The sequence below is a fragment of the Lissotriton helveticus genome, chromosome 7, assembly GCF_964261635.1.
Source record: "Lissotriton helveticus chromosome 7, aLisHel1.1, whole genome shotgun sequence".
NCBI classification, from domain to species: domain Eukaryota; kingdom Metazoa; phylum Chordata; class Amphibia; order Caudata; family Salamandridae; genus Lissotriton; species Lissotriton helveticus.
The window spans coordinates 319424335-319496423 of NC_136068.1; positions in this window are offsets into that span (position 1 = coordinate 319424335).

Sequence of the window (72089 nt, forward strand, 5' to 3'; positions counted from 1 at the left end):
CTGTGCCCAATGAGAACAGGCTAGCCCCAACTGCCAAGCCAGGTCCTCCCTGGACTGGAAACAAGCATCCTAGGACAGGTTTCGGGCTTTCAGCTCTCATCAGCCAGAATAGCTTGACTCTAGTGGCATGGAGAGGACAGGACCCCCGCCTGGGCATACCCGACCCACTCGGGGTGACAAATGCAAAAAGAATAATTGATGGACAGAATGCAGAACAATGTCATACATTCACCCCAGTACAGAGATCTGGGCCTAAATCCATAGTTTTTTTTGCTCACCATGCCATTCCAGTTTGGACACAACCATATGCAAATCAGTCTTGAGCCTGTGCCCAATGGAAACAGTCCAGCCCGAACTGCCAGGCCAGGTCCTCCCTGGACTGGAAACAAGCATCCTAGGACAAGTTTCCGGCTTTCAACCCTCATCAGCCAGGATAGCTTGACTCAAGTGGCATGGAGAGCACTGGATGCACATCTGGTCATACCCGTCCCACTCAGGGTGACAAATGCAAAAAGAAAAATTGATGGACAGAATGCAGAACAATGTCATACATTCACCCCAGTTCAGAGATCTGGGCCGAAATCCATCATTTTGTTTTTTTACTCACCATGCTATTCCAGTTTGGACCCAACCATATGCAAATCAGTCTTGACCCTGTGCCCAATCGGAACAGTCCAGCTCAAACTGCCAGGCCAGGTTCTCCCTGGACTGGAAACAAGCACCCTAGGACGGTTTTGGGCTTTCAGCCCTCATCAGCCAGATAGCTTGACTCCAGTGGCATGGAGAGCACGGGACCCATGTCTGGGCATACTCATCCCACTTGGGGTGACAGATGCAAAAAGAACAATTGATGGATAGAATGCAGAACAATGTAATACATTCACCCCAGTACAGAGATCTGGGCCTAAATCCAATATTTTTTACTCACCATGCCATTCCTGTTTGCACCCAACCATATGCAAATCAGTCTTCACCCTTTGCCCAATGGGAACAGTCCACCTTGAACTGCCAGGCCAGGTCCTCCCTGGACTGGAAACAAGCATCCTAGGACCGGTTTCGGGCTTTCAGCCCTCACCAGCCAGGATAGCTTGACTCTTGTGGCATGGAGAGCACAGGGAATAATCTATAGGTGTGGTGCACAGGTAGTTGCAATGATGTTTTATAATGCTTTTGTTTAAAGAAAGTTAATCATTTGTGGGTGCTCCTGCTGGTAGCGTAACCGTCCATTTACGCTGAATAATCATCAAATAAGTGTGTTCATAACGTGTGAACACATCCCTGCGTTGGGCACTCCGCTTCAGGTTCGTCACGAAGAGACAGACTCCACGGATTTTTCAATAAATTTATTTGTGATTCATTGAATGTTAATGTTGTAAATTCAGTTCATTATTTTCATTTCTTTATCCTTTGATTACAACAGTGTAGTGATTTCCAAAATAAATGCTCCGATGCATTTCGGGCATGAGTTGCCCTTTCTCAAGGAGCCCTAGAAATTCAAAACAATAGTGGTTTGCTACATAGCCCATCATCATAACGAAATACAAACAAAACTATCAAATCCATCATTTCAAAAGTTTCATATGATTTAACCACATTATCTAACAATGGTATGTTATGCTCATTCATAATATACAGTATCGCTATGAATTGAATACATAAAATACATGGCCTTCGATGATGAAGTGAAATAATGGTTTAACACGGGTAAGGTATGGGAGTGAAAGGAGCAAGGGAGTATCTATCGTTGACATGCAAAAGAAAAAAGAACTCACATGGTCTTGAATTTCAAAAACTGGTTTCAAGGATGCTGAAACATAAGTGAAATTGGAGTAAGGATATGTGACGACTGCTATTCAGATGTTAAAATGAGTCCCACATGTTTTAACAGGCAGGTTGAAAACCCGAGTTACTGAAATATCTAGAGGTACGCGAGGTATCCAAATTCCCTTCGTCCGTCGGGGTCGGAATGCGGAAGTTAACCTCGGCGTTTAAAGAGGTGTGTTTCCCGCGAAAGCGCGCGGGCAAACATAAAAAGAGGACTTGCTGGGAGCCATTAGGGCATCCCTACGTATCGGTAACATAAAAAACGGACTGAGAGTGAAAAACGTGTCGGCCATTTTAACGGGGTGCTGAGGGAAATATTAAAGAGGGAAGGGGAAGATCATCCGTGTGAGTGTTTGCAACAAATGAAAGCACAGTGAAGAAGGTTGAAAAAAGCAAAGTAGAAAGGGTTGAAAAATACCGTTAGTCATATGCACAAAGAACACCTCCTTTGTATTTTTGCGACAATGTATATAACATACAGTAAGCATGAAAGATAAACTTGAAAGTAGATTCAATATACAAAGTTATTTGTTGGCAGTCGTACAACAGAAATCAGTGTCCACATGTACCTCTATGGGTACTTATAGAAAGCAACTAAGTTCAATACGGTCATTCAGACCAAATGGTTTCAGGGATTGCATGCGGTATATCCATGCAGTTTCTCTTTGTAAAAGAGTCTTATTGTTATCTTTTCCTTCTTTCTTTTCGATTAGCTCTAAAACCATGAATTTCAATTGTGCTACAGTGTGGTTGTGTTTCAGGAAATGCATAGCTACACTGGATCTTTGTTGTTTGGTCCGTATGTTTGACTTGTGTTCGTTTAGACGAGTTTTTATCTTTCTTTCAGTTTTTCCAATATAAATTTGACCACAGGGACATTTCAGTAGGTAAATTAAATTGGATGAATCGCAAGTTGCATTCACTTTTACCCCTGAAGCGGTGTGCCCAACGCAGGGATGTGTTCACACGTTATGAACATACTTATTTGATGGAGAGCACAGGACTCACGTCTGGAAATACCCACACCAATCGGGTTGTTTCTTTTGTATTTGGCAGTTGCCCTAAGTGGGAAGGATATGCCCCGACGTGGGTCCCGTGCTCACTAAACCACAGGATTCAAGCTAGCCTGGCTGAAGAAGGGTGATGTCCTGAAACCGGTCCCAGGATGCTTGTTTCCAGTCCAGGGAGGACCTGGCTTGGCAGTTCAGGCTGAACTGTTCCCACAAGGAAAAGGGTCAAGACTGATTTGCATATAGCTGGGTCGAAACTGGGGTAGTGTGGTGAGCAAAAGAATGGTGGATTAAACCCAGATCCTCGTGATTGGGTTAAATGTTAGCATTATCCAGCATTCCGTCCATCAAATTTCTTCTTTTACATATATCGTCCTAAGTGGGAAGGGTATGCCCAGACGAGGGTCTCGTGCTCACTACACCACCGGATTCAAGCTAGCCTGGATGATGAAGGGTGATGCCCTGAAACCGGTGCCATGATGCCTTTTTCCGGTCCAAGGAGGACCTGGCTTGGCAGTTCGGGCTGGACTGTCCCCACAAGGAACAGGGTCAAGACTGTTCTGCATATGGCTGGATCCAAACTGGGGTGGTGTGGTGAGCAAAATAATCATGGATTAAACCCAGATCCTTGTGACTGTAGGCAAATGTGTGCATTGTCCAGCATTCCGTCCATCAATTGTTTCTTTTGCATGTGCACTACATGAGTAGCCACAATAAATCTTGCATTCACATGTAGGTGTAGGAGTTGAAGGTATAGTGCATTTTGTAAGTGTATGCCATATATTTATTCTCACAGCTGTGGAAGATTCATGTTGAGATTGGTATCCCGAGTACACGGCGGTGCCCTGTCCAGGTTAGATATTATTTTATGTTGATGACTTTAGGTTTGTTAACATGTGTGAGTTGTGAGTTTGCTTGACACATGTGGCATGATGCATGCTGCATGTATGTGGCACATCCCTCATGCTTATGGGACAATCTGCTCTGACAGACACAGATATGGTTATTTTGTAATCCATTTCTGTCTGTTAGCTAGGTGCTTGGTGTTTGTTTACCTACAAGTAGGCCATTCTCATCTTGGCCATTCTGGAAGAGTTTATTATTGATGGAGTGCCTGAAGATGTATGCACCATGTACACTCCCTGGGTATTTGGACAGCACGTTGGTGAACATCCCCCAAAGGTCGACCGTGGCTTGGACATTGTTTAGCTGGTGTGCTTCCAGTTCCTATAGAGATGGGATGTTGCTGCAGGGGGAACAAGTTACACATGTGTGCAGTCCATGGCACCCAACACATATGGGAAACCAGCGACGTCATAGAAGCCTTGCTTGATCTCCAGCAGCAGTTGTTGTGTTTTGGGGAAGAGGAGGTTGCTTTTGCATTAGGTGTGTGTTGGTGTCCAGGACAGAGGGTAGACAATCCCCAAAAGATGGCTAGCAGATTCCTGTCAATCTGCCTGTTGAGATCTGGAATGAGCCTGATGACAACATGTGTAGGACAGTCATGAGCTTCACCTGCGAAGGGATGCTGGTGGCCCTGGGAGTTCATGCCTCGCGCCTTGACATTATCTGGTGTAGCAGATGTATGATGGACTCCCTCCTGAGACAATTAGTAAGTGATGACCTCATCCTCCCTGAAATCAATTACGGTAGTCCGCTGAAGATAAACACGCTCCTTTCACCTGCGATGCCTTTGTGGTGGTGAGGGGGACTGGGTAGATGGGTGGAGTGGTGGTGGTGGTAGTCATCTCCTTGCGACTCCCAGCTGGAAAATTAGCACCTACATGGTGTAGTTGTGCTTGCCACACTGCTCTCTCTGGCTTTTCTTTATATACCAATGTCAATGTGGCATTTCCTAGGTGTGAGTTTCACAGGTGCAGAAATGTTGACACTATTGGGCCTCTATGCAACTCAAGCCCGCAATGGATCAATTTTGTTAAGACTTGTAAATGTCCATGCATCTACTTTACAGTGGAAATTACGATGGATTGCCTGCCTTGCATATAATAATACTTATGTAACGCTGGTTCCTTTTGACGTAGAACCCCAAAAAGTGACGCATCCTCCAAGATATGTCACCTTGTAAATATAGAGTAGTGAAAGCGCAGCCCATGCGTCAAACATTTTGACATATTAGTGGCGCAAGCTCCTTGTAAATTAGCCTCTCAGTGTCACACAGTGTGGGATCAGGGCAGTTAAATAGCCCTCTCTACACCATAAATGCAAAGCATTTGTAGTTCTACTAAAAGATTATCACACAATCAACTGGCTTGAAACATTGGCACAATGCTATCTGTTAAAAACGGAAGGCAAGAAATTGACCCAAAGTACCTACCTATTGACTTTTTTTAAACTGTATGGTAGGGGCAAGTGATGGGACAACCTGGACCTTTCCCTAACAACTTTAGAATGATGAGAAAGTGGTCTCAGTCAGTTTATGAACATACAGTAGTTCTGGCTGTAGTAGCTATGCTTCAGTCTGGAGAGTATTTTGAGAAATTGCCAAACCCTTGGCATAATTTGTTTAGGATGACCGCTGGTAAAATAGTCATATGGACAGGTGCTTGATAACATTGGGCAGACTCTTGCAAAATGTACATAAAAAGTAGATACTTAGTGTGGTTGTCATATATGTTAGCTTTTTATATAGCACTTCTCTACTGTAAAGTTACAAAACAGTTGCTAGCTATATGAACATCTTTAAGCAAGAAACACAGAGATGGGTCCCAACAGTACTGAGTAACATGTAGTTAGAAGGAACATGTTGTAAATTAGTTATTAGTGAATCTTATTCTTGCTTCCCCTTTAAGTAGTTATTAGAACCTTTGTACGTTCTAGTGTCTTGCCTCAGCCAAGCAGTATTCCAGACTCGAAAGTTAAGGTCTGGTCAGCTGGCGAGGTGCACGTTGTTGCTTTGCTCTATGAATAAATACTGATTACTCACCAGTTGTGACTCCCAGAAGCATTATTTATGCCTACAACACTTGGCGACGATCCCGAAAAAAAAAAAAGAAGAGAGCGGAAGATTGGAGAAAACAACGAAAGACATCTTGCCCTAAAAGAATTCATGTCGTTCGGAGGAAAAAGATTTCTACGAAGACTGTGATTAAAAGAAAGATGAACAGTGTGGAAATCTCGATGAAACGTACGTCATCACCTGAAACTGAAAGTTGTGGCTCGAGCGCATGCGTTGCGTGACGGTGATGTTACGATTAGAGAAGTGCTGCCAAGCAACCGCGTTTTGCCTCTGTGACACCCTGTTGCCAAGATACAGACGCTCTCGTACGAGCTAGTATCAGCGTGCAGGCGGACGTAGCGCGACGCACGAAGGAGCCTCACAGCATAATTTCAGAGTGCACAGTATCAGTCTACGTACTAAGTTCTACGTACTCAAGACGTTAGCAGCCATATTTATTTCCTCATTTTCGAGCTTGTAATCGATGATACGCTCATCAACATTTATTTATTTATTTAATTAACAGAGTGTTTCTTCCCAGTGGCGTACATTTGATGATACGCTCATCAAAGACAGTCATTGAAAAGTGTTCCTTCTAGCAACCTCATTGAACATTGTAGTAAGTGACAGATTTGACATTTTGAAAGTTTTCCCTTTGAGTGTAATATCGGTGATTCACTCACCATCTTCAACTATCAAAGTTCATTTCTTGCAGAGCTTTCATGTTAACTATTAGGTTAGTCACAGTTTTAGGAAATTCGCCATCAAGATCCTGAAAATATTTATCTATGACATATATATTTTAACTTGACTGATTTAGAATCTCATTCTCTGAGCAACTATAGTCAACATCTCTATATTTAAACTAGTATTAGTCCATCTGTTTTAGCTTATTTTTTTAAATAGAGACAGAGTGTATACTAGTGCATTTGACAATTCATTGGTGTTTATTCAATCATATCTCAACAAGTAGTTGTGGCTTTACCTCCACAATTCCTTAGTGAGCCTGGTACACCATCTATTTCATAGTAAGATTGGATAAAAATGTTTGATAATTACATAGAAACTCTTGATGGACAAGACTTTTCAGCGAAGCGGAAAAAAGCTTTATTGTTGAGTGCCTTGGGAAAAGAGGGTCAAAGAGTTTTTCAATATCTTCCCCAAGCTCTACAATCAGGACAGTCTACACTTGATGAATACAAAGAAACAGTAGCAAGTAAGGTTTGCTAAGGAAGAAAACTAGTAATGAACAGATATAAGTTCTACATTAACAAACAACGAAGTGAAGAATCAATTGATTATTTTGTTGCACGTCTTCGTGAACTTTCTGTTAAATGCAATTTTGGACAGATGAGCTGATACGAGATCAGCTTATTGTACAATGTAACAACAGGAAAACACAAGAAAGGTTATGAGCAGCTAAAAATCCACCCTTAAAATTATCTATAGATCTAGCAAAGTTTGTAGAAAAATCAGAGAAGTGTATGAAAGAATTGCAAAAATGTAATTCTCAAAGTCAAATATCTGAAGTGAGTAGTTGACGGATGAGAGGGAATCTGGTGAGGATAATAATGTAGCAGTAGTAAAAACTAAGGGAAAGAGTTTGCAAAAGAAAATGTATCCAAGCAAAATGTCAACTAGGTTTTGCACAAGATGTGGAAGCAATACACACACTTCAGAAGCAAGGTCTTGTTATGCCAACAACAAAGAATGTCTCTTTTTTTGTTTGTTGCTGTTTTGGTGTCATTTCTATTTATTGAAATTTGCTATATATTTTCTTAATTGGTTTGGAATTTTTCGGGAGTCTTTTTTTTTTTATTAAACAACTCCAATTAATACATTTTAGAAAAATAGAGATATACATAATTAACAAATATATAATATATAAATATCATCATAATTAATAAGGCTAGCAAAAATACACAGTTCATTACATTAATTTCATTACATTCTGAGGGATCAATAATGTGTATAATATAGCGGGAGCAATTTATCTTACACCCCTACTCCAGGCCGCAATTGGAGACCACATCTTACTGCCTCGAATTCTAGAGCCTTTCCCTCTAGTAGCATAAATGGCTTTTTCCTGATTACACCCCCCCAAAAATCGTGTTAGCCACATTTGAAAGCTTGGGGGATCCACATCCTTCCTGGGAGCTGCAAGTATTATTCTATAAACAAACAGGTTTCCTCCTCAGTGCTTAGCCCCAGGGTGTTATCGTAACCAAGAATTAGAAGAGTATGCGATTCCGCCACCTTATGTCCGAACATCTCCTCCCAGAATTCTGACAGCATCTTTTTAAGTGATGTTAATTTAGTGCATTCATAAAACACATGTAAGAGGGTGGCTGGGCCCACTCCACTCCTTGGGTACTCATCATTTATTCTCTTACCCCATGAATACAGCTTAGCAGGGGTATAGTACAAATTGAAGATGGTTTTATAGAGTTGAGCTTTTAGGTAAGAAGATAAAAGTAACCGTGATGTTAAAAGTAAGCTCATATCAATATCTTCATTGGGGTTAGCGAGCTTACCAGCCCATGATGACTCTGTATGTTCAAGATCATCTTGGAGTTTTTCGAGAAGCAAGCCATATATTGTTCCAATTCTAGTTGAATTTTTTCCAACAATGTCAAAAAACTGAATCTTTTCCAGTCTGATATTTGGAATTTTTAGTTTAAGAATACCATTAACTTGAATACATTTAAAATAATCATTATTAGAAATTTTAAAGTTGCTCTGTAAGATCAGAAATCGGGTGTTTAGATCACTTCCCCAAAAGTCTGATACTGTTGAAATCCCCAGACTTTCCCATTTTTTAGCAATGTCATCATTAACCTGTATAGGCAATAGAGAAGAGTGCCACAAAGGGGTATATCGGTTACATTTTAGAATTGCCATATATCTAGAAACCTTCGTCCCTATTTTTCATGCGCCACTGACGACTTTGAATTTCACTTTTTTATAATAGCTTGGCTCTAGTTGTCTTAACAAGAGCCCTCGAGCCTTTTAACCAATAGAAAATTCATAGATAGATGGTATTTTGATGACCTCTGTATTTTCATTAGCAACCAAAGTATTAAAAAGTGGTGCCATTTGATGGAGAAGGACAGCCCAATAGTATGACATCATATTTGGAATTGCTAAGCCACCCCTATTTTGTGGTAGAGATAGATATTTTAAAGACCTCCTGATTTTTCCATATTGCCAGACAAAATTAGACATTAGTGTCTCAAGTGTTTTAATAATATTGTCTTCTATCATTAAGGGAATAGCTCGAAACAAATAAAGCACCCTAGGGAGCACATTCATTTAAAAAAAAATCCCTCTACCTATAATTGATAAGTGCAAACTGCTAACTCTAGTTAGATCTTTTCTTATCACCTTTATAAGGGGTTCAAAATTAAGTTTGTTGATATTTTCTACTTTTGAACTTAGACATACACCAAGATACGTGGCTTTTTCTGCTTTTCTAGGATCATCGTAGTCAATATTATCGGTGCATAAAACAATCGTTTTGTCTCTGTTAAGAGAGTATCCCGAATAATGACCGAATACCTAGGTAATAGTCTCAATTTCTACAATTGCCTCAGCGGGGTTTGGTGTTAAGACTGCCACATCATCGGCGTAAGCGAGAATTTGGTTTCATAGGCACCGACAGTGATTGGTTTTATTTCCTGAGTCTGTAATAGTTTTATAATCAGTGGGTTAATGTACATAGCAAATAATATCGGGGAGCAGGGACATCCCTGCCTTGTTCCTCTTGATACAATAATTGGGGAAGATTCAATGCCCATTCCTTAGCTTAGCTCTAGGTTCTTGATACATTGCTCTAATCATTTTAACAAGCCCGGGCCCAAAATTATTAGACTCGAGCACACCCCAAAGAAATTCCCATGACACCCGATCAAAGGCTTTCTCAGCATCTAGAAGGATCATCGACATCTGGCCCCCTGTCCCGGATATGATATCGAAGAGCGAGATAACTCTGCTGATGTGATCAGTTGTACCCTTACCGGGGATGAAACCATGTTGCCAGGGGGAGACCAGATGTTCGATGACCCTCCCGAGCCGATTAGCCAAGATCTTTGCATAGAGTTTAGAGTCGGAATTAATCAATGAAATAGGGGGGTATGAAGAAGGAAGCTTGGATGGTTTGCCCTTTTTAGGAAAGATAATTATATTAGTTTCTTTCCATGATTCTGGAGGAGTGCCGCTCCATTGTATCCCCACAAACAAGTCCAATAGGAAAGGTAGTATTTGTTCTCCTAATATTTTATAAAGTTCCAAAAGGGATTTTGTCGGGGCCTGCTGCTTTTCCAGAGGCCAGATCTGATAGTGCTAATTGTAACTCTGTAATGGTAATCTCTTTTTCCATGTCCTCTCTAGTTACACTATCTATGGCTTTACTCCACCCTGTGTCGTTTAGAAACTCCTTTAGAAATGTTCTAATTTCATCTGAGTTGGCTATGGTATCACTTTGGTAGAGCTTTTGGTAGTACTGTTGAAATATTTCAACAATATCCCCTGGTTTTGAGTATTCCTAACCTTCTACTTTAATAGCAGAGATCGTGTTAAATGAAATCTTCTGTCGAGTGCGCAAAGCCAAATGCCTACCCACCGTTCTCCATTTTCATACACACTGCTTCGATATGCCTGAAAAGTTTCTGCAGCTTTCTGAGTTAGCCGGTTGTTTAAATCTGTTTTTAGGACCAGCATTCGGTGTATGGTATGCTTCCCATACTCTCCCCGAGCTATTGAAGCAAGAGGTTCTTCCTCTGCTTTAGCCAAATCTGGCATCAATAGATGATTTTCCTTATCATGTTGCTTTTTAGCTCTAGCCAAATAGCTAATTGTATCCCCCCTAAGGGCAGCTTTAAAGCAATCCCAAACAACCCCCCTGGAAGCGCTAAATTGATTCATATCGAAGTATCCTTGGGCCCAATCAGATATGAAGTTTATATAATCTCTATTAACCAAAAGCTTCCTGTCAAACGTCCAGTTTGAGCGTTGCCTGGTAAAGTTAATGATATTGATTGTAAAGATTAGGGAATTATGGTCCGAGATTATTTTAGGGCACTTGATAATTTCTGCTAAATAGGGCAGATCTCTTGTTACTAATATGTAATCTATTCTAACATACTTGTTGTGGGGGTGTGAAAAATATGTGTACCCAGGATCGATTTGATGTTTAATATCCCAAATATCTACAAGGTCGTAGCTGTCTCGTAGTTGGCTAACAGCTCTGAATACCCCTGGTTTACGGCCTACATCTCTTTCTTGACTCTGCTTCTTAAACGCAGCGCCCAGAGAAATATTAAGATGCCCACAAAATACCAGTGATCTTGAGCAAGAGACAAGTTCAATTTCACGATCTTCAAAGATTTGTGGGTCTTCTTGGTTTGAGCCGTAAACTGAGCAGATGGTTATACCCCAAGCCAATTCTATGATGGCCCATCTCCCATGGGGGTCCTCTGCCTTGCGTATAGCTTGTCCTAGGGATATTTTGGCTAAAATGGCTACCCCACGAATATTTGATGTTTGTGTAGTACAGGCAAGCAGATTGTAGCCAGCAGCTTTGAACAGATCTCTTTTATCCCAGGGCATGTGTGTCTCTTGGAGACAAATTATATCTGCAGAATTTTGTTTAATAATTTCCCATAGACGGGCTCTCTTGTCCCTATCATTAAGTCCTGCCACGTTCCATGAACAAATCGTTATCTTCCCCATAGCAGTTTATTAGCTGGTTTCGGAGAGCTTGTACCACTGAACCCAAAGTTCTGACAAAATTTCCAAACAGCTTGATCCTCTTGTATATCTTTTTTCAGTATTATCAATTTAATTGCATCTGTTACTGCATCAGTATTATTATTGGAGTCGTTTTTTTAGTTGTTTTTACCCCGTGCCCTCCCATCACCATTCCCCCACCCTTCCCAACATCCCCCCACACCCATAATGAGGCATACAGACTCCATAAGAGTCTGTTTGTGACGGACATGCAACACTTGACCAGGCTCAGTCTAGCATCCTGTACATATTTACACAATAATGCCTACCTACACATATAAATATATACAGATACCGAGCTACACAGTTTTCCATACAATTTCCAAATATCTCATAAATTATGTTTTTTCATCCTTCGTTTTCTTCATAACCCAAAAAAAAAATCTTTTTTTTTTTAAAGCTTAGCTTAGTCCATCAAGATATTCTTTAGCCTTTATTTCGGAGAGGAAGAATTTTGTTTGGTCTCCATAAATTACTTTAAGCCGAGCGGGGTGTTAAGATAGGCCTGAGCTTTTTTATCTTAAAAAGGTTTAATTAATTGGAGCAGCCTCCACCGCCTTTCGATGGTAGAGTGGAAAAATCCGGGCGCACAAAATAGGAAACCCCATTTCTAGTGCATTTAGAGTCGGGCCTAGCTTTTTCAAAAGTCGCCTGGTGAAGCAGAAAATTGCCCAAAAATACAAGAATGGCCCGGGGAGATGCCCAGGGTTTAGTTGGTTGTTTCAAAGTGAAGGGCACGCGGTGGGCACGCTGAACTTCTGCAGCCCAGTTCCAACCAGAAAGTTCAGGCGGAGAGTCACGAAGAAGGTCCACAACAAATGAATGAATTTCTTCAAACCTCCACTGCTTCGGGAACCCCTAAAATGCATAAGTTATTTCTACGCTGGCGATCTTCGAATTCCTCCAGCTTCCATCTCACATCCGCCAGCTCAGCTTCATGGGATTCAACCCGTTCTTAGTTCATAGTAATCTCAGATTCATTAGAAACAGTTCTAGATTCCAATTCAGTCAGTCGATCCCCGAATGTACTACAAGTCCTGGTCAGTTTACACACCACCCCTTGCACCTTGCTTAGGGCCGCTTGAGCTTTGCGCCCATCCTGAGATGTTTCCTCGCTATGCGACGCGATAGCTTGGAGAATAGTGTCCAGTGTTGGAGCGGTTGGGTCCAGCTGTGCTGAACAATCGGATTTGATGTACTGAGTTTACTTAACAATTAGAGTTAGTAAGCTGATTAGTCGGGGTATAATCCCAGGCCAAATCATTTGCCCCATGACGGCTCTTCTTCCGCTTTAAGACAGTTTTTGGTTTAAGCTTGGGATCTTCTGTATTTTTGCCACTTCCACTCTCATCCGTCAAGCAAGACACAGTATCATCAGACCACTCAGCTTCATCAGAAAAGGAGAAAAAGTCACTGGGGTCCTTCTCAAATTCAGTGTCAGTGATATTCGTGTTATTCAAATTAGTCACATTAACCTGGCCGGCATTAATTGCTAAACTGGGGTCGCTCATCGTTAACTAAGGTGCTTGAGATTTATGGGGTGATCTGCATATGACATGTAGGTGAGCACCCCCCACAGATTTAATCCCAATATCCATGCTTGGCCCATCCCTTGCGTCTCCCTTGCCGGCAACACTGTCTGTCTCCAAGGGGGGTAATAGTGGAGTCATACCTTCATTTTTCTTGATACCAATCTCAGACCTGTCCCTCGCGCACAGATCAGGTTCTGGCAATGCACCGCTGTCCTCTCCGACCCCCACTGGGGTCCGCGCCTCATGGACATCTGTCCCATCGAGTGTAAAATCCACGGCGCTAGAGCACTCATCCGCCGTCGCTGTCACCACAACCGCAGCGGTACTTGTTTCAGAAGGTCTCCAGCCTTGCGCTTCCCTTCCTGACCCGGAAGCGCTCTAGGGGTCCTGTGCAGCAGTTCCACCACTGACGGGCTGGTCGTGCTCCCCTTCCGTGAGGCAGTGTTTCCTTGCTTCTGCGTCTCCGGCGTTTTGGAGACACACGGCCTCCGCAGCTCCTCCGCGTGATTTGTTTCCTGGATCGATGATCTCTCGCTGTGCCAGCCTTACTGCCCTTGCCTTGGCAGCCGCGGACTCAGCAGCGATCTTGAGAGCCATGGCTGCGTCGGCAAATACAGAAACGTGAGTTTTGGTACTGGCTCCTTCTTCACTCTTGGGATATTCCTTCCGCAGGTAGAGAAGAACGGCAAGGCCAATTAGAGTGCCTAGTTGTAGTAAATGGTTTGTACCTGTCTAATATCTTCTGGGCATTGTTCTGTTGTCATTTCCTCCGTAGCTCAGTCCTTTCCTTACTCGATGCGGTTCACATTCCTTAAATCTTCAAATCAGCATTACCGGCATGTTCTGCATTTTTTTTCTCGAGACCCCAGGTCAGTGTGTCCACTGCAGTTTCACTCAACCGCCATCTTGCCTCCCCAAGACGCCGGTGGTTTGGAATTTTTCTTGTGTTGTGCTTTCCAACAAAGAATTTCTCAGTGTGGTAAGTTAGGCCATTTTTCAAGAATGTGTCGAAATAAGCCTAAATCAAAGATAGCTGTTATTGAAGATAACTCTCCAAAAATCAAAGAGATAAAAACAAGATATTGATAATAGAAGGTTCAAATCCAGACATTGTCACCTGTAATGAAATGAGAGAGAATAGACCTAAAGCGGATTTTGTGATTGATGGCCACACTGTTAGTCTTATGGTGGATACTGGTTCAAAGGTATACCATTATACCTGAATCAATGTTTAGGAGTGAATGGGGTGATATATCACTCAGTGATAGTGCAATATGTCCCGCTGGATATCAAGGTGAAACCATAGATTTAATAGGATGTTTTGACTCCAATATCCTTTTTAAGAACAGATCTACCTACGGCAGAGTGTATGTTTCAGTTGATGGTCCACCAATTCTAGGCTGGATCCACCAGTATGACTTGCATATAATAGTCAATCCTAGAGCTCCAGTACAGGTCATGGTTGTGGATGAATATTCAATTGAAGACATACTTCATGATGAAAAGCGTGTATTTAAAGAAGAATTGGGTGAACTAAAATGTTATGTTCATAAAATTCAGACGAAAACTGATGCCATACCAGTGCAACACAAAGTGAGAAGGGTAACACTTGCTGTGAAGGAAGAAGTAAAAGGTGTGATTAATGAAATGTTACAAGGTGGTATAATTGAACCTATAGAAGCTTCATCATGGGTGTCTCCAGTTGCGATCACACAGAAAGCTGATAAAAAAATCTGATTCTGTGTGGATTTGAGATCTCTGAATAAAAATGTTGTTGCGGATGTCTTTCCTCTACCCAATATAGGGGAAATAGGCCTAGATGTATCAAGCCTTTTGCGATTCGCTAAGGCCGAAATTCGCAGAATTTCGGCCTTAGCGAGTCGCAAACGGTCTTTTTGCATGTTTTGGCATGCAACAAAATTTCGCAAATTAAGGAATCGCAAAAATTTGCAATTCCTTATTTTGCTATAGCATTTAAGGAATCGCAATTTTTGCGATTCCTTAAATGCTATGTATGTAGCATTTTTAAATTGCGAATTTTGGTTAAGAAATCGCAAATTAACACCAACTTGTAGTTGATGTTAATTTGCGAATTCTTTTAAAAATGCACAAATTGCCATTTTTGAGGGTGGCATGTGACGCACACACATGCCCATAGGGCATGTATGTGCGCCATATGCACACACATGTACATTTCAGGGGTGCAGCAGGGTGTCTTTGAAACACCCCTGCACCCTTGAAATAATTCTCAAATTGCGATTAGCAAAGTGCGAATTCGCAATTTGAGAAATACTTCACAATCATTCCTATGGGCCTCCTGGCCCATAGGAATGCATGGGAAATTATTCCTTATTTGCGAATTCGCAAAATGCGAATTCGCAAATAAAGAATAATAAGGAATCGCTAAAAAATAGCAATATTTTACATACATTCCATTTTGCTAATTCTAAATAGCGATTCGCTAAAAATCGCTACTTAGGAATCGCAAAATGGAATCTTGATACATCTAGGCCTTAGTTTCCACACTAAAAGATGCAAAGTTTTTCACTAAGTTAGATTTGAAGAGCGCGTACCATCAAATTCGCCTTCATGATAAGTCTAAGCATCTAACAGCGTTTATAACGAGTGAGGGCACTTTTCAGTTCACTAGACTTCCCTTTGGATTAATATCAGCTGCCAGTGTATTTCAGTGGATGGTGACTGAGATATTTAAGGGCATCAACAAAGTGATAGTTTTTCAAGATGATATTTTGATCTTTGGTGATACTTTTTCAGAACATAATCAGGGCTTAAAATCAGTTTTAAATAGAATAGGTGATGCAGGTTTGACCTTACACAAAGAAAAATGTTCATTTCTAGTACAACAAATAGAATATCTAAAGTATGAAATATAATTCGAAGGGGTCAAACCAAAGAAAAATCTTCTAGAGGCCATACAGTTAGCCCCGTGTCCACGTAACAAGGATCAACTACGTTCCTTTATGGGTCTAATAGAGTTTTACTCTAAATTCGTTAAAAAAATTTCAGATAACACAGCAGTCTTAAGAGGTCTACTCAAAAAAGGAGTAAAATTCTCATGGGATGAATCACACACTAACTGTTTTAATTCCATAAAGAAAGAATTGTGCGAAGCCAGTGTTTTAGCTCCTTTTGACAATAAATATAAGTCTATTTTGATGGTTGATGCGAGTAGTATAGGTTTGGGTGCAGTTCTACTACAAAAACATGTACAAGGAGAGGAGACAAATGCCTTTGCTTCTCGTCCTCTCACAACCTCTGAGAAAAATTACTCGTTTATAGAAAAAGAAGCTCTAGCTGCTGCATGGAGAGTACATTATTTTAGAACGTATTTGTGGGGAACAAAGTTTCAGATCAAAAAAGATCACAAACCCTTAGTTAGTGTTTTATCACTAGGTGGGGCAGGAAAAGGTTCTCCTAGATTAGCAAGACTTACCTCTAAACTACAAGAATACCAATATGATATCACCTACATTCAAGGTTGGTGCAATATACAAGCCAACTCTCTTTCCAGGCTTCAAGTGGAGAGTTCAGGTTCAAAAAATGATTTATTTGAGAGTCAAGAAGAGAGTGCAGTTGCTTTTATTCATGACATTGTCAGGTTAGGAGAAGGCACTTTCACCAAAGATGAGTGATTTTCAGCTATGGAAAAAGACGTAGTCTTGAAGGAAGTGATAGAGCTTGTTAAGTTGGGAACTAGGCGTGAGAGTTGTGTTGTACCCTCAGTACGACCTTTTATCAAAATATTGGATGAGCTTTCGATTTATGGTGACAGTATTCTTTTAAGGGGTGATAGATTTATTCCACCTTTTGAATTGAGATCTAAATTGATAAAACTTGCAAACGAGGGACACTTAGGTCAGACTTTTACCCAGCGCAGAATTAAAGCAGATTTTTGGTGGCCGGGGATTGATACTCAAACAGCATCTTGGATTGAAAATTGTTCTTTTTGTAAGGAAGGAGAAAAGAGACTACAAGTTGCTTGTAAGTCTAATATGGGTCATATTTTATCTCCAAGTCAAGTTTGGCATAGTGTTTATCTAGATTGTATTGGTCCAATGGATGAATTACCATCCTCTCATCACTTTGCAATTGTTGCAATTGACGTGTTCTCAAAGTGGCTTATTGTTGATTTTGTAAAATAAATAACCACTGATTGCACTATATACTTTCTTAGAAAGTTATTTTTAGATGAGGGGTTCCCGTCTGTACTCATTACAGATAATGGTACGCAACTTACTTCCAACAAAATGCAGTTGTTTTTATCTAACTGTGGGGTGTCACATCATCGCACCACTCTTTATAATCCTCAAGGAAATGGTCTTTGTGAGAGGGCCAACAGAGTTGTAAAAGGCATAATACACCTACCACTGCCTATGAAAAAAATGGAAAATGTCCTTATGAACTTATGCGAGGTAGACGTGCTAGCAAAAAACTTACACCCTCTTTGCTTAAGAATAGTCTGGTTGAAAATATATCTTCTTAAAAAAGACCTTGTCCCTGTCGTGTTCTATTATACATTCAAGGTTTGTAACTAACTGAAGAGTCACCTGTTACATATTACAACAGGGTAGCTGACATATAGACAAAAGAGCAAGCAATCTTAAACATCTTAGGGTCACTATACCTATTGCAATCACTTCCAGAAATTTTGTTAAAATCTTTTTATTCATAAAAATGAATCTTGTGCCTGGGGCTTCCCTAATGGTTACAATCGAATACAGAAATAAAAACACTTGAATACAATCAATACAAAGAATTAAAAATTAAAAATTAAAAACAGTCGACGCAGCGTTTCGGTGTAAAGTCGTTTCCACCTTCATCAGGACGTTACAGTTTCTTTATTACAACCTTATTTAATCTTGTAGGCTATGTCTTATTACTTTCATAGTCCTAGATGCACTTCAATGAGTCACTTCACTGGTAATATAGAAGTATATGCCTTCTTTTTTAGACCTTCACTTCTTGGTTTACATTGGAACCACCGTATTATAGTATATTGATGGTCAGTCGACTTTTCAGCGTAGTTTTATGTCCTGTTAATGCAGTTTCTTTGTGTAATATATTTTGATTAGGATTTGCCTATTCATCCATTTAAACTTCAATGTTTCCTCAATCTTTGGCGGCCTCCCTGCTCCAACGTGTAACCCAGAAGTCTTGGAAAGGTGAAAATATATCTTCAACATCCCGTAGTACCTGCATGTGTACAATATCTGTAGGTGATTTGGTGAAAGTTGAGCCAGGTAGAATAACTAAAGGTCTTTCCAAATTTAGAGGTCCTTATTATGTTAAAAAAGTTTTCCCACATTATGTAGTCCTAGACAACGATGAAAAGTGGAATATTCGCGGAGTGGCTCTGTATCAGAAATCTACTTCTTCTGAAAACAGCAGTCAAAATATTCACGATTCAATGTATAATAATGGTTACATGATTTCTACTCCAGAAGAAATGTGTGCACCTTCAAGTTCAGGTGCATTGATTCGTAGGGAGGAAGGAGGTGGTGATACTTTTGATCAGGTTGGTGCACAGACAATTATTGATAATACCACATAATCTCAAACTGATGTATTACAAGACTTATCAACTTCACGTAGTGCTAGATGTTCACGTTCTCGTAGACGTCCAGTATATTTAAATGATTATATATTTTAAATGTTTTACCAAAATGTTTATTACCTTAAGGGAAGGAGGTGTGTTGTAAATTAGTTATTAGTGAATCTTATTCTTGCTTCCCCTTTAAGTAGTTATTAGAACCTTTGTACATTCTAGTGTCTTGCCTCAGCCAAGCAGTATTCCAGACTTGACAGTTAAGGTCTAGTCAGCTGGCGAGGTACACATTGTTTCTTTGCTCTATGAATAAATACTGATTACTCACCAGTTGTGACTCCCAGAAGCGGGATTTATACTTACAACAGAACACCTATGCATCACTCATGGAACGTCTTCCCATGGCAGAGTACCAGAAGCCAGTGATTTCCACTGAGTTGCATTAATCCAGATTGTTATAACTGTCAGCCTTAGGGTAGTCTTCTTCCAAATATTTTACCTTCACCCCTGGTAGCAGGTACATAGCTTGGGTTTGTTGTCTAAGGAATTGTAATTAAAAGCACTCTTTAATGGTAAACTTGGACTTTTTTATCACAACACTGAAAATTGCACTTTTAGGAAGATGCAAACAAATAAATGACAGAAGGAATGCTGAACAATGTAAAACACTCACCCGCATTTCAGAGATCTGGGCCTAAATCCATAGTGTTTTTGCTCACCCCGCCATTCCAGTGTGGATCTCACCTTTTGCAAATCAATCTTGACCCTACTCTCCATGGGAATAGTCCAACCCGAACTGTCAGGCCAGGCCCTACCTGGACTGGAAACAATCATCCTAGACAAGCAGAAGACCAGAGGTGGGCAGGGCTCGCTGAGCTGCACTGTAAGGAATTTCTGGGGAGTGGAATTACGGCCTGCCCTAGGGGGTCACAGGAACAGGCTCACTCGGCCTCAAGGGGACAGAAAGAGGAGCTAGTGTGAGATTGGGTGCAAGTGCAGGTGGCACTGTGTAGTGACCACTCCTAAGTGGTACATGATGTCACAGCATCAGGAGGCCCAGGTTAATGCCAGAGAGTTATGGGATATTACTGCCCCGGTGTCCACGAGACATGGCCACCTCACACAGGTGCTAGACGTCACAGCATCAAGGGGCACAGGTAATTCATTCCAGTTTCTACACAGGTGCGGTATGTCACAGCATCAGGGGGCACTGGGTAATGCCAGCTCCTACTCAGATGTGGGACGGCTCTGACTGAAGGGGGACATGGTAATTAATGCCAACTCCTATGCAGGTATAAGAGTGGCACTGGCTCAGCAGGCAGATGGTAATGGTAGCTCTTACATTGGTATGGGATGCTGACACATCAAATACACAGGATACCCATGCCTTCCATGCCCTCTCTGAATACACAGGCTGGTGATGCCTACCCATGGCACCCTCCTTCCCTTAGGCAGTAGCAGTACCCAGTACAGTAAAGGCATCAGTCCAGTACTAATTCTCACATTTGTGAAGCCGAGACTGAGACTGATGAAGCTACCAAGAGAACGCAGGAAGCAGAGAGTGCCAGCATGTTGACCAGAGCACGCCTCTTCTCTGACGAATCCAATGGACTTGCTGTCTCTGGGAGCAGATGGCTGGAAGCTGCTCTGAGTCGCCTACTACCTATCTATACTTGCCTGTCACTGCCCCTCAAAGTCCTGATCGGATCTCATTGCACAGGCCAGTCTTAGAATGAATTATGTGGTACTCTGGTGAAGTAAACAACATCACCAAGGCTTCACGGAACGCACCCCCTCGCCCGCCCCACAGCTGGCCGTGGAACAGATCCCACTTCCCACCCAGCTCCCCTCTCCTCACAAATAAAAAGTGAGATGAAGGCCCCTTACCTGTACTGTCTGGGAGTCGGAGGCGAATGGGGTTCATAGGCTGGCTTCCCATGTAGCTCACCTACAGGGCCAGCTGCCATGCAAAGAGTGCAACAAGCTCTCCTGTTGTGTGGCTTGATCCTCGCGCATTGCTGGCCGGTGGCCACCCATGGGCAAATTAACTCGGACATGTACAAATTAGATCTGAGCAGGAAACCTTTCCAGATCCAGAGGGAAGAGATGTCCTTTCACATTTGGAAGGAATTCTGGGGGGGGGATACATCCTCCCTAGTACAATATGCATCAAACTTACAGGTATCCCACCTAAAATAAAGGGTGTGATCACTTCTAGACTGGAGAGGAAAAGAGAACAGGAAAATGGGGGTACATAAGCTATTTTCCATGACTCCACACTAAAACGTTTTCATCTCTAGCTAAGCCCCCTAGTCATTCTTATTTGTAAGAGCTCCCTGGAAGATGGTTGAGTCCACCCTGACCTCTAGGAGTCAGGGTGAACCTGATGATGAAGCATGACACTACTAGAGTGTGTGAAGGTTAAATGAATACATTATTTTTTTCCTTTACCACACTATTTAGTGTGGAGTATCAGCGGATAGCTTATGAACCCCTTTTATTCCATTCTCACTTCTTCCCCGTCTAGAAGTGATCACACTTGTTATTTTAGGTGGGATACCTGTAAGTTTGATGCAAATGAACACGGAGCCTGATTTTGCTGTTGGTGTGGTGTTGTGACTGCTGACCTTGCCAAGCCCACACAGTTTTATTGGCTCTAGACATAGCGCGGGGTTTAACCAAAACTCCCACAAAAGAGGGTAACACAAGTAACATTATAGCCAACCAGCCCGCGATGTGTGGCAAGGTGGTACTGCCCTGAATCCTCTGTGTACCTGGAGCACGCACTCGACTGGATGCAATATAAACTAATACCCTCATGGACATGACATCACGCTGGATGCGCACAAGCTGAATCTTCTTCTGGTGTTTGTTTGTGTTCTTGGGAGGCATGGCTAAGAAGTGCAGTTGCAGAGAAGGCTACACAGAATCCTGTGCTGCAGAAGTGAAATGCACTGGACTCGACATTGAATTGTATGGCCCAGCTCCATCAATCGACGAAGCTGCCAGTGAGTTTGTCCATCCATGTATGATGGTTACATATGAGTTAGCGATCCCATGCAGATGTCTGTTGTTTTTTGCTGCTTGCTAACCTCCACGACGCTGCGAAGCACCTGAATGCTGTTGCTCTGATCCCCCGCTGAGATGTGCTGGGCATGGGACTCGGCTCTATGAGCCAGACGGTATTTTTCCGACGGTTTGATACTGCAACTTTAAGTGCCACCCTTTGAGGTTATTTCATGTATCACTTCATGGCTCTGACTTTGACCTATGTTGAATTCCATGCCTGATCTTAATCTCGTGATACCCATTTTGTGGTTCCCTATCCTATCCTTTTGGCCTCCATTTTGCCCTCCTTCCCCTTATTTTGAAGTGGTCTCCCCCCCCCCCCCCGACCTAGCTGACATATAGAGATTGAAAAAGGACTTGCCCCACTTTCTCACAATTGGTGGCCATCTTTGAATGGAGCCCCTTCTACAACTCCACTGGTATTCAATCCTGTTGTTCCTTCACTTTAAACTGTCCCCATCCTTTACTTGTTATCCTTATCTTATATTTTATCTCTCTTATCTTGTTCACCCCCAATTATCCTGCTCCTGCTGTCTTCCTGAGCTCGCTACCCGTCCTTCAGATGCTCTCTCCTACGCTACTTCCCAACTCTACCCCCATCTATATTAACTATCAATCCTAAGCCTCCACTATACAATTGTGTTTTTAGTGCGCTCTTTGCCACCCCCCTATTACACCCCCTTCTACCTTGCTCTTATTTGCCTCTTATTTTGTATCTCACTGTTCAGAATGTTGTGATATATATCATTTTTCTATGCATTTCATTGATTAGATGCCTCTTATTTTGTATTTACCCTGTAGTACGCTACTTATGCAGCCTGCACCCTATCTCGTTTGATGTTTACTCTCTTTAGGCATCTCTCTCACTCCTCACCGTATTCACATCTCCCTCACGCTTAATCTTAATCTCTGAATATTCCTTTTGATGTGTTTTATCATTGCTATGCACTTTGTCTGACTTTCTTGTCCCCCTTTATGATGCTCCCATTATTAGTTTGCCTCACATCTTTCTCATTCTTAATATTAATCCTTGAATGTTCATTTTGATGTGTTCTATTATTGCTGTTTATTTTATATATGTTTTGATATCCTCTGAGGCGGAAGCCGGAGGACTGTGTCCACAAGTGATTTTAAAATTGTATTTCTTTCGTGTGTTTGTTTTTAAAACTATCACGGAGCTCACCTGCACTGAAACGCTGAGTTACTAGCGCTCTCACAGCCATCCTAGCCCTCCCCTGACACAGCGACCCCAGCGCTTTTGCTGGGAAACGCCCACACCGCCAGCGCGGTCAGAACGCAGAAGCCACGCCCACTGCGAGGACACACCCCTATCTCCAACTACAAATGTGCCGGCCATACCAGCGCAGCGGACGAGCGCAGCGGGAGCGCCGTTTGCGCGCCAAAGGCGCGCCTAAGGCAAGCCCGTCTGCGCCCGTCTGCGCACGACCGGGCCTAGGGCCACAATCCCTGGCGGATACAGCTGCCCCTAAGGTAAGCTACTCACGTCGGGAGCTACTAAGCCTCAGACCCCCCACCTCCCCTTGTGAATACATTCATGACCTAAATGGACCTTTCATCCGCTGTTCCCTCTGCAAGCCAGTCCAGCTCAAACTACCTACAAAACCTCACAAGCCCGCTGGCCTGAAACTGGCATCGTTAAACTGCCGATCGCTCCCTAAACACGCGACGCAGATTAACCACCTCATAGAAGACCAGGAGATTGACATCCTCTTCCTCACGGAAACATGGCTCGCCCCACATTCGGAGTCAGACATGGTGCTAGCTACCCCACCGGGCTTCCTCATTCAGTCCCTACCCCGCCCCTTAGGCCGAGGTGGTGGTGTTGCCATCATTCATCGGGACTACCTTCATTGCAAATCCGACGATGCGCAGATCCCTGACTCTGAAAGCCTGCAATTTGCAATCAAGCTAGACCCGACCAACTCACTGACAGGAGTCCTTGTTTACCGCCCTCCCGGTCATCCAGGCCCTTTCGCTAGCTCTCTCCTGGACACTGTAGCGACCCAGGCACACTCCTTATCAAATTTCCTGATCGTAGGGGATCTAAACATCCATCTGGATGACCCTACCGACCCGGCAGCAGCTGACCTGATCTCCGATCTGGCAGCACTTGACATCCACCTCCTTAATTCTGGAGCCACTCATACTAAGGGTCACCTGCTGGATCCAGTGTTCACTAACACCCCTGCGATGCAAGTGAAGGAGGCCTCTCCCTTACCCTGGACAGACCATTTCTTAGTCTCCTTCCTACTACCAGGATCTTTCAGGACACCTCAAAAACCGCCTACCTACATCAGAGACAGGACCTGGTCCAGACTTCCCACCGAACAATGGGCCAGGAATCTTAAAAACACCATCCCTGGACACGCAGAAGACCCGGTTGTCGCAGACAGTAATTTCAGAGAGTGGATCACCACCTCCCTGGACTCCGTACTCCCACTAAGAACCAGGGAGGATAAAAACGGTAAACCCGGGTCCGCCCCGTGGTACACTTCGGACCTCCGACTACTCCGCAAAAACTGTAAAAGAGCCGAACGGCTCTGGAGGAAAGACTGGCAGCACACCAACAAGGAAGCATACCATAATACAGTCAGACTCTACAAAGATGCCATTAGGCACGCCAAAGCTTCCCATTATGACACGCGGATAACAGAATCCTCCAATTCGGCCAGGGAATCCTTCCTAATTGTTAAGGAGCTGCTTAAAGTACCTAACTCTCCTTCCTCCAGTTCCCCCCCGGTGGACAGAAGTAATGATCTAGCCACCTATTTCGACGACAAAATCGCCCGTATTCTAGCTTCCCTCCCATCTCCTGGTCCCGCCAGCCATTTGGACAATCCTCCACCTCCCAGCCAGACCGAAAATAATCCCCGCCCTCAACTTGCGACATTCAGGCCAGTAACATACGTAGAGGTAGAACGAACCATGACCAAAATGAGAAGCGGATCACCTCTGGATCCGGCTCCCATTAGATTCCTCAAAACCGTGGCCCCTGTCATCGTCCCCACGGTCATGGAGCTTATTAATAGCTCACTTGCCCAGGGATCTGTTCCTGCCAGCTGGAAGAGCGCCGTGGTAAAAGCACTCCTAAAAAAAAACCAGCTCGATCCAGCAGATATGGCAAACTACCGACCAATATCACTCCTTCCGGCAATCAGCAAGGTAGCTGAGAAACTGGTCAACGGACAATTGTCCCAGTTCTTTGAAATAAACAACGTCCTACGGGAATCCCAAACTGGATTTCGCCCGCATCATGGCACAGATACTGCCCTCCTCGCCGTCATCGAGGAGGCAAGGCGCATACTGGATTCAGGAGGGTCAGTGGCAGTGATCCTCCTGGATCTCAGTGCAGCCTTCGACACAGTTAACCATCGTGTCCTTCTCCACCGACTCGCGGCAGCAGGGATCACCGGGACGGCACTCAGCTGGATAGAATCCTTCCTCACCGGACGCACGTTCCAGGTATGGGACGGCAATTACCACTCATCCACCCTCCCCCTCACAAGCGGGGTCCCTCAGGGATCTTCCCTGAGCCCGACGCTTTTTAATGCATATATGGCCCCTCTTGAAGACGTGGTGACACCATTTGACATAAAAATGGTAAGCTACGCTGATGACACTCAACTGGTCGTCTCCCTATCCCAACTAGTCGACCACCCAGAGAACCTGGCCAACTGTCTCACACAAATCCACAGCTGGATGAGTGATTCATCATTAAAATTAAATGGGTCTAAGACGGAAGTGATGCTCCTGGGAAAACAATGGGCGACCATCCCCCCAACAGTCTGGCCTGACGTGTACGGAGAAATCCCTCCTCCGAAGCGTGAAATCAAAACCCTTGGAGTGTGGCTAGAACCTGAGCTCACCATGAAGACGCAAGCGGCCAAAACTGCGGGGACCTGTTTTGGGCTCATGCGTACTACCCGTAAGATTCTCCCCTTATTACCACCTGCTTCCAGGAAACTCCTTATCCAGGGACTAGTATTGTCCCGTCTGGATTATAGCAACATGGTCTACCTCGGAGCCCCAGAAGCCACATTGACGAGACTGCAGCGGACACAGAACGCTGCGGCACGTCTGCTCATGAACCTTCCCTCGAGAGTGTCAGCAAAACCAGCCCTCAAGGCCCTACACTGGCTCCCTGTGCGCCAAAGGGTGGAATTCAAAGCCATGTGCACGACACACAAACTAATCAACGGATCTGGCCCTGCGATCCTCAGCAGCTTGGTCACCCCCTACAAAGCATCCAGATCCCTCCGTTCGGAGAATGAGCACTTAGCCAACATCCCCAAATCCAAAAGGACACGCACAGGAGGACGACGATTCTCGGTTCAAGCGGCCATGGGATGGAACTCCCTCCCACGCACCCTCAGACTGGAATCCAGTTACCTGGTTTTTCGCAAAAAACTGAAAACGCACCTATTCCCGAAATAAATGTCCCTCCTCCCTTCCCTTCCCTCAATGGATATCAGCCTTTTTACAGCGCGGGGATGCCCTTGGGTCACCAGGCGCTATACAAATCGCTAAATAATAATAATAATAATGATGCTCCTGTCCTCTGAATTACTTAAGAGGGAGAGCTCAGCATTATACTTCATGACTAGGGGTGGGCCTCAGTTGGCCCGAACCAGCACTGGTAAACTCTGCTATGCTGGAGGCAGAGTTTTTGCTGGAACTCCGTGCTCCAAGCGGAGTGCGGAACGGCAAAACTTCATAAGCTCCGCCGACGGAACGGAATTTACCGCCCACCCATACACAGGACCTACGTATGGGAATACCTGTCCCACTTAGGGCAACAAATGCAAAAAGAACACATGATGGACAAAATGCTGAACAATGTCAAACCCTCACCCCCAGTCCAGAGATCAGGGTTTAAATTCATTGTTTTTTGCTCACCACCCATTCTAGTTTGGACTTAGCCATATGCAAATCAGTCTTGACTTTGCTCCCCATGGGAACAGTCCAGTCTGAACTGCCAAGTCAGGCCCTCCCTGGACTAGAAACCAGCATCCTAAGACCACTTTCGGGATATTGCCCCTCATCAGTCAGGATAGTTTGACTCCTGTGGCACAGCAAGAATGGTATCCACATCTGGGCATATCCGTCTCCCTAAGGGTGGCAAATGCAAAAAGAAAAAATGATGGGTGGAATGCTGAACAGGGCAAAGCCGGTCCTGGGTTGCTTGCGTTCGGTTCAGAGAGGACCTAACCAGTCAGGTTGGGTTAGACTGTTCCCATGAGGAGCAGGGTCAAAACTGATTTCCATATGGCTGGGTCCGAACTGAGGTGGTATGGTGAGCAAAAAAACGATGGGTTGGGATGCGATCCCAAGCAATTGTTAGTGGTTAGGCAAATTGCAAGCATTCCCGCAATCACCTTGGGTCCCATGCTCACTGTGTCACTGAAACCAAGCTATACCCGGCTGATGAGCAAAACTGGTCCTGGGTTACTTGTGTTCTGGTTCAGGGAGGACCTGGGCTGGCAGTTCAGACTGGACTGTTCCCATGAGGAGTAGGGTCAAGACATATTTGCATATGGCTGGGTCCAATTTGAGGTGGCATAGTGAGCACAAGAATGATGGGTTGGGATGCTCCCCTGAGTGATTGTCAGTGGGTAGACAAATTGCAAACATTCCTCCCATCATCTTTTGTATCTTTTAGTAAGATGGAATTTTCTTGTCCCAAAGCAAACATAGGGAGCACTAAAAAATTTCAGACACTCACCCCAGTCACAGATCTGGGTTGAATCCATTATCATTCATTAGCTCACTTCGCCACCCCAGTTCAGACCCAGCCATATGCAAATGAGTCTTGACCCTGTTTCTCATCGGAATAGTCCAGCCTGAACTGCCAAGCCAGATCTTCCCTGGACTGGAAGCAAGCATCCAGGGACAGGTTTCAGGATAACACCCCTCATCAGCCAGGCTAGATTGAATCCAGTGGCAAAGTGTGCAAGAAACCAACATCTGGGCATACCCTGCCAACTTAGGGCAATCAAAGCAAACACAAGGAGTTGATGGACGGAGCGCTGAAACTTTTCAGACACTCACCCCAGACACATCTCGGTTGACTCATCATCATTCTTTACCCCACTTCGCCACCCCAGTTCAGACCCAGACATATGCAAATCAGTCTTGAACATGTTCCTCATCGGAACAGTACAGCCTGAACTGCCAAGGCAGGCTTCCCTGGACCAGAAACAAGCATTCTAGGGTCTGTTTCAGGGTAACACCCCTCATCAGCCAGGCTAGCTTGAATCTAGTGGCAAAGTGAGCAAGGGACCCACGTCTGAGCATACCCTGCCAACTGAGGGCAAACAAAGCAAACACAAGGAGATGATGGACAGAGCGCTGAAACATTTCAGACACTCACCTCCAGTCACAGATCTGGGTTGAATCCATGATCATTTTTTCTCTCACTTCACTACTCTAGTTCAGACGCTGCCATATGCAAATCAGTCATGACCCTGTTCCTCAAGGGAACAGTCCAGCCCAATCTGCCAAACCGGGTCTTCCCTGGACCAGAAGCAAGCATTCTGAGACTGGTTTCTGAGTAACGCCCCTCACCAGCCAGGCTAGCTTGAATCCAGCGGCAAAGTGAGCAAGGGACCCATGTCTGGCCATACCCTGTCAACCTTTGGCAAACAAAGCAAACACAAGGCTTATCCCATCCATTTGGTGTCTTGTGCCTCTATCTTGGGTCACAATACTAGGTATAGTTGGCGTATGGAAACAAAGGGAAGCTAGGTGTGTGCAGAATTGGCCTCTCTAAGTTAACAAAGAGCAGTCATACACCATAATTGCACCTCATAAAGGCCCTGCCTGGGCACGCTCGCGGAGGGTTTGACACTAGTCTATTGTGACCCCAGACAATTTGGAGCCAGGGCAGGGCAGTAGGAAATTCCAAGCACCTCTGGGTTGTGGAATCCTCTGGAAACGTCTCCTACTTCAAAGTGGGCACCAGGTACAAATAAATGTTGGGCCTCAGACACCATTTATCCAGTACACTTCTGCATCTGTGGACTCTGCCAAGAAGAAGGGCTGCTGTGCTGCTTAAAGGACTGCCACTCTCCTTGACTGCTGCTCTGAATGACTGCTACCCTGCTGCCTTGCAACCCTCTTTCCAGGGTGGGAAGGACTGGACCTGCATCTCTAAACTCAGGACCCCAAAGTGACTCCAAGGGCTAGTTGGCTGCTCTCACGATCAAAAGCTTTTGGGACATAGGCTTCCAACAACCCTGAACTTAGCACCTGAACTCTGCCATCTGTAAGTCCTACCCTGCCAAGTGGTGCCACCCCAGTCCTGAACCTTCGAAGTGGGCCTGAAGGTGCTCTGCCAGGCCATCTGTGGACCTAGCGGAGCTGATGCATCTCCTCTGCTGCGTAGCACAAGCCCAAGCAGAGCCAACACATCGCCTCTGCTCTGTGGACTTTCCTGGCAAAAGGACTTTGCATTGCCTTAATAGCCTGCAGCCTCATTAAAAACAGCCGCTGCACGATGTAACCCTGACACAGACCGTTGCATTGTAAGCTTCTCATCGAGGATAGCATTGACAACAATGCAGGAGTCCGCTTCCCAAGCATCACAGCCTCTTCAGGATCAACTAGTGCGCAACACATCTTCATTGCTAGCCTCGCAGCTTCTTGAGAACCAGCCAGTGTGTGACACATTCTCAATGCAGAAGTTCGCTTCGATAACCCCTTGTCAACAGCCTCCTCAATGATAACTCAGGATCTTGCATTAATACTCCTTGAAACCAACGCTGCACGACACATCTCCGACCAGAACCTAATATCACCAGGGTGGCGCGAAGCATCCTTGGTGCAGGGATCAGCAACTCTTCGCAACCAGGATTTAAATTACTCTTGTTCCGTGGGCATAACTGGGTCCCTGTAGCTGACCGGTATTCCATCGCGGTTGGCCAGAACTTGTGACTTTGTCCCGGTCTAGCGCAAGCACATATCCACAGCTGGCACTTTGTGCTTTTGGGCACTACTTCACTTAAATGTTTAAAATTGCACATCTCTGGTTCTACTGCTTGGATTTTTGTTGTTTCATCTTAATTATTTATCAAATGTTACTCTATTTTACCAAATTGGTGTGGGATTTTTCTTGTATCGTGTTTCACTTTATTTCCGTTTGAAGTGCTGCATAATTACTTTACACATTGCCTCTAAGTTAAACCTGAATGCTCTGTGCCAAGCTATCAGAGGGTTGAGCACAGGTTAATTTGGGGTTTGCTTGTGACATCACCCTGCCAAAAACTGTGGTTTCTGCTTGAGTAGGTTTTCACCCTTCTCAACCAGTAACTCAATTTCTTACACAGATTCACAGTGCCATGCAAGGTACTTCTGCATGGCAAGGTAAATCTCACTTAAGGCTTGTGTTGCCCTTGAGTCACCTTGCATGATGCAAGGGCAATGCAATCTTTTCAAAAATCTCACCCTAAGCTTGTCATAGTATGGTGTAGTCTCGTGGCCTATACCTTTCCCCGGATTGTAACATTGATCTTTATAAAATAAATGTGGCAGACGTCGTCACATTACAGACACTGATTGACGGCACGCATGAGTGCAGCGTCGCTAATCCAGTCTTAGAGGGCACAGACATTTGCAGTTACCTTTCATTTGTCCACATTAGCAGTTATGACAAATTAGCCTTAGAAAAATGCCAAATACATGAGCAGAATAGTATTCATTGCCAGAGACACTTGTGAAGTGACTAAAGAAGCATTAGTTATACTTGGCAAAATCTTATGCCCCACACCTCCCCTATACATTTCTTTAAACCCTCCTGGCAGGAGCAAACCCCAGAGTTTGAAGACCACTAAAGTCTAAGTTAAATACAAGCTAGTGCATTCAGGGTGAAACTCATGGTTCAGGGGATTTAGAGAGAGGAGGTTTTATTCTAAATTATATTGCTTGATATTCTAAATCATTTATCAATGTAAGCCTTATATAGTACCAATATAGGGAAATATCAGTGGTGTGAAGAGTGATTTAAAATTGGCTGGAACTTATTGAAAAGCATCTGATATGGAGGGAATTTGGTTATTCTCTCCTGGCCACATACATGCACCGTATCTGCTGTCACCCATACTATCTACCCTGCGTATCGCATGGTAAGCAGCAGTGTAAAATGCAGTTTAAGCGGATGGATCTGTTAATAGGGGCAGACAGCTTTCGTTTTCATGTGTCGGTCCTCCCGGCATTAGCCTGATAGAACAATATTAGGCTTTCAGATTTATTGAAAAACTCATTAGAGATCTCTGCACAGACCATTCTCTTCCTGATGAGCTGCCCTCATTACAATCCTCACCATTCTTTCTGCTACATTTAGCACATTGTGCTTCCACCTCTCATCTCTATTGTGGCTTTCCCTAATTTATTAAGGCAATGAAAAGGAGGAAAAATAAATTGGCCGACTTCATGTTCTTCAATTTACGTGTACTGTGCGCTGACCACTAATGGGGAGGAGATTGGATCTGAGGACTATTTCCATAGCAGCATCTGGTTTGGATGGACATTTGCATATCTGAAAGTAAAAACAAATCAAATTGTAATTGTATGCTCAGGTGATATTTCATCAAAATATGGGTGTAATTACATCTTGCAATACTGAGACTATGACACTGCAGTTGCATGCAACACTGGTGCAGTGATTTTTGCCTCCTCTCCTCCTCACAAGAATGCTCCCTTGCTCAGGGTACAATATGGTGATCCCTACGAATGGTGCATCTGCCAGGCACCTGCCCTTTTTTGCTCTGAAACAGGCTGTGATTGGTTTTCCAGGAGCAGCAAAAATGCAGAGGCCAAAGTTACATCTTTCGGTCCACCACTAATTGTTAATCCTGTCCAAAAATGAGCCACTTTCTGTAATGCCCCTCCTGATGCCTGATGTCTGGACAACCTACATTCTTTGATGTTTTGAGTTGACCCTGCAAAGGTAAATGCCGTCTTAAAGTCCTGTTGTATTGACTGCAGAAGGGAGATTATTAGACCTGGCAACCTTGGCATGGTTTTCCCCTAACAAAAGAGCTACTTAAGTGGGTTGCACAATCAGTGCGGCAGCTCCACTAGTAGCATTTCATTTACAGGCCCTGGTCACATGCACTGCCACTTTACTAGGGACTTATGGGAGAGGAGTTGGCCTAACGGCTAGGGCGCTCGACCTCGGACCTGGAGGAACTGGGTTCGAGTCTCGGTAACGATGCCAAAACCTCCTGTGATTCTGGGCAAATCACTTAATCTCCCCGTGCCTAAAATGAAAGTAACTGGAAAAACGTAAAAATGTAAAGCGCTCTGATACCTGATTCGGTTCGGGTCTAGTTCGCGCTATATAAAACTGCAAAAAAAAAAAAAAAAAAAAAAAAAAATTATCAGTAAGTTAAATATGCCAATTGGGTATAAGCCAATGTTACCATGTTTTAAGCAGAGCACAAGCACTTTAGCACTGGTTAGCAGAGGTAAAGTCTGTAGAGTCCTAGGCCAGCAAAAACGAAATCAGCAGAAACAGGAGGTCTGAAGGCAAAAGGTCAGCCCTCATTACCAAGCTAGAAGGAGTCTAGAAGGTATGAGACCCAAGCAATCTAATTTCAACCAGGTCAAATTCTTCCTGTACACGTTTCAAAGGATGCCCCTCGATGGTGGGAAGATCAGAACTCCTTGGTAAATAAAGTCAACCACTGGCTCAGGCATTTGAAGGGGTATTACTCAATTATTAGGAGTGACTTTCTAAGAGCATAACGTATTGAAACCCCTAGTCAGCTTGTTGATGTTGTAAGAGTGTCTCTGAGGGACTGTGGTGTGGTTGATGGGTTACTATCTATGGATGCCGGCAGGATGTTGCAAGTCCACACCCACACCAAATTAAATACAGGGGCAACTACAATATGCAGGATGTCCCAAAACGTGGCTCACAGGACCATGCTGGGCACAGCAGTCTGGGAGATATTGATTGTCCTCTGAATAGGTGCAAAGCTACAGAGAAAGAGCCCATGGTAAGTGCAAACCTAGAGATAAAGCAAGCAGGACACTACACTGTGAGCCTAGTGGCATCCATTGGTGGGACTATCTGTGGGGGAACTGGGCTTGTGATGTCTTCTGTCAGGCATGAGAGAGTCTGTCGGGGAGGGGGTTCCAATACAAAGAGCCACTCAACCGAGCAGACCAAGGAGCTAAAACTCCTACTTAGAATGTAGCTGGGATAGGTACCATACAGAAAAATGGTCCAAGACAAGATTAAGACAGGAAAGGAATTCACAGAAAGTATTAGTGACATAAAATAATCGTAACTGTTTTTTATATTTATACCATACGAAGAACTTAATTAATCGTAGTGTACAGTATTCATTTCTGTCTTAATCTTTGACACATCTTTTCACCCAGAGCTTTTCTATCTGCACGCTCATATTGGGGCAACCACTGCTATTTATAAAAACAAAATTTCGAAATGAGCAATTTGCTGACTTGGTAATATTAAATATTACTTTTGTTTTGAATATAATTTGTCTTTTGCTGCTGCTTTTGTCCAAATGCTTTTTTCCAAATGCGTTTGAAGCTCTCATGTCTTGTAGAGTGAGATACATTTATTGTGTTGAGCTGATCTGCAATGACAAGCTCTTGATTTGAAAATTCACTGATTAATTCAGGGATAAATGAAAATATAGAGGTCTTGGACCATTTTTCTGTATCGTAAATAACCCAGGTCCAGTACCTTTTTGGGTCACCCCATTACTTTAAGGGATAGGTACCAAGCTGGGGAGCACTGACTGGGTGCATCTCATAGGAAAATATGACATCTGCCTCTTTCAGAAGACATGGAGCATGGTGCCTGTCACCATCAATAGGTATATTGAATTTTACACCCATGAAGTTCGATCCTCTAGTGGTAGGCCCTCAAGTGGCTTGGCAACATGGATTTGCATTCTACAATGTTTTGCTAGGAACCTCCATGTCAGTTCCCCAGATGTGTTGGCTGTAAGAGTGGATTTTAGTAGCGTAAATTCCATGCTGCTGATCAATGTCTACAATCGGGTTATAGTTTAGGAAGGAACAAAGGAACCCAAGTGCTGAATATTCTGGAGGATTTCCTGACTGACCATAGGGGTGACGGGGAGCTTATTATAGTGGGTTATCTGAAGGCCACCTTTCAAACACTCAATTTGCTGGACCTGGATTTATTGACAGACCAAAACAAAGAAGGGAAAATTCCATTTATTGATCTCCGTCATGTTAAGTGGTCCTCAAGGCTGGCCGAGACACTTGCCCTCAATTTAACATTGGATTTAAGAGCCACAAATGGGCGTACTGTATCCAACACCAAAGGTAAGCATACCTTCAACAGGCCGGGTAATATCAGTCGTATTGAATATTTATAATCGGCCCGAAGAGCTGGTCGTATGTTCAGGACATGGCAGTTCTCAAAAGGGTGGACAGCAACCACAATACCCTTTGCGTGGCTCTGCTAGGATCCCTTGCTATCCCACCAATAGCCCAGGTTCGTCCAGAAACTGGAAATGTTGAACTTTCCAATAACGGCAAGGTCATCAAATGGGGAATGGTTGAGAGGCTTTGTAAACTTGTGGAGGCAGTAAACTCTATGGCCAATAGGGCTTCAGAATAATCTTGCCGCAGAGGAGAGAGGGCTGTTTTTGACAAAGGCCCATGAGTTTTTCTTTAATCACATAAGAGAATTGTTGGCCCAAGACATAAAACGCCCACACACAAGACAGTAAGAATCGCCCTGGTATACTAAACCATGTAGGGTCACCAAAATTCAACGATTGCAAGCAATTAAGACTAGGGACAGGTCAGAGCTTGTGGCTTGTAGGGCAAGTCATAAAAAAGAAGTGAAAGGGCCAAGAGGGACTGGGGAGAATCTCTCTGGGATGAGTCTCAAAGTTATTCTAGCCTTAACAGGCATCCAGCCAATACCATGGCTCATGCACATCATGTCTTGCTTAGAAACGTGCGTCTGGGAACCTTCTGGGATGTACCAGAGGCCCTTGCATCTGGTTCATCAATGAAACTGGCCAATTGCAGATGGTACAACAGTTATTGGCAGTAGTAGAGAATTGGATTTTCTGGTTTTCTGTTTCCTTCTGTGCCAAGTGGGCAAATGCGAAGCTCAAGAGAACAGTGCCTGGCATGCAAGGGGCCCACTAAACGATTTACCCCACTTTTTATTTCTTTGTCCAGCATACAACGTTGAGAGGAGAAAATGCATACTACCCTTTTTCAGATCACTGAGTGTTAGGATTTACCTGGTTGCTACTAGGATCCTAAGATCTGACACCTCTAGGTGGGTGGTGTTTGTGTTAGCAAGATACATCCAGGCAGTCTGGATATGGAAGTCGAAGTGTATCTGTGCTAAAGAAGACCAAAGGAGAGCCACCAAGGGTGGCTTGGCGGTCTTCAATTATGCAAGGAAAGCCATGTTGCAGCTGAGGGGATTGATCAAATGGATAGGAGAGCGAAATTCATTTAAAAGCTCTAAATGTTTCTTTTAAATGTCATAAACAGCCGAATTGTATCCTTCTAACCAAATCCATCATGTATTGTTTATTATTGGTTTTATGTCCTTCTTCTATGTTTTCATTTATCAAAAATGTTTCCATAAATTGTAATCTTACTTTTTTTATCTGAGAGATTATATATATTGCACTATGCATTTCATTTCTTTGTGATGGCTAGTGTATTTAAGTCTCCTTCATGGGAACTATTTTAGTATGCCAGATAGCATAACAGACCCATCAGGTGCCATTTTGGTGCTTTCTCTTGAGGATTTTGCTTTTCTGGCTCCTTGTTTTAGTATCTAGCTATTTTATTGATGTTACTCCATTGGACCCATCAAACCACTTGTGCTGAAGGTCGTAATATGAATTTGTATTTGTTCAATCAATTGCATTGTAGCAAATTTGATTTTTTAATTAATTGTGTTTTATGAAAGCTTTGTATTTGTTCACATGTATGTGCTTTTATTGTTCTTCAACCGAAATAAAGTTGTTTATTGTTGATGATGAGTGGGCAAAATGTTAGGGGAAAACCACGCCAAGGTTGCCAGGTGCGACAGAATGCAGCATATATGGAAAGAGGAATTAAGGAGGAGAAATAAAGATATTTCTCCTCGTTATGCCTCGTTCGGGTAGGCACATCAGTTTGGTGCAAACTCGGATTTACAAGTATTTGTATTTCTGAGTTTGCATCAGAACACATGGGTAGATGCATGGGATCTCCTATACTCCACCCATGCAACGGCTACCCGATGCAAAGTAATGCTATGCTATGAGCTGCGTTACTTTGCATATACTAAACCCCGCACAGTGGCATTTTTGTAGATAAGTAAATCTCAGTAAAGGCTTGTGTTGCCTTGTGACGACTTGCATCATGCAAGGGCAATGCAAGTTTTTAGTAAATCTTCTCCTCTCTTTTTTGACCTGTTATTTGAGGCAGATTTACCTGCCTTGCACATCAATTATTTTGCCAAACAATCATAAAAATATAGATAAATAGGGGGAGTTTTGGTCAGCAGGCTTCATTCTTTGTTCTGTTAAATTGTCATTCGCATTTTGCTTCCATCCATCACAGCAGGGTGCCAACCCACTTTACCCATTAGCTTCCCTCACTTTGAGCAACTGCACAAAGCCTGTGCACATTGTTCGCATTGACCTAAAAATAGTTTCCTTCTTTTCAGTTATGAACAAGGTTCCAAGTGTGCTTTTTCATTTCAGTTATTTTTTTACATAAACTTTGAAAAGCGCTATTTATTGTCCCTTCACTTTGGTGCCTAGTTTGATGGTGATTTATTTTCTGTCTCCTTTTTAAAGTTATAGAGTGTTTAAGTGACATTGTAGCATTGCAGCTGCCTGCAGTTTAAAACCTTGGTTAGATGGTGATTTATTCTTGTCTCCTTCACAAATAATATTACAAACCATCGTACATTGAAAGGTTTTTACATTTAAAAAGAATCACCAGTAAGACAACCACATCAGTAAATGTTTTTTACCGTTAAACTTTTCAATGCAGGCATATGGATGCCACCTTTAGGTGACCATGTGAGGTGTTTTCATTTTTGTGGCACTTTCAAGCAATAAAAAATGAAGGAAATTAACAATCACACCTGTCTGCCAAGGCCAGAACTATTGGCTTTGCCAAGACATGTTTTTTGTGTTTTTGATTATGGTCCTCATTACAAACGGTGAGAGATGTGGCCCTACCAAGAAACAGTTGGAGAAGGAAATTAAGATTTGGATGGAGATGAAAATGGTAATGGTGACAATAACGCCACTTGATCTAGGCAAAAAGAGACTGAAGGGCATATGTACAAGCCCCTATCGCCACCACATCGTCACTTTTATTGACATTGTGGTGGTGATAGGGACTGTGCCTTATTTACAAGGCAGCGTTAAGCAACTTAACGTGCCTCAACGCTGCCTTGTAAATAAGGCCCCCTTTTACAGTAAGGTTAGCTTGAAAGGGGTGGGCAGTGGGTGTTGCGGTGGGCATTCCACTGCAAAACCCATTGTTTTCGATGCTGCCCTCTATGTACAAGGGTGGTGTACATAGGAGGCAGCGCCAAAAATAAGACCAGGAAAAACCTGGTCTTAAGTTGGCGAAACGAGGAGAAATGCATTATTACTCCCCGTTTTTGCTTTTTCCATGTGTTCTGCCTTGTGCAGCACACATGGAAAAAGTGAAATGCCATGGATTGTTTATGTACAGGCGGGTCCACCTTCCTGTACATAAACAATCTAAAAAAATGCAATTTTGTGACATTCATGTGTGCTGCATGAATCAGCACACATGAAAGTGACGAAATGGCTGTTCAGGATTGTTCATGGGCAGAAGGGACACCTTCCTACACATAAACAATCCTCCCCTGCATGCAGACACCCTTGCCCCATCCACACTTGCACTATGGTGCAAGAGGGCCTGCATTGGTGGTACACTGCTAAGTGTAGTAACATTACATGGGGAAACGCAAGGCTGCACCATATCCTTGTAAATATGGTGCAGCCTTGTGTTTCCGAAGTGGTGGAGAGAGGCATTAAACCATGATGGCTATTGCCTCTCTCCGCCACTTCCTTGTACATATCCTCCTGATTTGCAGAGAGACAAGAATTGGATATTGTTGGACTTCGCCTTTTTGGCAGGTTCACCCCGAAACTTTTTGCATTTTCCTAGCCTGTAACCTGGTGTTGGTGATTTTAGGCCTCTGTGCACTTTTCCACTGTGGTCCAGTGTAAAGTGCGTGCGCTCTCTGTGTATGTGTGGGGAGAGTGGCCTGCCCTCCCATAGGAATGCATGGGGATATGTGTGTCCATGGTAGTTCCTGATGTGTGGGGAGTGCAGGGGCGAGTTTGGTATGAGAGAACTCGTGAGATTAAATGCTGTGCGACGGTGTGCGAAGATTTAATGTGTCTAGTGTAGAAGTGCCACTTTTAGAAGTTGGCATTTCTGTGTGCAGTGAATGTGAATTGACTGTCTGGCTTGTGTGCTTGGCTCCAGGAGTCAGGATGGGTCTGCCCGGTGGTGAAAGGGGAGATCTGCATGTAGATGGGAGGAAGGAGTTGCACCTGGGACATGAATAGGGCTGTTCCTTCCCTCCACAATGCTGGCTCCAACCCTGTGGTGTGTCTGATGTCCCTAGCCTGGCCAGTGAAAGGGAGAGAGGGGCTGAGCAAAACAAAGTGCTCAGGCGTTCCACATAACCGGTTGTAGCTGGTTCTCCCATTGCCGGTACCCTTTTAAACAAAGGAATTGTGTGGATAAAAAGGGGCTGTGACCCCATGTAAAATGTTCTTGTTCTGATACTTGAATCTACCAGCGGTGTGCTGCTGCTGGCGCCCAGGGGAAGGCTTGCCTCCCCGGGCCCTGCCCAGCCCAGCCCCTGGATGCCTTGGGGACTCTATTTCTTTGGGGCCCTCCTGCTTTGCCCCAGAACCCCTTCTTTATCTCTGAGGACCTTTTGCCTGTCCCAGCGCATTGGGAGCGCATTATTCTGCTTGTGGAACTTCCCCCAGTGTGGAAGAGCCTGGGGGCTGAGCAGCGCGGCGCTGCAGTCCTTACCGAGGAAATCCCCCTCGTAGGGATTCCCCCTCCTCCTTGTGCCTTGCGGGTGCCACCCCGCACATGGGATCGTTTATGGTGCGCAGGTGCCCACCCTGCGTCTTACTATGTCCGCTTGCCATTTTATTTAAGCGGGTGCCCACCCCGCAATGTACTTCTGATCTAGAGGGAGCCTACCCCTCATTTTCCCCCGAGATCGCCGTCCGCGGCCGCTTGGTTGTGGGTGGGGCCGCTGGACGGAAGGGGAAGTGTGGCCGGAAGCTGGTGCTGGGAGGGGAGAAAGGGAGCATACCCTGATTCCCCGAGTGGCCACGAAGATTCCCGGGTCCCCGGAGGGGGCCCGGGTGAAGAAAAAGTGCTGCCCAGAAGAAGGAAGCTGGCGCCTGCCGGTGCAGGGCTCCCATTGCTGAGGGAGAGCCCCGCAGGCGCTATCCAGTAGCCGTGGACGGTGGAGGGGGGCCCGAGGCACATTGCCGGTACCTGCCCCCACCGCGAGCGGAAAAGAAGTGCTGCCGCAACTATGCGAGGACTCCTGCCTCCACCCTCCAAGCCGGTGAGTTCTGAGAGGGAGTCCGGGTGGGGAGAGGCAGGGTCTGAGCAGTCCCTCCAGGAGAGCGGGCCACTCCAACATGATTCAGTTCTTTTTCGGGGCTCAGAGGGGGTCCATGCTTTATTCAGAAGGGCCCATGCTATCACATTTGGGGGCATATTTATTCCAGAGCCGTGATGGCTCCAGCGTGGCCACATTTGTGTAGAGGGCCCCAGTGCGGGCCTTGACGGTCCGCTCCCACGATGGGGCGTTTATTTCCTAACGGGGCCAGAGTGGCCCAGAACAGTTACAGGCTCCACCATTGTCCCATATCCCCGTGTGGCTGCCTTGGCTTAAGTTGTGTCTGGAGCCTAGAGGGCTCCACCTCTGGGGCAGTAATCATTTCAAAGAGCCCCGTGAGGAGCAAGGGAGGCACTGTGCAATTCCCTGTGGGATGCCTCAGTGTTTGGGGCAAGTTCTTGCCTACAATGGCGCAGGTGTTTTTTAGGGCCAGTTGTGTGCTCCAGGGGACATGGCTGTTTTAGAGCCTGGATGGCTCGAATGAGTGGCGCAAAGTTATTTCCAGGCACCAGTGAGAACCCCTGCCAACATCATGATATTTACAGCTAGCCAGCAAGTAGTGGGCAGCTGCACTTTTTAGGTGCAATTTGACAGTCCCTGAGAGGGACCGAAGTGGCACAGAGGTGCCAGGCCTTTCACAACTGCGCAGCACTTAGTGCCAGCTGCAGCGTTTAGGCCCCCTGTTATTGTTCTCAGCTGCCCAGCAAGTATTGGGCAGCTGCAACGTTTTGATTTTGCGCAGTGGCGCTGTTGGACCTGGCACCATTGGCGTGAGTCTCCCTTCCATTTTCCGCTGTTGCCTCATGTGTTTTTCTAGGTAATAGATGCTTTGGGCACTGTGCCACTGCTGTTCAGTGCCACAGTGCGAGTGCTCCCTACTGTAAATTGATGTATTGATTAGTGGTTCCATGATGGGATGTTTGGTTTACTTGTCGGACCCTAGTACAGTGCACTGAGTGTGCCCAGGGCGTGTAAATCCAAATGCTGCTACTGGGCTTGCAGCACTGGTTGTGCCACCCATAGAAGCGGCCTTGTAAAACATGTCTAAGGTCTGCCATTGCAGATCCTGCATGCAGTCTGGTACTGTCATGCTGACTGGGCAATTGCACCCACTTGCCAGTCCCTAAACCTTCCGTTTTCTTCATATTAGTCACCCCTATGGTAGGGCCAAGGGCAGGGTGCAAGCCCTAATGTGTGTGGCATGTCCTAATATTGAATTACAATGATTAAAGAAAAAGGGGTGACCCTGTGTCCCTCAGAACCTAGGTAGTTATGGTTAAATACAATGGTGGTTCTGTTGGGTAAGACAAATCACTTTGACAATGCTAATAAATTCAAATTAAACGTTTAGAAACTCTCTGAAACACATATGGAATGAGAAATTAAATGCTCAAGCAATCTACTGAAAAACGTTATATAGACAAGTGATGATTTGATGCGATCTTATATCAGAATTCATTCATGTTACATCCAAATTAATTCATTCAATGATAATATTGGATTCTCAAATAGACCGTCAAACACAAGTGAAAATTATGTGACAATTGGTGAAAAGTGCTCGGTGCATGAAGCAATGTACAGTGAAATCAAGTAATACATATATACAATTATATACAAGGGTTAAATTGGCCAGAATCTATTTCACATCCAAGGAGTCATAGTGTTCATGTAATGGCTCCTGGAGTTTCTGGACCACAGGTGAGCGTCGACGTTTCGACCCTGGTGCCCTCCAGTTGGTGGTCGCGGCGGGTCTTTACCAAGACAGGAGTGTGGGGGTGGACAGTCTGAAATGTATAAAAGTGTGAGTTTCAGAGAGGTTTATATAGTGCGCAGGACGTTGCACATATAATGAGAAAGTGAGCAGTAGATACTCACATGCTAATCAGGAGGACAGGTCTCTGCCTGATGGGGTGCCGCACGGTCAAATCTAGGTGGGGGAGGAAGGGGAGATCAAATCTTAGACCCCGGCCCATAGTCATATCGTGTAAGTACATGTTAGAGCACAGGATGCGAGGGGGTGTGCGTGCGCTGGCGCTACAGACACTCGTTGTGGACGTGGTTCGTGTGCAACTGGAAGCAAGACAAAAGAAGGTTGCCACTTCCCTGGTTGTTGAATTTCCGGTGTAATAAATTAGCAGTGTTTAAGTGCTATCCCACTTCAGGCGTTTAGGAAGCGGTGGGGTTGCGACTTAGACATGGCTTAAGTAAGGGAGCAAGAGTGAATAAGTCCCGTTGCTTATTATAACCAGCTACATTTGCCGAATCACAGACTAAAAAGAAACGGGAACCAAGCAGCGCGTGTATATTCCAGTGAACCTAAGGGTCCATTCATAACGATATTGCTTTGGTAAGGGAACAAGAGTGGAGCGGAGCCGGTTCTTAGCTTATCAAATCACAGACTTAAAAACTGAAGCATAGCAGTGAATGGCAGTTACAGTGAATTGGACGGCTATGGCACACTTTAAGAGCCCGGACCAAATGACAGACCTCTGGTGCGCCGCTAGACTAGCTTAACTCGTGGATGTGTAACTAGTTTCTAAACGTTTAATATGCATTTATTAGCATTGTCAAAGTGATTTGTCTTACCCAACAGAACCACCATTGCATTTAACCCTAATATTGATTTACAGCCATTTTCGTTTTTCACTATTGCAAGGCTACCTGTTCTCCATATGGTAGAATGGGCAGCTGGATTGTTACATGTTTATAATCCTAGCAGACTCAGAGAACATGGTAGAAATTCGAGTTTAGTATGCCTGGACTCAGAATAATAAAATACATCTTTTAGTAAAGTTTATTTTAATATTCTGTGTTTGCAAATACCACTTGTAGAAAGTAGGTATTTGCTTGCCTAACCATTTGAGCCCGCCTCTGCTAGGTTGTATATTCCTTGTCTGGGTTTGTGTGTGACAGGACTAGGGAAATCCAGAAGACAGGCTGCGGCAGCCCGGTGGTGAATAGGGAGATCTGCATCCAGATGGGAGGGAGGAGTTGCACCTGGGACCTCACTAGGGCTGGGCCTTCCCTCTACAATGCTGGCTCCACCCCCTGTGGTGTGTCTGATGTCTCTGCCCTGCACACTGAAAGAAGAGAAGGAAGACTGTTAACAAAGTGCTCCTGGACTGTACTTGCCTTCCACAATGCTGGCTCCACCTCCTGTGGGGCGTCTGATGTTCCTGCCCTGCATGGTGAAAGGAAAGGAGCAGTCTGGTAAACAGAGTGCTCAGGAACTGGGTTGGACTGAGCACAGGCCCCTCTCCCTTCAGATAACAAAGGATTTTGGGGTATAAGTATTGGGACCCTGAGCCCATGAAATTAGATCACTCCTGGAACTGACAAGACGAAACCTCTGCTGAGGAGAAGGAACCTGATGAAACTGAGGGGAGACTATTCTCAAGCTGAAGTGCTGCTTGGGGGATTGGTCTGCAGTGGTTGCCTGACTGCCAAAGAGAGGAGAAAGGACTTTGTGGACTTTACCTTTAATTTTCAACTTGTGCAAAGATCTCCAAGGGCTTGGAAGAGAGCTTGCCCCCTGACCAAAGTCCCAGGACCAGTGGACTTCACCAGCCTTTGTGAATTGCTGCTGTTCCAGTGAGTACAGAGGCAGGGAGCTGGGACCGACTCTCACGACCAGCCTGGTGTCCTGGAGGCACCGCATTGAGCAATGTCCGCCTCGAACAACGCAAGCTCTGTGCTCACCGACTCCTTCTCGACGCCGTCAACGAGCCGTAGCCTGCAACGCGACTGGAAGGACACCGCGACGTGCAATGACTCGCTACCCGGAAACGAACTGGTCTGACCGACTCGGTCACTGCTGCTGATTTTGAGTCCTGTGACCGCACCGGAGTTGGACACCGCCTCGCACACTTTGCGACGCACCGCCCGACTTTCACCGCTGTCTGGACTGATCACGCCAGCTCCCGAACTCCGGCTCATTCACCACACCGTAAAGCTGGAAGCACCGCAATGAGCAACGTCCGCCTCGAACAATGCAGGCTCTGAGCTCACCGACTCCGTCAATGAGCCGTAGCTTGCACCGCGACTGGAAGGACACTGTGACCTGCAACGCTTTCTTTTTCTACAACGCGACGATCACCGGAACCGGCTTGCACATCCATGCCGGCCACCCCTAATAAAAGGTACTGTGACCGAGACTGTAGACCTTTTAAGTGGGCTCATACCAACGCGGTCTGCCGGATTTGTTAGACTCTGGGTTCTTTTCAGCAATAATGTAGCCGTACAAGGCTACTGACTCACACAGAACTTTGAACTAAGCTTTTTAAACCTGAACTCTTGAAATTTGATAGTACTGTGGATTCTATTGTGTCTTTTATTGGTCTTGTGGTAACTCTATATAAAGTATAACTTATTTTTTATATAAAACCTGTGTGGTGTCCATTTGTAGTGTTGTCACTGGGTTACTGTCTGTGGTCACAACTGCTTAACTTACACCGCCTCTGAAATAAGCCTCGACTGCTCGTGCCACGCCGCCTAGAGGGTTTATTTTGAGAGAGTAATTCCCTTGCCCTGACTATAGGAGAGGGTTCCTGCTTGTCACAAGTACCTACCTGTGCCAACCAGAGACCCTCAATTCTAACATTGGAAGTAAGCGGAAAGGATTATGAATTTGCCTTTGTGACGCATGTACAGTGATTTGTGAACACTACTTAGTGAGTGCAGACCATAACGCAACCACGTACTTCTGATACTTGTTTTTGCCAGAAATCTCAATTTTTTTTTTAATCATGCCTGGTTCAGTCCGAATAGAAAAGGCAGCATCTATTGCATCTGTTGTCTGTGATTGGGAGGAAGAGAAACTAGAAAGCTACACCAACACCCAGCCCAAGAGCTTCTGCAAAAAGTTAAAAATTTCGGTAGCTGGACTCTCCAAAAAGGAGCAATACCACAAGGCCCTGAGGGCCTTGGTGGAAGCAAGGAATGCCCCTGGTGAGTTATTCAATGAGGAGGATGCAGAGGAGCAGCTTGATGGGCCACTGGGACCTGAGAGGAGGGGTGCGCCCTCCCCAGTGGGTAGCAGTGTCTCTGCCCAAGGTCTGTCCTCAGAAGAGTTGGCAGACAGGAAAGAAAACAGGATGCACGAGATGGAGATGGCCAAGCTCAAATTGAATGGGCAACTGGAGCTAGAAAGCAAGAAAATGGCTCTAGAAGTGGAGCTAGAGAGCAAGAAATTGGCTCTGTAAGAAAAGAGATTGCAATTGGAGCATGACCAAGTTTTGAGGGAGTCGGATCTGAAAGCTAGGAGCCTAGAGAGCACTCCCTCTGGAAGCAGCACACCGCCAGCGCATAGGGAAGGTAGAGTGTACATCCCCAAAGATGCGGTAAAGGAGTTTTTTAAGAATGATGATATTGGGCAGTGGTTCAGAGCCTAAGAGGTAGCCATGTCTTCCCACCGGGTCCCTGAGAGAGATTGGGGAGCGGGGTTCTGGGGAAGGTTCCTTAGTGAGGGGCGGGACACACTGTTGGACTTGCCTTCTGAAAAGAGACACTCATGACTAGGTATAGTTTGAACCCTGAACTCTATAGGCAGAGGTTCAGGAAATGCAAGAAGATAGAGAATAGTACCTGGGTAGAGTATGTCACTTTCTTTTGCAGAGCATTGGATGGTTGGGTAAAGGGCATCAAAGTGAATTATTTTCAAGGTCTCTTGGATTTGATTGTATGGGAGCACTTGTCTGAAAATAGTTTTCCAGAGCTGAGCCAGCACTTGATTGATAGGAAGCTAACTAACCCTAGGAATCTTGCTGAGGAGGCGGACAGCTGGGTCAGTACCAGGGTCCACAAGGGTCACATGGGAAACTCAACCAGAGGTGGGCATGGTCCCCAGCAGAAGAGTGGTTGGGACAAGGGTAAACAGAGGGAGTTCCGCAGAGGGCCCCAAAGTAGTCCCTAAGGGAACAAAGTGAAAAGTTCCCAGCCTCCCCTGAGAGAAAGCCAGTGGTCCCAACAGGTAGTACCATTCCACAGGGACCCTGAGATGTTACAAATGTGGGGACCTGGGTCATAGGGCGAATGATCCTAGGTGCCGCCTGTTTGGTAAACCAGCACAGACTGGTGCTCCACCCCGGCAGATAGCTAGTGTAGCCTTTGGGGAGGAAATTGAAGTCCAAGATGGGTGGGGTCCCGCAGAGATGTCCCTTGTCTCTTTAGGAGACTGTGAGGTGGTTCAAGAAATCCAACTGCCCAAGAACACTAAGAAATATGGGCAGTGGGTGACCATCAATGGCCAAAAGGTGGAGGCTCTTAGAGACACATGAGCCAGTGTGACAGCTGTCAGGTGTCACCTGATGTCTCAAGAGCAGGTTGTCCCACATGCATTCTGCCGAGTTGTTAACGCCGACAACACAGAGAGTCATTGTCCAATGGCTCAGGTTCCCTTTGAGTGGGGGGGTCTCGGGTACTCTTCAGGTAGCTGTGAGGCCCGCCATGCCTGTTAACTGTTTGTTAGGGAATGATTTGGAGAGCTCACATTGGGAGAAGGTGCAGAAGGGTACTCACCTGAGGATGGTGGGACTGCCTGACTGGGCGTTCGTGACCACCCGGTCAATGGCAGCCAGTAGGGGTGCTCAAGAGGACCTGGAGCCTGAGAGGGAGGCCCAGGAACCTGCCTTGAAGAGAAATGGCGACCAGAGACCCTCAATTCTAACAGGCGCACTCTGGACCTTCGCTGCTATGGCAGCAGCCCCGACTTTGTGAACATAGGGCATTTGAGCCCCCTCCCCCACTATTTGAGATGGCCACTTGGCCAGGGGGATGGTTACATTTATAGGGCACCAGGCCCTAAAGTGATTTATGTGTTAATGCTTTTTGGGTGCCAGAAAATGTATTGTGTATAGTATGTTTTGAGCACCCTATTTTGATACCTCTAAAATATGGTTTATGACTAGGAGGTTGTTTTACCTATTTTGGTTTGTGTTATGGAGATTATACTTCCCTGTGTGCTTTACGCCCCTAGTGTAATTTTTACTTAGGTGGTTAGGGTGTAATGTATTTAGACTTGTGGAATACTGTGCCTGTTATGGTTTATATTACAGGTTAACGCTGAGTATAGTGTCTGCCAGTGATTTCTGGCTGTGTTCTAAGTTCATATATAATCTGTACTATCTCTTTACCAAGGTCACTCTGTGATAATTCTGACAGTGGCCCACGTGGCCCTTTCATGTGTACATAATCCCTTGTAAATATGGCCCCGTGCCAGTAGGCGCAGTGTACATAATGTGTTTACTATTCTAATGTGTTTTGAGAATATAAAGGCTATTTTTGATATATCCTTGTGTGGAGTTCCTTTTGTTGGGGGCCTGGGATGTTGTTGCTGGTGGACGAGTGCGCAAATGCTTTACACATTGCCTCCGGGATAAGCCTTACTGCTCGTGCCATGCTACCAAGGGGGTGAACAGGGGTTATCTTTGGAGTGTAACTCCCTTGTCCTAACTAGAGTGGTGGTTTCTGCCTGGCTTTGGTGCAAGCCTTAGCCAACCAGAAATCCCATTTCAAACAGATATAATTGCGAAACTGTTGCATTCCAGCACGCAAGTGTTTTAGTGACACAAAAAACAAAATATAGAAATAGATGTGAAGGCACCGGTAAGGCCCACTTTGTAATCAATCCTCTTATTTGGTCGTTTGACCCCTTTTTTCAACCTTACTCCTCCTCATCATATTGCCCTAAATTTTACCTTATTCAATTGACCCTCTAAGATGTATCCTATTCTTTATGGAATATTTTATTAGGATAAACAATTTCCAAATACTGTTAGATATGAATCACGGCGTTCATTGTATTTTCTGGCAGATCTATTATGTTATACACAGTCAACAATATTTTCAAAGTTACTTTGGCTGTTTCACTGTTCGTCCATTACAACCCCAAAAACAAAAGCACGTTTTCATATGAACTGCCGAAGTTCACTTTTCCTATTTGTATATTTTGTTATTGAACCCTCCTTTTGCCCTCTTTGCAAATTCATCAGTTGTCCCTTGTTTTGTGCACGTTTGCTATTTTTTTCATTTTTTCTTTATTTGGAAATATTTTGCTCATTTGTCTGTTGCTTCCCTCTCTTTCTCCATTTTTTCAAATGCTGTGTGCTTCAGTTATATGCCCCCCTTTGCTCATCTCTCTGTTTACCATCATTTTTACATTCATTGTTAGTGGCCCGTACAATGAGGAGCTGTGTAGTAACTGCCTATGTGTTGTGTGTATTTTATTGCCCCTGGTAAATGCTGGGAGAGATAAAATATACATCCCCCAGATACATCATTTTGGCAGGTCAAATTTACTGACATTTATGAATGTGAAAATGCCCGAAAAACATGAGCCAAAAGCTCATCACATCTAATTTTGGGGGAAAAAATTGTACTAGGCCATTATATCGCAGCAAGGAAATTCTGAACAGCCACCTGTAATGAGGCTTTGTTCCATTTTCAAATTGATTCTCCTTCATTATTCAAGGGAAACAGCATTTACAATACAGACAAAACCTCACATTTTGTTACTTTGCAAGCGTTACTACGCTTGCCTTTACCACACATATGCCTTTACCACACACATGCGTGTTAACGTCAGTCAGCGTCAGCGCTCTAGATTCAGAGCAAGGAACAGGAAAGATTGGCCGCAGCTTGGTGAGTAGGGCTAGTTTTTTGGCTAGTGGCCAGACTTTAGGGCTCAAGACGGTGGGGTCGGGGTCGTTTTTAGGGCTGAGGGTTGGTGTCAGGGGTCTGGGTGGGCGGCTGGCTGTTTTTAGGGCTGGGGCGGGGCTGTTTTTAAGGACTGAGTGTTAGGTTTTAGGGCGTGGTTCTGGGGTGTAATCTTTAGCACACATATGCCTTTGTCAATCATGCCTTTATAACGAAATTTGTTGCAAAGGCCTGCGTGGTAAAGACGTGGTCATGGTTAAGACTGCGGGGCTTATTTACAAGCCCCATGCTCCACTATTTCATCACGTTTTCCATGTTAAAATGATGCAAAAGTGGTGCAAGGGCTTGTAAATATGCCCCAGCGTTTTTAAGGCTTGCAATATATTTGCATGCGCATTTCCAGCATACAACTTTCCTCAAGCATATTCTCATTTTTCTTCATGTTGCTCATTTCTGAGTCATCTTTCCCCCAGAGTCTCATGTTCTAATTTGACATTTATTCATTATGCTTTTGCTCACCTTCATTTCTCCAGAGCCCTTTCATTTTGCACCATGTTCTAAATACTCAGGGGTATAGTCACAAGAACATGTGCTAAACATCACCAAAAAATGGTTGTGCAACATTACACATCACAGCCTATCGCGGGAACAAAACCCTGTGTCAACGTGGAATTCACAGCAAGGAGATACTATACGATAGTCCTCCGAAACGGCGGCCAATGTCCGCAATACAACCACCTTGACAGAGATAAAAACACAAACCACAACACAAAAAAACATGCGATGAGCCCATTCGGGATGAGGAAAGCAGGGATAAGCACCGCCAGGCCCGCAACACACGGCAGGCGGGAATGAGCACAACAAAAGCCTGTGGAGGCAAGCTGAGCCAGTATACAACCTCACAAGCCCCATTGGCACCAAAACATTGTACATGGCAGGCCATCTCGGACAAGGTGAATGCAGCCTGAGAGCGGAGGAGGATAATGGAAGAAAACCAGAACATCCGGAATGATGCAAAATGCACAAACAAGCAGAAACACCAACAACAAGAAGGCAGCAATGCACACCGGAGGTGGGAGTCCAGCGCCACACCAGGAGCTGGATGACAAGGAGAAAATGGTGTCCACCACACCAGTCTGGAGATGGTGGCAGGGCACGGGGACCGGAGACTGCCCAAAATAACAGACACAACAGCAACAGGTAGAGGAACCAGCAGGGACTGGGGGGATGGGGAAGATGGGCACAATCGCACACATGCACAATTAAGCACAGCACAACTGCAGGCAAACCATGCCCAAGAGTAACAAGTCACACAACCCGGCAATATCACACCACTGAACAATCACAGAAGTGAAAACCACACTTCCTGAAAGGGAGAAGGGTGAGCCAAATCAGAGCTGAAGGGACATCTCACACACAATGAAGCACACACACTTAGGCAGCAGAGCAACCCTAGCTATATATTAAATTGTCATTCACAGTTGGCATGCAAGAAGACATGGCACATCACTGCAAGAAGTCTTTGAAGGTAAAAACCATTACACTGCAAATAACTGTTTCCAAACTGAACTGCAGACTCACTGGAAATGGGTTTGTCCTCAACCACTCAAACGAAACTGCACAACCAAACACAGGACACAAGTGCACCCGCCTGTGGCTGGTATACGGCCATACGCATCAGGCAAAGCACAAAACAGGGACATGATAATGCACAAGTACAAGCCTACAGTCCTGATGGGGTAGCAATGCACGTATGGTAGGGAGCCAGAGAGTCTGTGACACACACATTGGCATACAAATCAAGACACAACACAGTTGGAGACAAGTGAAAGTGCGGAAACTTTATCAACAAGTGTGTGTCAGTACGGCCAAGAGAAGTGCCATGATATGCAGATCAATGCAGCCTGAATAAGGAACGTAGGAAAGCACCAATGTCCACCTCAGGGGAGTCCATCACCAACACAAGTCAGTGCCAACATGCGTTGGTTGTCCGCGCCTGGATCATGAGTCCAGGCCAATGCAGCCATGTTCACTGTCGCCTTGGGACATGTGATCAGATTCACAACATGCACCCAGGCATCAGGACATGTGCAATGAGTCACATCCAGTTGTGGCTGCAGGTCCCTTATCACTCATCCATGAACGCAAGTGCAGCAGCGTAGGCCAACATCTCCAATGAGTTGTCCACCACATCTGACATGTCCTTGACGCAATCCATCAGCTGACCTGGGCAGATGTGCTGACTCCAACCACTGGACCCAATGTGCACCAAAGTCCAATCGGGTAGTCGCTCAGTGTGCTCACTGTACACAAGGACTCTTGCAATCTCCCCGGTCCAGTTTCCAGCCTGCATGCCAAAAATCCAAGCATGCCATAAACGGGCATCACAGTGACACTCCTTGTCATGGGCCAACCTGGGGCACACACACATGTCAAAATCCAAGTCAGCTACCGTTACGTTGGAGAGGCAGACATCCATGGACAACTTGAATATGCATGAGCGACAATGCAGCACAGGCTGAATGCAGGTGACGTCCGCAAGGTGAAGCTCAGCTGGTAACTGATCTGCAGCACTGCCAATGGCAGTGCCCCCAGTACATGCATCCGACGTGCATGGTACAGGTCCACGAGACTGGAGTTGAACATGTGTCCGGGATGGTCTGACATTGCGTCAGTGGCTCGGCTTGAAGCGGCACTGGCTTGCCCTGCACCAGTCCTGTGGATGAAATGGCACAGCTTGTTGCAATGAGCAATGTCTGTGTGCAACGGGTGCAGGCCTGGTGTGGGGTGGGAGTACGTGTGAAGGCCATTTCATGCATGCTAACTATGACCTCGGACTTCAGCGTGTGGGATGTGTACACGTTGGTCTCACTTCTGCCAGTGCTTAGTGTGGGAGTCGCAAGCAAATGCCATCGTATCTTTCTGGGGATGCTGGCCACATGCCAGTTCCTGCTCGGAGCTGCAGATGTGCCACTGCCTGATAGTTCAGACAAAGGACCTTTCACCCCTACAGTAACTTCACCATCTGCATGTATGCAGGAGATGTACAGAGGCCTGGCGTGGATGTATGCGACCCTGGGAACACTGTGACGCTGGCATTTGAAGGTGTGTGGCCACATGAGTGTAGGCCAATGGTCCGGACAGGGCGGACACAGGTCTACAACCCTTGGCTGGCTGTTATTGTGCTGCGAATGAGGCCAAGCAACTGACTCATGCATCCGCAGGACTGATACACATAACACTTGGCATGCATGTGCCAAGACCCCGAGCGGTCTTGCGCTCCTAGATGTCCGCACACGTCCGCCCTCCTGGTGTATGCTACATTGCAACATTGACTACTGTGGCCCTGGTGGCGACTACACCCCAACACAGAGACACACTTACCGCTCTTCCTTCCCAAGGCAAGGTCCGAGCCACGCCCTGCTCCCCCTGCTGAGTCAGCACACCGCTGTGCTGACCTGACATATGCCGAACCAGCACACGCCGCTTGTGCACTGCAGGGGGGTGCGTGCGAAACTACATGCCAAGGGTCACTGCCAACACTGAGGTAACATTGTAACGTGTGCTGAAGACAGCACACAGTGATGTTGCAGGGCCCGTGCCCATCATGCTGACACAATGACCATACGGACACACCTGCTCAGATGGTGTGAATGGTTATGGGCACATGCGCATGGCCACATTTATTGGCAGGCATATATACCGAGTGACACCTATGTTGGATGTATGTGGGGTATGTGCACACCAGCCTGCAAGGGCTGCCTGGTACAATCAGAAATAGACAACAGTGTACATCATAAACCATTCAACTACAAAGGCCCCATGACTTGAGCTGCACAGAGTTAGTGGCCCCGGATGCACAACGTCCTGCATGGGCCTACCGCCAAGGGCCCCCGACCTGTGGTGAACAGGGTTAATGGCATCTTCCTCTCACTCCTCTCTGTGCATTCACTGGTGTGGACTCTGCCATTCATGATTCATGACTGAATGCTGGATGTGGGACCTACTGGTCTGCAGGGTAGGCCTGAGCCCTCCTCCACGTGTCGCTGGCTTGTGTAAAACAGGGTTAGTGGTACCACGTGTCGCAGGCTTGCAATGAACAGGGTTAGTGGCACCTCGTGTCGCAGGTTACAGTGAACAGGGTTAGTGGCACCTTGTGTCGCAGGCTTGCATTGAACAGGGATAGTGGCACCACGTGTCGCAGGCCTGCGATATGGAATTATGCCTCACTGATCGAAGGGAGTCTGGTGCTGTGGCCGCTGCCATGGACTTGGGGTCACTGCCATACAGGACTCAGGACACAGTTCCACATGTGGGAACTGGGCAGAAGAGGACGCCGGTGGAGTATGTCTATGAGAAAGAAGTAATGTGGGCCAGCGTCGGGGGGGGCAGCGATGGTCTGCAGAGGCTGCAGAGGTCACAGGACTGGTGCTTCGAGCTTGCACATGCACGTGGTGGGCTCTCTTTGACACACACTAGTGTAGGAAGGTGAGCGGAGCCTCGTTGGTGTGCTGGGGCAGGCATAACGGGTCTGGGGACCAGAGGCCCCGGGTCTAGCAGGCGTACAGGGATGTGGGCCAGGTCGCCCTCAGCACAGGACTCATGGTGGGCTGAGAGGTGCCGCCCTGGCAGACGCGTTGTCCATTCCAAATGAGAACCACGACCAGTGCAACAGGCTTTTTGTTCACACCCCTACCTAGGCCAGGCATACTCAGGTAAAACCCACTAAGCACCGCATGCAGGGGGCGTAACATGCAACATTTCCACATTCTGCCCCACAGCGTGTGGGGGCCTGGTAGCATCCACTGGCCACTACACTCCATCACCAGCAGTTGATCTTCATTTCCGTGGTTTGCACTCTGTGGTCTGTCCGCACCTCCACACCACACCTGGCATTGGGTAGGTTCACATTACTTAGTCACTTGCTGCTCCCGCACATGCCTGCTCCATGACTTTCCTCACATCCTGCTATTGTGTGTCTGTGGTGCAATGCCATAGCTGGGTTGTGAGCATGGCAAGGCCGGATTACCAATGGAGTTGTGTTGTCATGTCTGGTCGGTTGGCATGTTGTGTGTCATATTGGATGTAGTGTGCTGCATGCCCATTGGCAGTGTCATGAGTTGCATGACTGTGAGCTGGAGGTGTATGGTGTGTTTATTTTGGACTTACCAATGGGCACTGCATTGCCATGTGTGCTATTCTGGGAGCACAGGGTGATGATGGGCTGTCGGGAGATGTGAGTATCATGCACTCTGACTGGGGTGTTGGCCACAACATTGTTGAGGAGTCCAAGGTGGTCCACTATTGCCCGCACATTCATGGTATGTGTGTGCTTTCTGTTGTGGTAGTTGTGTACAGTGTGGGCAGGGGGCACGAGGGGTACATGTGTGCAGTCGATTGCCCCTGACATATGAGGGAATCCAGCTATGGCGTAGGGATCTTGCTTGGTCTCCAGCTGCTCCTGTGCAATGTGGGTGACGTGGGGGTGCTGGGGCACCAGGCTGATGTTGGTATCTAGGACAGGCGTGATGGCCTTAGTTGGGGCTGGCTGTGTGACTCCTCTGGCAGTTGTGGGTTGGATGGTACCTGTGGGCGTCATGTGCTGCACAGCCGGCAGCTTTGTCAGCGGAGGGATGTTGGTTGTCTGCTGGGTTGGGACCATCAGCAGGTGGGAGATGTGGCTCAGGATGCGGGGGAGGGTTGTCCTTTTGGGCCTGTAGTGGACAATGTCCTCCTCTGGCGTTGGGTTTGGGCGGCAGATGTGTTTCAGGTGGGTCCGCTGTCTTTGTGTACGCTGCCTCTGTGGTGTTCCGGGGGGGGGGGGGGAAGCGGAACGGGACGGGTTCTGGGGTGGTGGCGGTCCTGGGGTGGTTGCGGTGGGTGTTGTTGCCCTCATGGGTATCCGCATTGCATGATCATGGTCTCCATGGCATTTGTGGGTCTTCAGGTGTGGCTCTTGGCTGCGATCCTTTTTATGCTGCAGGAAGTTGTCCTGCTTAACACCAGCAAAAGGCAGGTGTCAATTCCCTGCTGCTACCACGGCTTAACGCCTGTTTTTGGTTTGCATCGCAGATCTGGCAGTTCGTTGTGAAAGTGGTGTTGTGGTTTTTCCGTGTATTTTTGCACGGGAATGCCTACTCTGCATCTCATTAAGGTTAGTTGGTGGTGTCCACCGTGGAGATACATTTTGGGGCAGTTATCGGGGGGATACTAGCGATGCCTGCAGTTTCCACCAGCTTGTGAATGGGGTGTTAAATCTATCTCCACTTTTGATGCGTTAAAGTGGTGATAAATGGGAGATATATCCTTGTGAATATCCCCCTCAGACTTTCCTGTGACCCTCCTTTGCACACTTCTCAGTTCTGTACTCAGTTTGACTCTCCAAACTTATTTAGAGATTTCCTCAATGTATCCCCTCTGTTCACATTTGGTCATTTCCTCAGATTCCTCGTTATTTTCTCACTCATGGTAATTTTCACAATTGTTCCCTCTTCGTTGTGCCCCATTTTACTTGTTTATCTGTTGCATCCATCCTTTCCTTACCATTTCCTGCTTTATCGGGTACATCTTCCATTGAATACCTATTGTAGTCCATTTCTCATTATTGGCTCAAATTTTAGTTCTTCATCACATGCTTTTTGAGGGCCTTTCTCCTCATGGTGACTGACTGAGAAACACGTTAATGGCAGCATGCCTTTTAAGCTATAGGACCGCTCCTGGCAAAGCGCGGATGTGTTTCGGTGGGTAATTTGGGGATGCTGGAGGCAGTCCAGATCTCTGTTGGAACTATGCTGCGACTGCTGTTAAGTTTAATAGGCATTCAGATAAACATTTAATCAGACTGGAATTAGAGAGAAATTATATGGCAGATACAATTTTTAATACTTGCACATTAAATAAAGTGCACAGTAACTGATTGCGAGAGTGTGGCACTTGCAAGGGGGGGACTGCAGACAAGGAGGGTTCCTGGCACCTTGCCTCTATCAGTTTTGTTTAAAGGAGTTAGTCTCTCATTAAATTTAGAAATGTTTAAAATATATTAACATCTAATGAAACATAAAACCACAAGCAGATTAATTAAGCGTGGCATTATAAAAGAGATATGTCTTCAATTAGAATTGGAAAATAAATCATTTTTCTCGATAAAAACAAGGAAGTAGATCACAGGAATAGGTTAACTCGTTTTCTAATTACAATTACAAATATAGATATCGTATTCTATAGTTAATGTACATTTAACAGATTAAAACAATCTAAATATAATTTATAATAGTAACTACATAAAATATACACCAGATAATGACTCCGCTGCCACTTCTATTCCTACTTACCAACTCAGCAACGCCTAAAATGTTCACCAGCCACAGGTTTCCAGGCACCCTACTGGGAATGAAATGAGACAATTTGTGCTGACTCCTATCCCTGGTGTGAGGAATGATACAAAGCATAGAATTCCCCAGAGGTGGGGTGTAGATCCCTTTGAAAAAAACATGTATTTCTTTGTGGGGACATTTTTTTTTCCCAGTGAGGAAATGTCTTTACCTAAACACCCAGCAAATCTAGGGGTGATCCATTCCCTTCCAACTCTGGAAAGAGATGAACGCCAGCCATTGGCTGGAGTAAATCCCTGACCATTTACAGGATGGAGAGTGTTAGACCTGGCATCTTTTGGCATGATTACCCTGTTTTTTGCTTCCTGACCTTTTTACTGGTTTAGTGTCTCTGCACAAATTTCTCACTGCTGTTCAGTGTTAAAGTGCAAGTGCTCCTATTGTAAATTATGTTATGGTTTGGTGTTTCCATGATTGGCATATTTGATTTACTCGTAAGCCACTAGTAAAGTTCACTGAGAGTCCCATGGCCTGTAAACCAAATGCTGCTAGGGGGCCTGTAGAATTGATTGTGCCACACACATGAGCAACTTCTCAAAGGGTTCGCAGACCTGTCGCTGCAGTGTCTGTGCACAGTTTTTACTGCCATGTCGTCTTGGCAGGTGCACCCACTTGTCAAGCCCTAACATTTCTTTTTAGTACATGTGAGTCACCCCTAAGGTAGGCCCAAGATACCCTTATACAAAACAAACAAGATGATGGACGGAATGTTGCACAATGGTAAAACATTCATCCCCAGTCATAGATCTGGGTTTAATCCATCGTTATTTTGCTCACCAAGCCACCCCAGTTCAGACATGGCCATATGCAAATCAGTCTTGACCCTGTGCCTCATGGGAACAGTCCAGGCCGAACTGCCAAGCCATGCCTTCCCTGGACCGGAATCAAGCATCCTAGGGCCGGTTTGTGGCTATCAGCTGTCTTCAGCCATAATCGCTTGACTCCAGTGGCGCAGTGAGCACAGTACCCACGTCTGGTAATACCCTTCCCACATAGGGTGCACAGCAAAACAAAACAAGATGATGGATGAAATGTTGCACAATGGCAAAACATTAATCCCCGGTCAAAGATCTGGGTTTAATCCATCGTTATTGTGCTCACCAAGCCACCCCAGTTCAGACATTGGCCTGAGGTGGGGGCAGGGTGCAGTGTATTTAAAAGGTAGGACATGTACTGGTCTGTGTGGCATGTCCTGATAGTGAAATCCAGTATAATTTTATTTTCTCTGTTCAAAGGCTAACTGTCCCATATGATAGAATCCCCTGGGACAAGATAGAGAAATGAATTTTAGTAAGCCTGAACTCAGAATGTAGAAATGCATCTTTTAGGAAAAATGATGTTTATGTTCCGTGGTTGAAAATACCACTTTTAGAAAGTAGGTATTTTCTTGCTTAGCCATCCTATGTGCCTCTGTTGGGTTCTGGATTGACTGGCTGGCTTTGGAGTGACAGGGGCTGGGTATGTGCATTCTCTTCAGATAGCCACTGGGGAGGGGGGCGGTCGAGGTGTGTCCTGCCCTTCCTGGATGAGTCAGGGCTGGGGTGAATAGACATGGGCCTCATTTAGAGTAGTGGGAGGAGATTTCCATGCACCTGAATGGGCCTGGGCTGCCGGGAAGCTGGGCCAGAGAGGACCAAATTGGTTTGCACTGAGCACATACACTCTCTGCCCAAGAGAACTAAGAGAAGCTGAGTATTAATATTGGTCCCAGACACCAGAACTTTTGACAGGAACCTGTCAAGAAGAACAGCTGGAATAACTGCCAGGAGGAGTACTGCCTCCTTGCTGTGTTGCTGCTTTGCTGGGTTGGCATGCAGTTGCTGCTTCTGCTTTGGGCAGTGAAAGGTCTGGACTGAACTTTTTTCACTTGTTGCTGAGTATTTCCAAGGGCTTCAAAATGAGCTTGCCTCCTGTTCACGAAGTCTCAGGGACAGCAAAGACTTCACTTCCCTCTGGGTACTGCCCCTGGAACAGTGGGTTTCGGTTGCCACAGAGGGGGGAAAGCAGTCAACACAGTCACCGACACCGCTGCGGACTCCGTGTCCAGAAGGCACTGCAGAAGGCACCTCCACATTTTGCACCACAACTCTGGTCAAACCGACAACGTTGCTGCCCGTGACACCTGTGACCACACCGTGGTTTGGGGGCACCACGCATAAGTCACACTACGCACCACCCCATCCCACACCGCAGTCCGGGATGACCGATGCAAGCTCCCATCAACCGGCACTGTCGCTTGCACCATAACCTGTCAGCACCGTCACAAGCACTGCCTCACTCCGAAACCACAACCCTGGTCTCACCGTCACCGAGCTGTTGTCTTCACTGCGACTTGAGGACATAGCATGCTGACCCGCTACGCTTCACATCGCAACCACAATGGTTGCCACGACCAGCCTGCACCGATGTGGTAGGGCAGAACCAAAGGTACTGTTTACGAGTCTGCTGATACTAAAGCCAGCCGCACCGAAACGATCGGCCGGAATTGTTGGATTCTGTTGTTTTCAGCACCACAGTTGCCCTGGATGGAGCTACCAGCTTCAAGGAATTGCATCGTAGAATTATGCTTGCAAAGTGCATATTTTGGGTTACTGTTTTTTACTTTTTATCGTTTTGTTCTTGTTTGCACAGATAAATATTGGTTTCTAAAACTGGTGTGGTGTCCTTTTGTAGTGTTTTCACTGTATTACTGTGTGTTATGTGCAATTGCTTTACACACTGCCTCTGAGATAAGCCTGACTGCTCCTGTCAAGAAACCAAGGGGGTGAGGAGGAGTTATTTCATTAGATTACCCCCTTATCCTGACTAGAAGGAAGGGACCCTATTTGGACAAAGGTGCAAACCATTGCCAACTAGAGACCCCCATTTCTAACAGAAAGCGATCAGACTTAAGAGTGGGAATGTTTATGGTCACTCCCAAACATCTAAGACAAACTGCTCTTTGGAATGCCCACTTCATACCAGTAATCAAGATTTACTGCTGTGGATTTCTCTGCACTTGTGGTGGAGACATCTGCGTGTGCTAAAGGTCCATCCCAGAATCCCTGCTTTAATTCTTAGCAGGCATAAGCAAGGTATATTCAGCTGCAAACAACCATAACTTGCTTCAGCTATGATCATGCTAAAATTGGCCATTGCAAGTTCCCGTATCTTACATTGAGCTGTTCCCATAGCTTGCTCCTGAGGTGAGAAAACAAAATGAGCTACTCAGCCAAATGTTTGCATATTATTGTTGCTAACTAAAGGTTGTTTTACATTTTCTCATGAACCCAGACTAGGTACGGCCTTGAATTCTAAGAAATATCTGCATCAGCCTATTTGAATCTTCAGAGCATTGGTGTATATACTTGCACTTTCAGTCGCTCAATCAGCTTTCCTCATTCGCCCATACTAGGGCAAAATGTAGCCGGTTGACTGTGGTTCACAGACTACTAATTTTTGTGTTATTAGTTAAACTTTTTCAGAGTTCGACTAAGTGTGAAAAATAGTCTTTAATAGTGTTCTGCCCATGTTCAGCTCCACCGCCTCACACTCACTTCCAATGCAAACACAAATACTTCCTTCTGGATCAATAGGACCACTTTGCTGCTCCCTCTACACCTAGCCTCCTCAAGAATTCTATTGGAGGTTTATGGCCCTTCAGACTGCAATGCACTTTGGGAATCTTATGATAAATCGTCTGGCCTAATCTTGCCAAGTGATCAGATTAATTTACACCTCTCTACATACTAAAACAATGTTGAAGAATTCTTACAATCTGATATTATCTAGTTCTATATATAGTTGTACATTTTATACAGATTCTTCGTGAATTCCTGTGACGTTTGTGTTGCTTACATTGGTATTGTTTCCTACTCTGTAGTCTTTGGTGTGTGAAGCGTTCTTGTACTCTTGGTCCTTGAATATACCATTTAAACTCTCAATAAAGATATACATACAAATTTACATGGTTTTTCTATGTGTTGAAGCTGTGAGTTGATATTTACAGAGATCACCTAAACCAGTATTCTCAAAGTCGAGATGAGTTTTAATTAAGGCCTTGAAGAGTCACCTGAGGCGAAAGTGGGGGATTCTGCCAAGTAGGCATTGACTTACCCTGCACTCCTTGACCACTTTTATGATGCACACATTAAATGCCATGTTGGTGTCCCAAAGGAACCCCAGATTTTTTACTGTAGTTGAGTACTTATTTAGGGATACCTAATAAGGGGTGGTTGGTAGAGAACAGCGAGTTGGAGATAATCAGAGGTTCTAGGGGTCTTCGTTCAATTTGAGTCATTTACTTCCAGCGAGCACATGATCCTTGTCAGGATTGCGTTAGTGATAGAGATCCAACAAATCCAGGCCAAAGTGGGAGTTGTCCACAAACGAATTAAACTCAAGGCCCACATCATGAATTGGCTCAACATAAATATTAACTAGTAAAAAGATATTCTTAATATTTGGCTATCCAGTAATCAAGCTAGTAGTTGGTTCAGGATCATTGCCCCTTGCCAATTGACACTGATCTGGCAGAATGGCAGGCACTCAGTGGGAGCACCCACTTCTTCTACTGCCTTTCTACCCTCCTGGGTCAGATCATCACTGTATAAATACAACCAGTGAAGTAAGTAGTTCAGACTGTGCAATTTATATCAGATTCCCGGCAGATTTTGGGACCTAACCAAAAGAAGTATACGCATGTATATTTACTTACATACATATTTTCTGCTACAACTAAGTGTTCACTTTTTTCCTTTTCACTATTTCTGAATGTAGAATTGCACCTGCTTGAAAACGTACATGCCGCCAAATCAGAGGGTGGAGACTCCTCAGACAGAATTTCCAAGTATAATGTTACCACCGGTAACTTTGCACACATAGATGGAGCTATGAGGAGCTCCCTAAGAGAAAGTGTATGGGAAATTATTAAAGTTTATTTTTCTTAATATATGTAAAATATTTTAATCTATAATGTACATGCCAATTAATTTCAAATATCAATATTAACCTAGAACTAATCAAATAAAACATTACAGCACATTACCCATCAAATTAAATGAGCATTAAGTAATAATAAAAATTAATGAATTTGAATATATTACTTTATTTTTAAAAAAATATTTATTTAATAATCATTTTAAAAGATCCCTTCTCCACTAATGTTTTTATTTTTATATAATACGTAGTACATTCTCTTCAAATGTATGTGCTAATTAGTTCACATTATTGCATGTTTTAAATAAAAGTTAAAAATGTTAATGTCTTTTTTACGTTAAGTTGGTATTATCTTTCAAAATAATAAAATTCATATTTAATCATTATATCTCATTTTTAAAACACCCCCATGGTGGACATCTCTGCACAGAAAAGTTAAGATATGTGGAGGTTTCTGTCTGTATGTTTGAGATCGCATTCTGTAGAATGTCAGTAGTAATACTGTACGTACTATAAAATGCAGCTTGTGAAGAAGTCCCATAGTTTGGGGTCAAGATAACACGTTTTCATGTGTATGTTGTCCTCTAGACAAGTGGGTCCAACAGTCTACAGCAAAATTCCTGAGCTACCACATTATAATACCACAAGATGAATCTGTAAAAAAGTGTCTTCCTGGTCCTCCAGCCGCGCCGCCATCTGCCTCTGTTGGTGTGTGAGTTGTTGGACCTGCTGTTGCAGCAATTTGGTGGCCCCCTGGAGGTCTTTAATGGTGGCAGCGTTTTGCGTAGCCTTCTCAGATGTTTTATTCAGATCCGCCCGCTGAAGCTTCACCTCAATTGACATTTTGTCTATTTTAGACTCCAATGTAGTGCCCAGTGATTGTATGGCCTGCATAATAGAGGAGAGAGATGGCTCATGGGGCTCTTCAGATGGCCCGGGGTGGGGCAGAGTACCACCGCCCGGGTCCGCCGTATAATTATCCATAGTGTTGGATTGGGTCGCTGTGGACTTCTTGTTCCTCATGGCCTTGGAAGATATCAGGCGGTCACCTCTGTGTCCCCCGCTGGTCGCCCGCACCCGGTTGTCGCTGGCCGCCCGCACCCGGTTGTCACTGTGTCGGGCCCTAAGTTAAGGTTTTCATGTGCATGTATAATTTGTTCAAAGTTGTATATAAGATTTACTAATCCAAAGCCTTTACTGCCAGGGTGAGCATGCTAAGGTAATTGAGCTATTAGCTAAGTTTACATTACTGACATTGGTTGCTCGCAGGCTTCTCATGTGTCTGTGGCGTGCAGTCTAGTGGGCCATCACATGACCGTATTAGCAGGTCAGATTTGCATTAAAAGGTGGGCCGAAGCACGGCCGTGCACCTGATAAAAGACTCCATTAGTGCCATCTTAAGTATTCTTAAATTGATGAATTCAAATTGATTTTTTTGTTTTAAATTAGGGCTTTTCAGCTGGTTGGTTGGTACATTTATCATTTGTATTTTTTTTCCGCTTTTTTGAGTTTTGTGGGCACTTCCCGGGTTCGCAGTCATTTTTCGAGGGAGAACAGCCTGTAGCTGCCATTTTGCTTGGGTACTGCTAAGGAGCCTGGATCTGCGTGTGAGGTCTAGATGGGCCATCACATGACTATATTTGCAAGCCAGATTTCCTATGAAACGAGGGACGGTGCGCTGACATGCACCTGATGTTATCAGAAGACTCAGTGCTGCCTGAAGTTTTCTTATATTAATTAATTGAAATGGATTTTAGATGGATTTTACGTTTTAATAGGGCCTTTTTAGCTGTTTGTTACTTTTATCTTTAGTAATCTTTTAGTTTTTTACCTTTTGTGGGCTTTATTGGCACTCTCCCCGGCCAGTTGTAGAGGGAGAATGCCTGTGAGCTGCCATTTTAATTGGGCAACATAAGAAGCCTGTGTCTGTGGTATGCATTTTAGTAGGCTGTCACATGACTTTATTAGCAAGCCACATTTCCCCATGAACAGCGTGCCAACACGCCATTTGCGTGCCAAATGCAAGCCCGTCTCCAGCTGTCCACGCCTGGGCGGAGGCATGGGCTCGGGATTATGCCAATCCCGGTTTAGCTAGGCATGACCCATTTTACAGCATGGTCAGCGACTAGCTGCCGCCTCCCCCCCAAACCGGCACCCAACACCCAGAAACGTGGACACGAGACTTCTTTACTTTTTGGAAGGCGGGCGCTAGTCGCCCGGCCGTATTTATTAAGATATGAAATTAAAAAAGGTTTTAATTGCATGATCAACAATTTATACAAAAATCAGCAGGACATTAGGTACAAAATTATTGTCAACAAGTTTGAGAGCCTGACCTTAACAAAACTCTAATACATGTTGTTTCCTAACCGAGACTAACATCCTCATCTTGATTTTTGTACATTTCTGGCCATATGGCAAGGTCACTACCGGTGTCAGGTCCTACAAGCTGCGCCTCCCCTAGAGACGTGCGCATGCGCAGTGTTACCCCGGGAATTGCCCGGTCTACGCCCTGAACTCCATTTACCCACTAAAGGAGGGCCCTTACTCTGCGCCGGTGGCGTCATGAGTCCACGCGCGCGGGGTGGCTACCAGCCTAAGGAAAGCGTGAACTACTCCTACCCGCGCTCCTTTGCTTTGCAGCATCCATTACCTTGCCCCTGGAGTTCTGGGAGTGGCCCGCAGGCCCCTCCCCCTGGGCGGGAACCTCCATAGGATGATGCCCGCCCCCTCAGACCTCAAATATGTGCTCACCGATAATGACCTCACCGCATGCCCCATACCTAATAAATACGACGACCTATGGAAAAAATTCTAAAGGACAGCTACACTGGCTAATAAATAGCAGCATTACCGTACAGCTACAAAGGGAAAAAAGGCCTAAAGACACTTGGCATCCAAGAAAAAGTACCTTACACATAATTCGCGAAAAAAGGGGAAAAATTCCTAAACATACAGCATCATCAAAAATATACCGACAGATCCATTACTATTACCATGTAATACATGTGGACAGTACCTTCGCAAACTTACCATTAAACCGGACATAATGAATGCCACAAAACTTTGTTCTAAGGGATGGTGGGTGGGAAAACAAAGAAGCCCCGAGCGCGGGGCACACGGTGCTGTGGGAGAGCGTCCAGGGACAAGGGGGTCTCCTGGGCGCTCCCCACCTCTTTATTCTCCAGGGGCAAGGCGGGGGGGGCACGCCCCCCCCCCCGGCCCGCCCCTCCTATAGCCCGCCCCCCCTGACCCGGACCTTTTACCTGGTATCCGGGTCAGGGAGGCCGCCGGCCAATCGGTGGTGGGTCGCGCCCCCCAGGGCCCGCCCCCACCACCGAGAGACAACAAAGGAGAATGGGGGGGAGACGGTCGCCGCGCTGCCATGCGTGCGGGGGGGCCGAGGGGCCCCCCCTTTTCACATGGTCAGCGACTAGCTGCCGCCTCCCCCCCAAACCGGCACCCAACACCCAGAAACGTGGACACGAGACTTCTTTACTTTTTGGAAGGCGGGCGCTAGTCGCCCGGCCGTATTTATTAAGATATGAAATTAAAAAAGGTTTTAATTGCATGATCAACAATTTATACAAAAATCAGCAGGACATTAGGTACAAAATTATTGTCAACAAGTTTGAGAGCCTGACCTTAACAAAACTCTAATACATGTTGTTTCCTAACCGAGACTAACATCCTCATCTTGATTTTTGTACATTTCTGGCCATATGGCAAGGTCACTACCGGTGTCAGGTCCTACAAGCTGCGCCTCCCCTAGAGACGTGCGCATGCGCAGTGTTACCCCGGGAATTGCCCGGTCTACGCCCTGAACTCCATTTACCCACTAAAGGAGGGCCCGTACTCTGCGCCGGTGGCGTCATGAGTCCACGCGCGCGGGGTGGCTACCAGTCTAAGGAAAGCGTGAACTACTCCTACCCGCGCTCCTTTGCTTTGCAGCATCCATTACCTTGCCCCTGGAGTTCTGGGAGTGGCCCGCAGGCCCCTCCCCCTGGGCGGGAACCTCCATAGGATGATGCCCGCCCCCTCAGACCTCAAATATGTGCTCACCGATAATGACCTCACCGCCACAGGCCAGCATTGTTAACCGACGATCTGGCCTCCCCCTGCCTAGACCTACCCTAGAAAGTTCTCACTTTAGCAAAACCTTCCAACCAGGCCCTGACATCAACAGACCACAGGCCCCTTCCTTCCTCCGTCAAATGGACTCCCCTCACCAGGTAGGACAAATACACCCATGTTGGATCATCTGGAACCGAGGGGGGCTTGAAATAATTTGTCCCACTGTGCGTTGATCCTCTTTATCGAGTGATTCAATGCCCTGACCGGGTCCTTGCCACCCCGGGATAAGTTGAGACCCTACTACTGTGCCACTCGGGCAAGTCCTGAAGACCCACCCACAGTGGAGATGAACCCATCAATGAGTATTCGCCTCCCCAGTTTGGCCAATTCAGTCCCCCCTAGGTGAAGTATCACCACTGACAGGGGGTCGGGCTGCTGAGCTAAAAGTCCCTGAAAGAAGTTCCTGAACTGACCATGGCACAGACCCTCAAACCAACTCTTCCCTGTCCTGCGTCCAGCCTGTTGCTTGTGCTGGCACCTTGTAGCTCCTCCACTTCTGGTGATGAGTTCCTCCCCTGCGTGGCAGGTTTGAGAAACTGCAAGAACCAGGAAAAGACCAAGAAAACCTGGGTGACAAATTCCCACCTCCACCTTAGGGGATGGGTAGCACTTACACCTGCCCGCAATACTTGGGCCCTTGGTGTCCTCTTCCTCGACGTATGCTTCCCTTTTGACGTCCACCCGCTGCTGATGTTGCGGTGTGGAGCACTCCTCAGATATCCGCCATGGACCCAGCCGCGACTGACGTAAGCATCCCTTGTGCCGTCCACCAGCTGCAGCTGTTGTGATGTGGAGCACTCCAGGTATCCACCATGGACCCGGTCATACATAAATTGGAAAGATAGACACACACCATTAGTGTTTCCGGCAATAACTGTTGTACACGCGTTAGACTTACATCACCATCAGTCGCTAAGTTTTCGATAATCTTAGTGCCAGATTACTACCCATAAACACGTCGACAGTAAATGTTAAGCAGAGCCTCAGTTTGTCTGTTTGCTAGTGCAGCATCTATGTCGCTAAGCATAGGATCAGCGCCGCCCTAACCATGTTAGGCTGTAAAATTGGCTTCCTATTTCCACAATCATTGTTACACAAGAAAGTTGTGCTGCAGGCGAGAACATCGCCTCTTAATCCTGGTTTTCTACCCACGTCTTTATGCCTAGGCTCTATGTGTAAGAAACAAGACAGTCTACTTAACAGTGCAGCATCCCAGTCTTTAGCTAAAAGAATTAGCACAGCCCTAACTCCGCCAGGCCATACGCTGGCCCAAGGACCTTTTCCGCTCGCCATTTTGGCTCCTGGGAAATATCATCCCAGCCAACCGGACATGATCACATGCATCCACAGAACTAAGGGATTGCCGCAACTCGGCTCTTGGGCACCTTTTAGGTGTGACATCAGGGTGTGTATCATTATCAGGACCCCAAGTAGTCTTTCTAAAGGCTCTAGGCCCTGTCTCAATGCCGTTCGTGGTTCCCCCACCATATTATTAATAGATGGCTTTGGTACACCCCTAGGGCTCAACGTATATGGTGCTAAATTTCTGTGTGCTATATAAGTTTTCACACTGTAATTATTCGCCTCAAATCTCATCATAGGCTCAACGTATATTGTGCCAGTTTACTTGTGTGCTAACTAAGTTTACTGACTGAACTAAAGGGGTGTGTTTCTTACAAATACATATATTTGTTGTTATACACCTGTTCTTTTTTCATTTACTCATTCATGAAATTAAAGACTGGTAAAACAAGCTGCCCTATATTCCCTCAAGACTTAGCCTGAAGGCTGCACGCAATACAGCTAACCCTAGGATAGCTTACCAATAATGTTGACTTTAACCTATCGTCCATGAATGGTCGTTTGGACAGGTGCAGTGATTGGACTGGTGCAATGTCCCCCCTAGAATAGTGAACAGCACCTCCTATGGTTATTACCCCCACAATGAAATAAGTCCATTGTTTGGCTTTCCGCTTTGGCTTGCACAGGGAAGTGGGACCTGGGAAACTGGCTTTCTCAGCCTCGTCAAGCCCTACCTTTAGATGTCGTTAATCCCCAGGTTGACCCCAAGAGAAGATGGTATCCCTATTCGTGAATGGTTCCATGATTGTTCTAACTATCACCTAGCAGACACCAATGATAGTCGTTCTATAGTGTCAAAATTTGACTTACGTCAATAGCTGTTTCTTGCGTAAGAGAAATCAGCAGCAACCATGGCTTGGATAAAGTATTGCCAGTGCCTAGAGGACATCAATGAAGCAGCCCAGGAATGTCAACATCCATCTGATTCTCCAGGTGAAATTTAATGTCACCCATGTAGCGTGAGCTCTAATTTAGACAATGAGTGTTCCCAAACTGAACTCATCAACTGAATGACCTGAAGTCTTGAGCGCCGACAGAGCACCTTTTGGATAACCCACAACCAATGGTGGGGCCCGTCCCATCAGGGAGCTGCGTCTGCCTTGTGAATTCTACAAAAAGCACAACCCGAGCCTTTTTTAAAAAGCCCAAGCTCCATATTGATGAGTCCCCCCCAGCCCGTGGATGCGATCCAGTTGAATACAGTGAATACTGCCGGTGCTAATTTAAGATAGAGTAAGTGCCACAGTTTTTTTTTTTGGGCTGACTGGACTCTTAAAAGTTGAAAACCTGGGGCAGTGTTACTTGACCACCTTTGTGTTAAACTGGTTACTGGTGAAAGAAACTTTCAAGGTACAAGTCTAATTTCGGCTAGAAAGGCAGCAGCATGCCCCCCAATAACCTTAATGTCACAATATAACACAATAATATATCACAGCCCAGCTGCCTTGCTGTGACAGCACGGCCCCACTATTGCAGAGTGTCAAATCCAGTTATATGTGCCCTTAGCCAATCCACATGATGACATTGCAAATTGCGTGAAATCTTGTCCTTTGGGATACAAAATCACATGAAGATGCAAATTGTTAGCGTCAGCCTGAAAACATTCGAGCAAGCTATATTTTTACCGTAATCATTCACCTGCATGCTCGAGAAAATTATTGAACATGTTACCTTAATATGTCATATTATGATATTCATAGATATTGATTTAGTATGTCTCCGAAGCTCAACATTGGTGTGACATTTCAGATCATTCAGAAACATTTTATTTAAAAATGCAGTAACCGTAATTTACTCGAAGTTGCAAAAGTTAAAGGTTCAACTAAAATTAAAATAGAAGTATTCCGCAGTAAACAATATTTCCATTGTGCCTGTTTACTTTCGCTTTACACACTCCACCAGGACTATATTCCAGCTCTACATTTGACTTAACAACATTAAGCCGCTGGTAATAATAACTAATTGTTAATCATTCTTTGCCGGGGCACCTCTGTTCACAAAGCCAGATTTTGTGCTATGATCTGACAAGCAAACGGTTGATTTATAGCTGTCAAGTCTCCATGTTGCTAATATTGTGCATTTCCATAGTTTGATTATTTATGTTCAATTATACAAGTGGCTCACTACAGTAACTGTTGAACATATGTAATGCAGTAAAAAAAAAAAAAAAAAAAGAGGTATTTTTTGATATGTTTAAATATTTCAACACTACACATTCACAATTGCTTTATAAATCTTCGTTTCTCAAATTATCTGTAAAATGTTCCATTAGCCATTGTTAATTTCAAACTTTTCTCTGGGGAACATTCTCTCAAACCCCCTTTTTGATGGCGGGGCTGGTAAGCTTTGTGCTTTTGCGACTTTACATTTGTACCTAACTTTAACGCCTCACCACTTTCAAATGTCATCAGCCGCCACGGCCGGTCTCTTTCACAAATAGCGGGAGGGAGGTAGTAGACTAACCAGCTACACACATTATACGTAACATTTGGATTCTTCCTCTGGTCCGAGCAGGATTTCAAGATTGATGAATCTAAAAGATTACATTATGCTAAAACTCAGGCATTGAACATTCAACTCTTTATTAGAGGACGCAGCTCATTCATCACACCTAAAGGAACAATCTTAAAGGTGTACTCCATCATCCCGATACCCACTAGCATATTTGTGTGGACTTAAATAATGAAATTGGCAAGTAACATTGGGAAAGCTCTCCTCTAAAGAATGGGAGGTGGTATGTCTAGATGCCCACTACAGCTCAATAAGTACTCGAAATAGGAAGTGCACTGTAAGTGTTTGTATAGCAGGTACTACACCCCATATAAACTACACAAGATATTACCAGCAGTGAGCACACTCTGCTGAAGGGGATGTGGACAAGCAGAAAAGGACCTCAATATGTAGTGTAAATCTACGCAGAATACTTTTGGACTGAGGTGGAAACGGTCACAAAACAGATAATGGGCGATTCTCCTCTGCTTGAACCAAGAGTGCTGGTTTTGTGGCTTGCACTGGGAAAACTAAAGGGGTTTGACAATGCTTGGAGCAGCCAATCTGGCAGCAGCAGTCCAGTCGAAAATGAAAGAACAGCGGTGAACCAGCTAATTAGAAACATCCAGGGGGAACATATGAAGTGTGGGAACCATTGCTAGAATATATGTTTAAGCGTAGGCTGGACTGGTCATGACCCTCCAAGCCGAGTGTCTTGATTGTGTTCGTATGAAGCACAGAGGAATTCAAGAGAAAGGGGGGGAAGTAAGGGAGGTATGGGCACTTGTGGCAAAAATGGACAACCGTCCATAAACCATGTGATGCCCTTTTCTGTGGAAATCAAATGGGCAATGTGAGTTTATGAAACGCTGAGTAAGACATCGGAGCCTAAAAAAGCCTAAAAAGTGCAAGCAACATTTGTCTATGAGAATCTCTTGTTATAGAAAAACTCAATAGGGTCACAGACATTCTTGTGATTAAAGGTAGCATTAGAATAATCCTCATAAAGATCAATGTTTTCCTTCAGATAGTACACGGTTCATTAAATGTAAATATCGCTGCTCCGACCTTACATAACACACCCCATTGCCGCCTAAATTAGATGAAGTGAGCGAACATTCCTCCGGCTCCCTCCCCTCCACATATGTCCCACTCTACACACGCGGCTCAAAGCAGCAAGGCAACGGTAAACAAAAAGGCAGTAAATCGAGAGTTTAAATTACACTCGAACAGCATGAATTCCCACAGCAAGGATAAGGATGGTAGCCTTGTGCACTCGTATATTGGTATTTAAACACACATGGGGAAGCTTTAGCGGCGCCTTCACCGCACGACCCAGGCACTAGTATAGTAACAACCCTCCCGGTATGTGCCCAAGACAACACACGTGCGCCATGGAATTCAGCCCTCGCCAATAGCAAATATCAGCGCACCGCACAAAAACTACTATGAGCATGGCAGCATTATATTATACTGTGCTATACAGCGTGCCCAACTTAACTGTACAATGTTCCTGCATCTTCGAGCATGGCTCCTCCGTGACAACGCTGATGCTCCCCCTCGGACCGGAGACCTGAAAGCAACTTCACCCACAGCTTTGGGCAATTTCCCCCTCGCAAACGAGGCGACATTCAGCTCTAATGAGTGAAGCTTGTTCCAAAGGGCAAAACAATCGGCTACAGTTGACCGCCGCGAAGATCGCTCCACGTTTTCCACATTCCTGCACTGCATGCACCGGCTGCCTGTAATTCGGAGACCGCGAACCTGGAGAGGGGACAAAAGAAAGGGAGAAAAACAAAGAAGCCCCGAGCGCGGGGCACACGGTGCTGTGGGAGAGCGTCCAGGGACAAGGGGGTCTCCTGGGCGCTCCCCACCTCTTTATTCTCCAGGGGCAAGGCGGGGGGGGCACGCCCCCCCCCGGCCCGCCCCTCCTATAGCCCGCCCCCCCTGACCCGGACCTTTTACCTGGTATCCGGGTCAGGGAGGCCGCCGGCCAATCGGTGGTGGGTCGCGCCCCCCAGGGCCCGCCCCCACCACCGAGAGACAACAAAGGAGAATGGGGGGGAGACGGTCGCCGCGCTGCCATGCGTGCGGGGGGGCCGAGAGGCCCCCCCTTTTCATTCTTCTCAGCTGCATGCCCTCAGCCATACGCTGCTAACAACCTGTTGCAACTCGCTGGATCTTGGGGAGAGGGAAGTCAATTCTCGGTTCTATGATCTCTTCTTGAATCCATCAAGTAGGTGCAACCCTAAAATGAGTGGGAGGAAAACAAATAACCTCCGTATGTTTAGTTTAAACTGCCATTCGCTGCTAGCACGAAGCAGAGGTCTGTGATTTTATTACAGACCATGCTCTCGATGCACAATTTAGTACGGAAACTTGGATGCATCAATATGCTAACACAGATATTATCTTGAAACTCCCAGCTGTTTACAGTATGAAAAGATGCAATAGAAAAGCTAGTGGGGCAGGGATTGCTGTCATTTTTAGAGATATGTATCACTGTTTGATGGAGCAATTTAGTATTCCAGATTGCAAGAGTCCTCAGCTTCAGACTGGGGCCAACAAAACATGTCATGTTACCTTTTCTGGAGTACTTGTATATAGCCCCTGGCCCCTAAAGAACATGTTGGGAAACATTTGTGGAGAGCATCTCACTGTGTGCACTGAAATGGGATCTTTTTAACTACTTAACTGCGATGCAAATTACGCTGCCGTGCGGGAGTTCTGAAGAATGGGCGGGGCCGCATCGGCCAACGGGTGTGCGCAGCGCTACCGAGGTAGTACTCGCGACGGCCGTTGACCAACGCGTGCACGCAAGGGGTTAATGTCATTGAAGACCTGAATTTGCATATGGAGGTGCAGAAATCAGCTCAAATATAAGACCTAATTCGAAACCTGGAATCTATTCAGCTTTTTCAATAATTAAAAGTTCTATGCATGAGGTTAGTTACTTGCTGGATCTGGTGTTTTCCATCTTGCCACACCTAATGTGCCTACGCCATTCCCAGTGGCATGGATTGATCACTATGCGGCCCGTTACTCAGGGTAGTGTAATTTTTATCATGGTAATTAGAAGGTACAAATTATGTTGGCAGTCTATGGTATAAACTGGATGACAATTATTTTTGTAATGTGCTACAAGGTAGTGTCCCGATGGTAGACACTCAGGCCCCTATTACTATGTCGATGGGAGTTGCCTCTGACTGACACTGTTTCTGTGTGAGAACCGACACCCTATTACGATGCAACTGCACATGGTGCTGTCGTAAACTCCAATTTCTCAATGGGAGCTTGTGCATTGGGCAGAATCTCCCAGCAGCGCAAACTCCCATTGAGAAATGAGAGTTTGTGTTAATCCCTACATCATGTCGCAGGCACCTCAAGGTGCCTGCCACAAGGTGCAGGGATTTTCAGGGGGGCACCATAGGTGGCCTCCACTGCCACAACCTTAGGGCACGGAGGAAAGCCTGACATGGAAAGGTTGTCGGAAACTGACATCATAATCCCGATGGCTGAAACACCGTCCTGAATGGATTATGGACGGTTTCTGATTTGCCGACGGGCTCTCCGGAACCCAGTCGATTGACCGGCCGGTTTACACTTCGACTTCAAACATTGAAATTCGTCGGTTGGACTGTAAACCTACAATGACGGTCGATAAGCCTCTGATGAGCGGTCAATAGCTTAGACAGGTTAAA